The sequence below is a fragment of the Taudactylus pleione genome, unplaced genomic scaffold (assembly GCF_031769625.1).
Source record: "Taudactylus pleione unplaced genomic scaffold, aTauple2 ptg000274l, whole genome shotgun sequence".
NCBI classification, from domain to species: domain Eukaryota; kingdom Metazoa; phylum Chordata; class Amphibia; order Anura; family Myobatrachidae; genus Taudactylus; species Taudactylus pleione.
In genome coordinates, this window is record NW_028284676.1 from 4,273,084 (window position 1) to 4,345,172 (window position 72,089).

The 72,089-nt window shown below is 45.2% G+C and overlaps 2 protein-coding genes and 1 long non-coding RNA gene across 5 annotated transcripts; 1 reads left to right on the plus strand and 2 right to left on the minus strand.

Annotated features, from left to right (window-relative positions):
• Positions 1-744: 744 nt before the first annotated feature.
• Positions 745-12,120, minus strand: CUNH6orf47 (chromosome unknown C6orf47 homolog). 2 transcript variants are annotated; one of them, XM_088481570.1, is made up of 2 exons: positions 11,610-12,120; positions 745-3,936 (listed from the first exon to the last, which is right to left on the minus strand). In XM_088481570.1, exon 2 carries the CDS (start codon positions 3,934-3,936, stop codon positions 3,256-3,258), a length of 681 nt encoding a protein of 226 aa, XP_088337696.1. In that variant the 5' UTR covers positions 11,610-12,120; the 3' UTR covers positions 745-3,255. The 2 variants fall into 2 exon arrangements, with proteins under 2 accessions (XP_088337696.1, XP_088337695.1); XM_088481569.1 differs by having other exon boundaries at positions 11,501-12,118.
• Positions 12,121-16,416: 4,296 nt separating this feature from the next.
• Positions 16,417-19,656, minus strand: LOC148513702 (uncharacterized). The gene is made up of 5 exons (XR_015880157.1): positions 19,517-19,656; positions 18,768-18,804; positions 17,449-17,486; positions 17,298-17,368; positions 16,417-16,569 (listed from the first exon to the last, which is right to left on the minus strand). It is a non-coding gene; the product is annotated as an uncharacterized LOC148513702 (long non-coding RNA).
• A 300-nt stretch (positions 19,657-19,956) lies between these two features.
• Positions 19,957-43,084, plus strand: DDX39B (DExD-box helicase 39B). Of its 2 annotated transcripts, none has more exons than XM_088481536.1 (11): positions 19,957-20,060; positions 24,053-24,298; positions 26,767-26,894; positions 26,983-27,075; positions 27,244-27,427; positions 27,602-27,720; positions 35,980-36,111; positions 39,915-40,024; positions 41,966-42,110; positions 42,241-42,388; positions 42,519-43,084. In XM_088481536.1, the coding sequence occupies exons 2-11, from the start codon at positions 24,088-24,090 to the stop codon at positions 42,533-42,535; spliced, it is 1,287 nt and encodes a 428-aa protein (XP_088337662.1). In that variant the 5' UTR covers positions 19,957-20,060; positions 24,053-24,087; the 3' UTR covers positions 42,536-43,084. The 2 variants fall into 2 exon arrangements, with proteins under 2 accessions (XP_088337662.1, XP_088337663.1); XM_088481537.1 differs by lacking the exon at positions 19,957-20,060 and adding an exon at positions 21,666-21,762.
• Positions 43,085-72,089: the final 29,005 nt, after the last annotated feature.

The following is a 72,089-nucleotide window of genomic DNA, read 5'->3' on the forward strand; positions in this document are numbered from 1 at the left end:
GAAAAGTCAAGCAGAGCATTTTTACATAGAGACCGTTCCAAAAAGCGCAATCACTTTCCTATGCACAAAATGTTATGCTCTACCCCAGTGGTTCCCAAACTTTTTTGAAACACGGCACCCTAGAATATCAGCATTGTTTTCATGGCACCCCTAAGTTTTTGTTTTTGAGAGATTCAGTACAAAAATGTTATAAAGTGAAGTAAATTGTGCTTACCTGTCATTCTTAGGGTCAGTTATGTGGTGGTAGACAGGTTTGTGCTTCTGTTTGTCCACATACAGTATTTACATTAAATTGTCCTTAAATCATTTGATTTGGTGCTGGACCACCAACCCGATGCACCCCCTGCAAGTGTTCCAATGCACCCCAGGGTGCCACTGCGCAGTTTGGGAACCACTGCTCTACCCACTTTATTGCTGTGTGTAACTTACTATCGGTCTCTCCTCAGGGCCATTGTTACAAATTCCTTTCTCCTGTACATTCTGTGCTCTCTAGGTCAGTGCCAGTCTTGCCAATCCAATACTCCCATTATCTTCACCAATTGCCTTATCTGCCCATTTTACACATCCACGCTCTTTATATCCTCGGTGCCTTGCGCGCGCGCGTGCATATACACACACACACACACACACGTTGAGTCTCCCATATCCAAATATTCCAAAATACGGAATATTTTTAGCATGACTGAAATAGTGAAACTTTTGATTTTTGATGGTACAATGTACACAAACTTTATGAAGGCACAAAATTATTAAAAATAAAGTATAAAAATGACATATAGGCTGTGTGTATAAGGTGTATATGAAACATAAATGAATCTCATGTATGTACACAAACTTTTTTTGAGTCACAAAATTATTTGAAAATATTGTATAAAATGACCTGAAGGCTGTGTGTACAAGGTGTATATAATACATAAATGCATTCTGTGTTTAGATTTGGGCCCTATTCCTAAGACATTTCAATATGGTATGCAAGTATTCCAAAATACGGAATATTCCGATATCCAAAATATCCTTGGTCCCAAGCACTTTGGATATGGAAGACTCAACCTGTGTGTGTGTGTGTGTGTGTATGTATAATATATATATATATATATATATACATACATACATACATACACACACACTCTGCAGTCAATACATTTTACTATATGATAGAAGTTAGAAATGTCACTGTCTTATCTTTTAATGTCTAGTTAAATAACATAGCATAAAATGGCAAAACACTCAATTTACATTTAAAATGACAGCAAACATAAAAATTTAAAGACGTTTTACATTTACCATTATGTAGGAAATTGGAAGGAAATGGGCGTGTTAGTGATCGCTTTCTTGGCGACATGCTATGATATAGTGTTACCAAAGGAAAAGAGGTAGTCTGGAAACTCTGTCAGTTAATCGTAAATTATGTACCTGTGTTTCTAATCCATATCATGGTAATAGCTGGGTTTTGGTATGTATTATTATCAGGATACAGGGACATATGTTTTAGCAGTTGGTGTTAGGTCACTTTCCAGTGTTATAAAGTTGTAGGAGGATGAACTTGTCCATCTTGAGGCCTTTATGACTATACTGCGAACAACCATCTTCAATGACGCAGGAAAATCCTGTCAGAAAATGTCTGCTGCTTACCTGTGCGTGGTTATCTTGGTGAACAAAGAAACAGAAGTATGTGTTCCAGCTCCTCAACCCAAGTACCATATAGCCCTGTGTGTGCAATCACATCAGGGTTAAGCTTGGAACTAATGCATTTGCTAGGTGATTAGAACAAATAGCATAGAGCCCTGTGTGTGCAATCACGTCATGATCAAGCTTGGAACCAATGCATTTGCTAGGTGATTAGAACAAATAACATATAGCCCTGTGTGTGCAATAACATCATATTCAAGCTTGGAACCAATGCATTTTCTAAGTGATTAGAATGAATGGCTTATGTGTGACCAACTTAAAAAGAAGCCGTTACCTCTGTGTTAAGGCCTCATTCATTAAGTACATGTTATTCATATCCATATAATAAAAATATCATTGCCTCAAAGAGAGGCTCCACAGCATCAGAAAGTGATCATGCTCATCAAGTCCTTTACCACGCTAATTAATTCATAGTTTGCTAATTACAGCCACCACCAGGCCCCAACTCCACAGTAAGGCCATCAATGGTTGGTATTTTTTAACCATTGACAGAAAACCATTGATTGTGGAGCCATCGATGGATAAATGCTAAGCATACACAGACTCACAACATTAGGCTGCCGCTGCGGTATTGGTGGCCCATCTTCGATGGCAATAAACACTTGGCCATCGACACCCGCTAGTGGGTGTCTCAATACAAATGGCGGTGGCTGCAACATTTACATATTTTCTCACAACTGCCGTTTACGGGATCACAGCCGCGACGGGATTGGCGTTCACCTCTGAATCAGGCCCAATGTCTGTATTTGACCCAAAGAATCAGGATGTGATTGAGGAGCTGGTGCTAGATAGTGGGGCATAAGCATGTGTGTTGTGCATTTGCTAATCTAGGGCGTATTTGACGGCAACGCTTAGGGCAGTGAAAACCGTAAATACAGCCCTGGTCCTGACATAGTTCTGGCTCAGAATAAACTTTGATCCCTGATGTGGTTCTGGATTTCCAGTGCCATCGCTGACCCCATCTACCTGTCTGCATTTGCAGCGGCAATAGCCTTCACTTTCAGTAGATCCTTCCGAAACCGCGGCATCTGGATTGCTGGTGCTAAATGGTCCCGTGCCTCATGACGTAGTTCTTTTCTTTCACTTTGATTTGCAGTGCATTCTGGTCCATACAGTAGGGTTACAAAAATAAAATGCTCAGTTTGGCTCAATAGATTCAATGTCACTCCATAGGGACTTATGTGGGTAAAAATATATATAAAAAAGTACATATGTAACATATCAATAATAATATAAATTATTGCCTACCAGTGTAACCTCTCCTAAACATAGAACCCCATCTAGTTAGGATGGATCCCCTATATACCTGACATACATATTGTTGTACAGGAGTAATTATTATTAGAAGTTATCCTCACAGTCCGCTGTCCCTTCATATTGTGTTGTGTCCCAGTAACACAAACATTAATTTAGAATTTTCCCATCTCGAATGGTTTCTTTTCCTTGGACTGTGTTGCAAAGACTGAAGAACATGATGTCGTACGGATATCTCTCAGAACGTTTCCTTCACAGAACAATCTGTAGGCTTCACGCTGCCGTACTCAAGTGTGGTGACCACCGTTCTTATCAGGCATTCCCAACTTCTTCTTCTCCATCGCTTTCCCACTCATCATGGGAGCCTCCTTCATCTTCACTTCCACCAGCCCATCTGTCCTCCCCATGTTCCATCTCACCTTCAACCTCGTCCTCCTCCTTCTCCGCCTCCTCATATACACTGGCCTCTTCTTGCCCTCTCTCCTCTTCTCGCTCAGCCCTCAGGCTAACAATCAGGACCAACGTCTGTAAAATACCATAAAAGGAGGCCAACTGTAAAATATATTCTTGGGCCAGCCACAGAAGGAGATACATGCCATAGGTGGTGGCTAAGAAAATAGCAAGTCCATGAATCCACAGCTTGAGGGCCCCTTGAAGGCCGAAGACGTCCAACGTTATCCGAAACACTGGAGAAAAAAGCCACAGACACGCGGATGCGCAGAGGTCTACGATGTGATGAACCAAGTTGATGCAAATTTGAAAGTGTTCAATGTCGATGCTGGCGTAAGAAGATTTGGTGTTGTCATCTCTCTTTCGGGAGGGAAGGAACAAGCGCAGTGTGTGTGTACTTGGAAACGGTATCAATGGGAAAGTCCAGCGTTTTGGTTTTTGGGGAGAGCTTTCTGAATCTTTTGACGTACCTGGCGAGGAACGAAAAAGCTTGGAGAAGAAGGCAGGTGGAGATGGCCACTTCATAGAACGGTGGAGGAACATCTACATAGGAGACAAGAAGAGGTGTCATGCAATAAAATTTAGTAACAAGTATCTGTGCACACATGTAAAAACTCATTATGTACCGGTTTATTCATTACATGCGCAGATGGTTGCTCCAGCTCCAAGGAGGGCAGTGTAGAAAGGAGATCTTTTTTTGTGGACCAAGATTACGGATATGAGAGTGAATTGAGATATACTGGTGGGAAGGGCGAATGTATAAGTCAGAGGTCCCCAAACGCGGTCCTCAAGGCTCCCCAACAGTTAAGGTTTTAGAGATATCCATGGTTGAGCACAGGCAGTAAAATCAAATTGACTGAGGTACTAATTAACTCACCTGTGCTCGACCATGTATATAACTGTTGGGGAGCCCCGAGGGCCTCGTTTGGGAACCTCTGGTATAAGAGGTTTCTTTGTTGTCCAGAGGGAAAAATAGTCATTCAAACTTCATGGATAGGACTTCATTTTTGCATTAGTTCTGAGCTAGTTTACATCCTTCATCGTACAATAATGTATCGAGATGAATTTTGCACCATCAGAGGATGATTGCATTTCTAAAAGGCATTTACCCAATGGAAAATGAAATATTAGTTTGTCACAGCATCTCCCAAGAGCAGAAATACATACGTTTTGATGACACTCAATATGCTGACGGTTGTAATTGACATTATAACTTTAAACATGATGGCACCATCTTTCAAGTTAAAATGCCAACTAGCATCTAGGTGGAAAATTCCATAACATGGCATTTTTCACGGTGCATCCATGAGCGTATGTGGAGCTGGATGGAATTTGCGTCTAAGTCGTAAGCACAAAATACACCCCAATGAAAAGCCATATTTTGCTTAGCTTGCAGAGCTGGTCCAATAAGCAAGATGCGCCCAGTTCTGCAAGGGTTGAATATGCACTGTATTACTCCTGACGAGAATAGTAGTGTGTGCGGCTGGTTACAGTGTTCCTAGTAATCTGTTTGCATTTTGCACCTATCATTATTGCCATTTGTTCCAGAAATACTTTTTATATACAGTGGCGTAAAATGGTTTCTGGCCCCTTCCTGATATTTGTAACACTTATTTCAGATCTCCAAACAAAATTGAATATAAGCCAAAGACAACCTGAGTAAACAGAAAATACAGAATATTAGAAATTACTTTCCAGACTGACTAATCGTTTCATATACATTAGTGACCGATTGTCGCGATGCTGTGATCCCCAGATGCTGGGTGGGAGGATCGTGAAATCCAACATGTTGGATTTCGCCGATTTGCCGATCACAATTAAAATATGATCGTGATTTGCAAATCGGTGACGGATCGCGGAACAGTAGTTTCTGTTTCATTACGGCTCTGGCAATCTGTCGGCTGGTGTAGGGGGGGGCCTTATCAAAGAGGGTAATTACTATTTCATACAAAGCCAGTTGGGTGTTGGATAACTTTTTTCCTTCAATAAATTAAATTATCGTTTAAAACCTGAATTTTCTGGTTACTGGCGTTGTCTTTTTCTCAATTTTGTTTGAAGCTCTGAAACAATCAAATGTTGCAAACTAGCAAAAATAGAAGAAATCAAGAAGTGAGCATAAACTTTTTTCACGACACAGTATTTAAATGGTTACTTTCCATAAGCAGAGCCAAGGGGCCAACTTGATAACTGAAATAAGAAAACAAGCCAAAGGAGTAACATCAAACTGCGACAACCAGCTTAGATGTGTACATTTATTCTAGTGGTTCATAAAAAAAGGAAAGATGGCCCCTGCTTACAATTTTGATAATATGAAGGCACTAGTAGAACAGTTAATTTACTGTATTACAAGAGTCATCTAAACAACATGGAGACAAACTATAGTGGGGCTCCAGCTGTTATGCAGGATAGCAGGGCTTTAGAAGATTTGGGCCCAAATTGTAACAGCCCCCTATTTGCGGGCACTGGCATTATACCAGCGAGATATCCGCTAGATTTAAAGAAGTAATTGGTTTGAAGACAAAACCAACCTGGCTTTGCCATAAAACAAATTGTTGCTTATAAGCAAGTAGCTATCACACCAATGCCACAAATGCGGGCAATTTATTTGGCCTTTGTAGTTCAAAGCTGGAGACACACAAGTTCAATGCCTCATGTATCGCCAGGGCCGGCTCTAGGGGTGTTCGACCAGTGCAGTCGCACAGGGGCGTCACCCATAGAGGGCGCACCCCTCCCCAACAACCCGATTTCAGCAGGACAGTACTGTCCCGCCGTTCCACCCGTGGGCCGAAGTGGCCCGCGGGTGGTCAAATCGGGATTTTGGGGACCCCGAAGTCTGAAGAATGGATGCTGCGCGCATGTGTGCGGCATCCATTCACTGACGGAGGAATGCTGGGGGACGTTATTTGCCATGCGGGCTCGTCTCCAAATAATGTTACACAGGGGGCATGGCATATGTTAATGAGGACACAGCCCCATTTTCGGTCGTGAGCAGCACAGGGTGCTCCGATCCCTGGAGCCGACCCTGTGTATCGCCAACTCATTTCAGAATTGCTTTTCAGGAACAAATTGAAGCCCGAGAACATTGATTTTTGCCAGCAATAATTCAAAGTGATACTTGCTTTTTTTTTGTCGCCTCTACTAGAAATAATAGCAGCTAGAATCTGATTGATTGCTAAACTTTCAGGTGAATCATTAAACAGCAGAACAGACTGGGGCACGTCCCCGACATCACACTTCTCACTCGAGAAACGAAAGTATAGGTTTATAAAATGTATTTTTAGTTCAGTGCAGGTGAAAGGTGACCATACACACAGGCCAACCGACAGCGGTAGTCATCAGCCCTTCACAATTCCCACCATACGCGATAGCTATCGGTTCTGAGACTCACTTTGTTGGAGATTGCGATCATCTTCAGCACACACACGTCATTATCGCGCCATTTGCAAGGAGTGTGAGCTCCTTAATGTTTTTGAGATATAGATTTTGAAAAAAAAAAAAAGATGGATTCTCTTACCAGCGCCACACATAAGAACTGGCGAAAGCTCCTTTTCTGCCTATGGAACTCACATTTTTTTAAACAAAAACAAAGAGCTAAATTTACTGAACGTTTGTGGAAGCTGCCGCTGATTGGCGACTTTGATAGCGGCAACAGAAATAAAGGTTAAGCCAGACTGGTTTAGCATTTATATATTGTTTTAAAACTTCAGGTCAAAGCCGTCAATCAGCAGCTGTCGTACCACGGCTTACTGAATCTAGCCCAAAATCTTTCGCTATGGAAAGGAAAATCTTAAAACTGCATTTTAATTCCAAATTCATACAACAAAATTAACTTCTGACCGATGTGATCGAAGCTATAGTTATAACGAGCCTTTTTGTGGGAATTTCTCATCTAAAAAGAGACCATTTCTCATATAATGAACCCAAAAAAAAAAAATCTAACTGTTAAATATACCGTTTGGCATTTTTGCAAAAGAGGAGGCCAGGATCCTGTGCTAAATAACTCTCTAGACTATGGGCCTGATTCAGACCCACTCGCGAGCGGCTGTCCGCTCGCAAGTGGGTCGATGGTCTGCACTGAACATGCGCACGACGGAGGGAGCTCCGTCGTGCGCATGCGCCAGACACGACGAGCGAAGGACTTTCCTTCGCTCGTTGTGTCCGATCAAAGGGGGCGTGCTGTCAATGTTGATTGACAGCACGCCCCCTTTGGTGGGCGTGCCGGGGGCGTGCCTCCCTGACGGGGGCGTTCCCACGGGAACGCCTCCCGTCAGAAGCCGGCCCACTGACATCACTAGTGATGTCAGTGGGAGTGATTTTGGCTCTGATAGAGCCAAAATCACTCCGGAGCTTGCGGTTGAAAACCTCAACCGCAGGCTCCGGCTCGCAATTTCGATGGTCGCGATGGTCACGACCATCGCGGCCATCAAAATGCACGCTCGTATAGCCTGCGGGTGGTGACCCACAGCTATACGAGCGTCCAGGAGGACGCTCCATGAAAATGGAGCCCGGCCCTCATTCAGAGCGTGCGCTCTGCTCAGAGCGTACGGCTCTGAATGAGGGCCTATGTTCTCTTATTCTGTTTTATCAATTTGCCCTGTAGGCATTGTTAGATCAATGCAGGTGTTGGAAATTAAGAGGTTATGACTAGAGGATGCTCCTGGCTTGACACTAGGGGGTAAATTTACTAAGGGTCGAGTTTGTGTGAGTTTGAGTGAGTTTGCAAACTCACGTGAGTTTTTCATCTCGCAAATTTACTAAAGACAAACTTGAGTGAGTTTGAAGTGAGTTTTCTTTTTTCACTGTTAAAACTCATGTGAGTTTGCAAACTCGAAAAAACTCACCATCGGCCAAAATAGGAAGTACTTTAGATGAAAAAGATGCAACTCGCAAATTTACTAAGATTCCAGTTTCCAATCTCGTGTGAAATTGTGGCAAACTCACTGTGAAAAAGAAGTTTTAAACACTCACCTAATGAGCTGCGAGTTTGGGTGAAAACATACACAAATCATTGTTTGTTTGTTTTTAACTTGTATAAGTAGGGTCAATTATTAAAAAAAAAAAAAAAATGATGTGAGGTTCCCCCCAAAAGACTAACCAGCCCCGGACTTGCCAGCCTGTCCTGGTACCTAAAATTACAGGGAACAAAACGAGTAGGGTTCCCCTGTAAATTAGGTACCAGCACCAGGCTGCAGGGCCTGTCCTGGTTTTAATATTATGGGTAAAACATTTTGCGTAGGGGTACCCCTAAAATTAAAACCAGCACTGGACCCTTTCTAGCGGGGGGCTGTTGCCACAGTCACGGGTGCCCTTTCACCAGGCCCCCCAGCCACAGCATCAGCCCTGACCGCTAGTCAGTCCAGGCCAGGGATCCCTGGGGAGTTGGGGACCCTGCCAATAAAGGGGCCCTCCTCTCCAGGGCACCCCTGGCCTAGGCTGATAGCCCGGAGCTATCCCCGCCACCCCTGGGCGGTGGGTAGAGGGTTGATAGTGTAGGTGTACTGTTAAAAATTGAATTAACAACATTGTCTTTACAGTAGAACTGCAGGTCCCAGCAAGCCTCCCCTGCATGCTGGTACTTGGAGAACCACAAGTACCAGCATGCGGAGCATTAACGGGCCACTGGTACCTGTAGTTCAACTGTAAAGAAATGTGTAAAAAAACACAACACACACCGTGAAAATAAAGATTACTTATTTACATACATACACACACATTCTCACCTGCTCTCAGATGTTCACGTCCCCTTCTCAACGTAGAGTATCCAATGGTTGTACCTGTAAAAAAAAGAACCAATACTCACCTTTTGTCCCACGATGTTCTCCGCAGTATTCCAAAGAGGGCCCCGGAGACACTGTAACAAGACGCTACAGCATATTGTCTCCAGACTTGAGCTATCATTAGTGCCGTGGCGCCAGCCAATCAGCGACGGCTTCCATTAGCAGCCGCTGATTGGCTGGAACCACGTGGGCTTAGCCAATTAGCGGCACCTCCACGTGAGTCCCAGCCAATGAGCGACCACTAATGGAAGCCGCCGCTGATTGGCTGGCGCCACAGCACTAATGATAGCTCAAGCCCGGAGCTGTCATTAGCGATACTGTAACAATATGCTGTAGCGTCTTGTTACAGTGTCTCCGGGGCCCTCTTTGGAATACTGTGGAGAACATTGTGGGACAAAAGGTGAGTATTGGTTCTTTTTTTTACAGGTACAACCATTGGATATTTTACGTTGAGAAGGGGACGTGAACATCTGGGAGCAGGTAAGTAGTATGTGTGTGTATGTATGTAAGTAATAAGTCTTTATTTTCACGGTGTGTGTTGTATTTTTTTTTACACATTTCTTTACAGGTGAACTACAGGTACCAGTGGCCCCTTAATGCCCCGCATGCTGGTACTTGTGGTTCTCCAAGTACCAGCATGCAGGGGAGGCTTGCTGGGACCTGCAGTTCTACTGTAAAGACAATGTTGTTAATTAAATTTTTAACAGTACACCTACACTATCAACCCACCACCCAGGGGTGGCAGGGATAGCTCCGAGCTATCAGCCTTGGCCAGGGGTGCCCTGGAGAGGGGGGTCCCCTTTATTGGAGGGGTCCCCAACTCCCCAGGGATCCCTGGCCTGGGCTGACTAGCAGTCACGGCTGATGCTGTGGGGGCCTGGTGAAAGGGCACCCTTGGCTGTGGCATCAGCTCCCCCCCCCCCCCCGCTAGAAAGAGTCCAGTGCTGGTTTTAATTTTAGGGGTACCCCTACGCAATTTTTTTACCCTTATAATTAAAACCAGGACTGGCCCTGCAGCCTGGTGCTGGTACCTAATTTATGGTGGAACTCTACTTGTTTTGTTCCCCGTAATTTTAGGTACCAGGACAAACTGGCAAGTCCGGGGCTGGTTAAGCTTTAGGGGGCGGACCCTATATCATTATTTTTTTTTTAAATGATTTAACCCGTTTTTTACAGCTATTAAAACACACAAGCAGCTTACACATATCTCACTGACATGTGCAGGCTGCTTGCTCGGGTGAGTTTTGCAGAGAGAAAACACTGCAATCTTGAGTAAGTAATCTCATCTAAACTCTCCTTAAACTCTCTTCTAAACTCCCAATTTGGAAGAAAAAAAACTCACTTTCAGCTAAACTCACTTCTTAGTAAATTTGCGAGTTTGATAAGGAAAAGCTCACCTGAGTTTTGGTGAAGTGAAGCGAGTTTAAAAACTAAAAAAAACTCAACCAAACTCACTTCTTAGTAAATTTACCACTAGGTTCGAAAGAGTCTGCCATGTTTCAGCACAGAGAGGTGCAGCCTCCTGACCCTTAGAAACTGGGAGAGGTCAGCAGTACATAAAAATAGCCTTCTCTCGGCAGGAGGACAGATTAGGTGACGGAGAATAGCTGCAGGGTGCAGCAAGGAGTGGGGGTACATGGTAAGGCAGGAATGCTAGGGAAAGCACTTTGCTCATGTGGATTAAAAGGAGTCAAAAGTGAACTCACAAAACACCATAAATAACAGTGCTCTGGGATTAGGTCAGAGTTTGTCAACTTCTGTCTCTCCAGCTGTCATAGAACAACAAGTCCCAGCAAGCACTGCAACAATCATGAAAAGCTTCAGATTGACAGAAACAGGCTGCTTTGTATTCTTCAGAACGACACTTCCTATTGTCACAGTAGAGCATTATGTCAGTCTAGTATGACTACTGGGGTAAAGGTGCCCACACACATACAGACTATACTCACGTTCCGACGATGTGTCCGATTTCCCTTGAAACTCTCCCGGCAGCTCTGCACACGATATGCTGTCCAAGCTTCGTCCGACCTCCTGCAGCCAGACTTTTTTCACAGTGCATTTGAGTCTAGATCGTCAGATCCGCCCTACAGCCCGGCAGATCTGAAGATGCGATGTGCGACCTGCGGGGACGCACATGGCATCGTGAGTGGGGACTCACGATTTAGTCATTTTTTACCCGATGTGTCAGAATCGGCCAGATCAGGGGAAAACAAAATCGCAATGTGTGTGGCCAGCTTAAATCTTATATTACTAGAAGATGAATAAAGGAAAGCGATAATGGTAATTAGAACATTTTAAGCAGCCCTTAACGCCCCCGGTGTGTCACTTACCTTTTCGTATGTTATGTAACGCTGCGGGAATAGATATAATACTTTCTTCCAGGTGTCTGGGGTTGGCACTGTAAGTCACAAATGGGGGTAGAATAAGAAAACAAATCACCTCTTCTCCTCCTCCTCACATCTACTTTCACATCATCCTTCTCCTGCGACTTTCACTTTCCCTGTATCGTTCGATCGCACGCTATCGTTCTCTCTTCAGTTCCATCTACTATCATACAAGCTGTCTCTCCTTGTTTTGTTTGCTCTCCATCCGATCCTCGCCCTCTGAGATGAGGCAGATCCGTCCTTTCCTCTAACAGCCCTCACAATTCCTGCACACTTTCATTTCAATGATGTGGCATCCCTCGGCTCTCATCGCCTCATCCTGCCATTTCCAGCTTTACAGAGTTCCGATGTCTTGGCTTACATGTTCCCTCGCTCCCTCTTCCCAATACCTTGCTCTGCAAGTGGGAGGCAGCTTAGAAAGGTGCTTTTCAGACAGGATAGGTGCGGTCTCTGCCTCCCCTCCTCTTCCTAGTCCCTCTGCCTCATAGCCGGAATTCCAAAAAGGGTGCAGTTGCTACGGAAAGCCATATGGGACAGCCTCCTCGGCCTCTAGACAATAGGTTTTTTGTGTGCTCTCCGCCCTCCACTGACCATTCCCGGATATTCCAGTTTTACAGCTCTCCCAACAAAAAAAAACTAGACAAGTGGGAGGAGTGAAGTCAGAACTGACCTCACTCCAAATTTGGAAATCCCAGTTGCAGGGTTTCAGGCTGCAGCCTTCTAACCTGGCAATCTGAGCACGTTGTTTCCAAGTCATTTGCTCAAAATACAAGTAGCACTTTAAATCCTAATTTTGACTTTTGTGTGCAAAACACGGCTTTTAAGGGCCGTATTAAATTTGGAGCAAAAAGCCATTTTCGCGTGTTTTGGGCGAAAACTTTTCGCCGATTACGTCATTTTCGACTGTTTTGATTTTACTCCGTATTCAATTTGGAAGACTTTTCGCCTATGAATAGCAGGCGGAAAAAAGTGCAGAATTGGGGTTTTGGGGTGCAACGTTGCGGGAACCCCCGTGCAGCCTTCAGACAGTCCCCCAAAGGTAAACTGTGTCAAAAAAAAAAAAAAAACACTTAAGGACACCCCAAATGACTTTGAAAAAGGGGGCGAAAAAAAAAAAGTGGGGGTACAAAGTTAAAAACTAGCAAACTTGACTCTGGGGGGGTCCCCAAGTATGCCCCAAGTGTTTTTTTTATTGCAGGTGCTTGCGGCAGGTGGATTTTTCATGATTTTTTTCAACTTCACTTTAGCAACTTTTAAATATGCTGACCCCCATTTTCAAGTACCCCAAATTTGCTGGGATGTTATTTTCTGGAAAAAAAACTCCTGAATACTATTCTGCACCACGTATAGAAAAACGCTACTTAGCAGCTATTGAGCCCGTTTAAAACACCGAATACCTTCAGCAAGCCAAATCGGGGGGTATCATAGTGAACCCCCATGTCAGAGCATCTTTTGGGGGGTGTCAGGATGATTTCCCCAAATCTGACAGTACTTTCCACTTGTTTATGTTTCGCCGGGTCCCGTTTTCGGGTACTTTCAAATTTAATACGGGGGTGCGCAGGCACGCGCGCGATACTTTTCCGCCTGCAAAACAAGCGAAAAGTCCGGGCCGCGAAAAAGCATCGCGGCACGGCTAAAATTGAATACAGGCCTAAGTCTTTTAAAGATGGTATACTACCAATCAAATACACACTACATGAAAGAAAAGTCAGAACCACGAGATTGCATAGAGAAGTTAGACATTGTGGAAAAGCAAAGTAAACATTAGTGAATACAATACACAGTTTATTAAAACAACACTTTGAAAAAGGCCTGCGGCTGTTTTGTGGTATTTGGGAGTCCAACCCGATTACTGCGCTCCAAAGAATTTCAAACATGTTTATAGCATCCACTCTCAGGCTGATAACCAGTGTTTAAACCAGAGGCTCCCAAACGGTGCCATTACAGTCCAGGTTTTAAGGCTATCCGTGATTGACTCCAGATGGTTAATTCAAAATGACTGAAGTACTAATTAAGTCACCTGTGCTCAAACATGAATATCCTTAAAACATGGACTTTAATAGTTTGGGAACCTCTTAATCCCATAAGCCATGGGTATTCAATCTTTGGCCCTCCAGCTGCTGTGGAACTACATATCCCAGGATGTCCTGCCACAGTTTTAGCCTGCTGTTATATCAAAAAGGTGGCAGTGTATGCTGGGATGTGTAGTTCCACAGCAGCTAGAGGGCCAAGGTTGAAGACCCCTGCCATAAGCTCAGAAGTTCCCCAAAACATGGTCCTCAAGGCACCCTAACAAGCCAAGGTTTAAGGCTACACTTCTTAATTAGCACCTCAGTCAATTTGATTTATCCATCTGTGCTTGCAGATAGCGTTTCTAAACTACTGCCATAGCTAATCGTTTTATACTGGGACTGAGTCCAAGTATTATTTTTTTAATCTTCCACATCAGCTCTTACAGGCTCCATTTTGTAAGGCATTAAACATTCAGGTATCAGTTTTTTGTGCCAGGGGCATAATCATTCCAGAGCTTATATCTTTTTGAGCTAGCCATTATCAGTCCTCTGCATGACAGGCTCCAGCAGAACAAAGGGACCATTTGCAGTTTAGTCATAACTGGTCTTATATTCCCCCAATTGTCCCTTTAGGGTCACCATCATCCCAGTGAGCACAACTCTCCAGCTGCTGGTACACAATATGATCTAGTACATGAATCAGACAACTCTATGACAATGAGATACCCTTCTCGGCTTACATATGAACTGTGTGGAGTTTGTATATTCTCCCTGTGCTCGCGTGGGTCTCCTCCGGTTTTCTCCCCCACTCCAAAAATATACTGGTAGGTTCATTGGCTCCCAACAAAAATTAACCCTAGTGTGCATGTGATAGGGAACAGATTGTAAGCTTCACCAGGGCAGGGACTGATGTGAATGGCCAGCTAGCATTCCCACTAGGCTGTTTTAGCGGGGCGCTGCACCCTGCCCTCGCAGCCTGCGGGTGCAGACTTCACCCGCGGCTCAGTTTCCTGCGGCTGGGGAAATGTACGGTGACGACACGCTGGGCGCAAGCACCCAGCATCTGTTCTCCTTCAGCAGCACTTGGGGGCTGCCTGGCATATCATGAAGTACCAGGCAGCCCCAAAGAGTGACGAAAAGGTGATGCGTCTTAGACACAGCCCCTTTTCAGGCGCGTGAAAGTGCCTACGCTAGCTCCGGCATCCTGCCTGCCGCCGGAGCTAGAGTGAACACTAGCCAACTAGTTCTCTGGAAAGTGCTGTAGAATGTGCGCGCGCACGCACTATATAAAGAACTGGTAATAAATATACCTAAAGAAACCATTGATACATGTACACACTTCAGATGGCCATACACCAAACTTTCATCCAACTAGCTGGAATGAAAATCTGCTAATGCATGGGAACAAATGACAATAGTTTAAACCCACTTGTCTGAATGACCATTTTAATTTGTATTCCTGGGCTTGGAAGCAAATTGCCGATTGTCATTTGCTCCCACATTACCAGACTTTCGCTCCAACCAGTTAGATGAAAAACAGCCAGCTTAAAATGTGCATTTCCTGCACCAAGAAAACTCAGTCACCTTTTTATAGGTCAGCATAACCAGATTACCTGGCATGCGCGCACCACATCACAGCTGCTTACACAGAACCCACAATACAGATGCTAGGACTAGGGTGTTTTGCTGCTAATTGTTCTACATACCATTTACTTTACATAATACAAGTAAGATCTTTATAGAACCAGTATGGGACTTCATGTTATTTCAATTAATGCTGTAGAGCAGAAGTTCTCAATTCCAACACCAAGCAGGTCATGTTTTGAGTATTGTCTGGAAGCAGGTGGGATAATTTCTGTTCTGGCAAAATAGACGAACTCCCCTATACATGATTATAGAAATCCACAATACATTACCTGCTGGGGCACTTCAGGGTTGGAGAGGAGAACCTGCTGTCGTCATCAGTGTATACAAAGCACTGTTCACTTTGCAACACATTTAGCCAGTGTGACACCACCCTGAACAGTCAGACTACTCCAGTGTTAGCTAACCTTGACACTACAGCTGTTGTGGAACTATATATCCCAGAATGCCCTGACAGTTTTAGCATGCCCTAATAGCAAAACTGTAGCAGTGCATGCTGGGTTATGTAGTTCCATAACAGCTGGAGTGTTAAGGTTACCCAACACTGGACTAGTCTATAGCAAGCTCAGGTCACCCTTAGCTGCAGCAAACACTACAGAAGTGTGTATATCCATGTATAGCAGGAGTCTTCATAAAACAATGGTTCAAGCTTCTCACCCAGGATGAAGGGCAGTATAACCATCAATCACATGTAGCACGTTCATCAGATATTAAGAGGGCAATTCAATTGAAGAGCACGTGCCCCCTGTTGGCAGTGTATAGCAATGATCATCTAAGAGCAATAGTTATTTCTCTGACAATCCATTAACCACAGCAGTCACTTTTGTTCTTGCAGCCTCCCACGGTGCAAAAAAAAGAAAAAAGTCCATAGTTTGGGCATCCAAACATATTTCGAACGCCCAGAGTCAAGCGCTTTAGCCACTATATGTGGTTAAACCTGGAGCAGCCAGGCACAAACTACTAATGGGCATCTATCAGAAACAACTGAATCTGATAGATGCCCATTACTATAGATGGGCAGTGGGGGGCATGTGCATCAATTGAATCCCCCCTTTAAAGTGTTGAGACAAAGCATATTCGTGGTGCAGGTTTCTTCCCTCATTTAGTGCAGTGCTCTGGGGCAACAGCAAAATCAATTAAGAGAAATACTGTTATACAATGTTACAACATAAAGGACATTTTGTGAAAAGGACACAGAACTCCAAGCAGGCTTCATTTCTTTATTGCAAAAATACACACATGTATTATTTTGGACATTGCAGAAGTTATTCAACAGCCCTAAACATTTAGGCACCGCAATACTCCTTCAAGATCACAAGCGGTAAGTCTGTTCTTCTAACAGCCGAAGTCGCCAGGTACCTGTGTAAAGACAATAATTAAGAACGAACAACTTTATTCCATTATAGCAACAAAATAAACTCAATCTTTGTTTGCAAGATAGTGCTCACAAGCAAAATAAGTTACACATTATTTAGATCAGGGGTCTTTAACCTTAGCCCTCTAGCTGCTGTGGAACTACAAATCCCAGCATGCACTGCCATAGTTTTAGCATGCTGGTATTTCAAAAAGGTGGCATTGCATGCTGGGATCTGTAGTTCCACAGCTGCTAGAGGGCCAAGGTTTGAAGACCCCTGATCTAGATGAAAAATTCTCTCATCTAAACTATGAATTCATGAGTTAATGACCACATTAAAGCAGAGATTCCCAAACACTGCCATTACAATCCATGTTCGAATATCAATGCTTGAGCACAGGTGACAAATACGTCAATTTAACCATCAAGCATGGACTGTAATGGTGCCATTTTGGTGACCTCTGCATATGAGTATTATGCTGTATCCAGTTAGCAGGGAGCCAAGCGTGTCAGAGCGTTTACTAAAGCATCAGAGTATAATCAGAGACTCTAGTCATGTGTCATCAGCCACGCTCAGCTGTGCAGACAACTTCAAGTGTACAGTGTAGCCAGGTAGCTGCAAGTTACATATCCAGCTCCCTGTGATGCCTCCATACCCCCCCCAATAACATGCAAGCTACTCCACTGCGCCCTCATTCCAGCACCACTTTCTAATATGGGAAAACTTGGTTACCTCATTAAGCCTATACTCCATCCGGTCACAGAAGCCACCCGAGACTCTGTAGCCATGCACGCCAGTCACAGCTGGAGAGGAGAACACAGGCAGTGTTACCACCACACTCACCAAGGCCCATCTGACACCAGGCATTTAGACAGGGCTATACCTTTATTTTAGCAGCTCTGGATTATAGACAGCTGAAACCTGCAAAAGAATAAACCATGTTAAAGAAAACTTGTGTACACCAGTCTTAACAGAGATCAGAATAAAAAACAAAACAAAAAACCCCCACTAAATTTCAATGTTTATTATGCAACAGTTAACTATAGAGGATTGTACAACCCAAAACAATCACAAAAAAGGGACAGACATCAGAAGCCATTTCTTAGCAACCATTAATGATTATGATTCGATGGAAGTACTTTTACCATCAAATTACAAATATTCGATGGTTTCCAGCCATCAGATGCCAGTCCACTGGTCTGCTGCTTCTGTGCACCTGGGACACTCCGAAGTGGTGTCGGCAGCACAACCAATGTCCATAGCTCTGAATACTTCTTTGCGCACTAATACCCATATCCACTTACTGATTAAACATCGTAATTGTTCAAACGCTCATTAATGGTGCATAGATCAGGCATGAAGATGTCCAACAACCAGCGAATCACTCTTCCGTTGGTTGTTTGATATCACCTGAACATGCCGGTCAATCTGCTGATAACAAAGGATTGGGCATGCTCATGGGATGAGGGAGGGTGCCTGCCCTGAACGAAGGCACTACAGGGGATAAGGTATGACTACGATTACAATGTTGTAATTGTTACCCCATCGCCTAATGGATACGCACCTCAAGACCAACAATGGTTCTAACATTGAATTGTTGCAATGAATAGCAGCCCTTGCATTGCTATATTTGCGAGGCTTCCGATGTCCACCTCTAATTCACATCTGGAATCCTAGAATCAATTAGTGACCCCCCTTACTGGATGCCACTCCACCCCACCACATTGAACACTTACACGCCCAGCAGTTTTCATGAATACCCCATTATATTAAGAGCGTATCAGAGCGTTTACTTAACTTCACAAAGTATCAGAGACTCTAGTCAAGGTGTCATCATACACGCTCACATTAGCCCTTCATCTTGTGTGCCACAGGCTGCGCACGGGCAACCTGCATGCAACTGGCAAAGCTCAGACCACATCCCTCCCTAACAGCCAGCATTAAGAGAACTCCCACTATTAGTCAAGCAGCACCAGCATTGTTTATAGCAGGCCTGGCCGACCTGTTGCTCTCCAGCTGTTGTGAAACTACACATCCCAGCATGCCCTGCCACAGTTTTAGCATTCCCTAATAGCATAACTGAAGCAGTGCATGCTGGGACTTGTAGTTTTACAACAGCTTGAGAGCCACAGGTCGGCCATTCCTGGTTTAAAGGATGGCAACATCTGCTCATTAGATCACAGCTAGCACTTTGGCGCTTACCTTCACATCCGCACCAAGCACCACCGGCCCGTGGCATCTATTGCAAGAACAGAATAGATTAGGCTCTGTTACAGAGAAAGCGGTCCAGCGCCGGCAGGACGGGTGGTCCATCAGAACGCTGCGGTGATGGCATCACAACACGAGTCAGTGGGGTTAAGCTCATCATTTGCAGACCACATAGAGAGTTCACACTGCAGAGCAAGTGAGATGGTGAATGAGCCTGTAACAAAAACCATGCTGCATAGAACATACATAGGTTGAGTCTCCCATATCCAAATACGGAATATTTTTAACATGACTGAGTGAGACCTTTGCTTTCGGATGGTTCAATGTACACAAACTTTTTTTAAAGCACAAAATGATTAAAATACAGTATACAATAACCTTCAGGCTGTGTGTATAAGGTGTATATGAAACAAATGAATTTCATGTATGCACAAAATTAAAAATATTGTATAAAATAACCTGCAGGCTGTGTGTATAAGGTGTATATAACACAAAGGCATTCTGTGTTTAGATTTAGGTCCCATTCTCAAGATCTCATTAGGGTTTCAAAATATTCCAAATACAGAATATTCCGTTATCCAAAAGTCCCCTGGTCCCAAGCATTTAGGATATGGGAGACTCAACGTGTGTATATATATATATATATATATATAAAAATAAAAGTAGCCACACGCGTGGCCGGCACCCAGAAATAGCCCTATAGAGAAACCCCGGAGACGGTCATGTAGCCACAGAGGGATTACCTGCAGCACCCGGATCCGGGATGGCGGAGATATCACCCGGGAGCAGGTGTACCCGCCGCCACACCCCAACTGCATGATCGCGCCGCCATCTCCCCTTCCCACACGGACCAGGCGCTAGTGACACAGAGAGGCAGCTCCTGCCGCAGTGCCCTCCTTATATACCGGCACCCGAGGCCCCACCGCCCTCCTGCCCGCGCTGCCGCCAGTGTGACTCCTTCGGTTTTTTTAGTGAGAAAACTCTCTGTTAGCAGCAGCAGCCGCAGCTATAACGTGTCACACGCCTAGACGTTGTTGATATTAATATTACTCATGACTAGTATGATAGTATTATATAATGATCTCTATTTTGGAGCAGGCACAGCGTGGGGCAGCCCTGGTTGGCGGCGGCAGCAGCTGCAGATCCCGATTCTGCCAACCAGGCCCCGCCCGCCACCACCGGAAGTAGAATCCTTACTGCTGCGCTTGGCGCCCTCCTTGTGTTGCTCCTCCTCCTCCCGCCCCTACGTGCTACAGAGTACAGACAGCACGGAAGCCTTGTGCTCAGGTAAGCTGGCCGGCGGAGAATGTATCCTATCCCCTTCCCACCGGCCCCAGTCAGGCCGCGGCTAGAAGGAAGGCGCCTCCATGTTCCCTTGTTTGCAGTCAGAAAGACAAGATGGAGGCAGGTGGCGGCTTGCTTCGCTCGTCTCCCTGATCCCAAGGCAGGAGAGAGGGGGGTTGGTGCTGGGCTACAAGTCTCATGATTCCCTACCAGCCTCTCAGATTGGCTGCGATTTGTAGTTCCCCCAGCAGCTGCAGATAGCCTGTAATGGGATCAGGACGGGGAGGGGCCAATTCAAATGAGCTTATGTGGGCGGGGATGCAGTGTAGGTTCTCAATGTCGGGATAGTCCTCAGGCTCATTCATTACTAAGGATGGCCATGGGGTAGTGGCATGTGGCCATTGCACGGCATCCATTTGCAGGTTATGCGGTGCCGATAATCGTACGGTAACCATTTGCAGGTTATGCAGTGCCGACAATCGTACGGTAACCATTTGCAGGTTATGCGGCACTGACAGGAGCTCAGCTGGGTACCGCATTGCTGAATGGTACTGTAAGCTGCTGGGCTTGGTGCAGGGCTACTGGCAGAAGACATCCCGGGTCCCGGCTACCATTGATGGTGGGAAACCTTCTATATATCCGACATCAATGGGAAAACCATCAATGGGTGCAAAACATCAATGGTCGATGGCCATCTGAAGAGAAAAAAATTATAATTTCCATCGGTTAGAGAACATCAGTGGGTGCCAACCATCCCAGGTGGTTACCTAATCAAATCAGGGTAAAGGATAGATCACCTACAGTAGATGTACCCTGACGTCATCCGTTACTATCCAACGTCATCCACGTGGTTATAGAGTGGCACTGTGGGGGGTGAAGCTGTGATCTGTGGCCTTTATGGGCATGGAACCACACTTCTGCCCTCACTCCACGTCACTCCCAGGTACATTTACTGAAGGGGATTTATACACAACCAATCCATCATGAGGTAGCTGAAATAGTGAATGAGATGTTACAGGCTTGTAGAGTTGCGTTGGGCTATGGTGTCACTCTCCCCCTCTGAGGAGCAGAGGATGCCGCTCCTGCCAGCCAAGGTAAGAAGGGGGTGTGCCGCACCACCTAGCGTTCCCCCAGGACTCGTGTGCACTGATAGTGCATGGTGGCCGTATTGTAGAAGCCTGCTTTGCTTACAGTTTTAAAGCCTCCTGCCTGTGTCATGTATAAATATGGTGCAGCAATATGTTTAGAGATTCTATGGGCTGCTGGCATTGGTCTAGTTCTGATATATTGTACAGTAATACAGATTGGAGACCATTGATCCCTGTGGAGAGATGATGGGGAGGGGGCACCCAGTCGTCTCACAGCCTGATGACTGAGCAGGAACTGAATGACGGCCTGATTTCTGCCAGTGTGCAGACCGGCATCTTCTCCTTAGGAATCAATTAGACTCTGGCCAGGGGCTGAGATGCTGCCTCCAGGATCTCATACTGTAATATGACTATTTGAAATGACTACGATGCAGTTTGTTCGTCCTCTGATGATGACATAATAAAGGGGGTTTTCACTCGTAGGAGGCCCCGAGCCACTGCCCACACAGACACAATATACAAGTGTGGGTAACGCGGTATCTGAAGTTGGCACGAGACATGCTGGAGTCTTGTTGCGTCGGTACTTCTGCAGGTGCACACTACAATTCCTGGCGCTGGTAATGCATATAAAAGATCTTGATTAATACCTGCTGCAAGTAATTTAGGGTCTAGTTAGGACCCAAAAGATCCAAAGATCTCTAGAAAGTAAACAATGAAAACCATAATCACTGCGCTGGTCTTATTCTATAATCCCATGATTCCGCAATAATATGGTAAAGTCTGCTATCTACTATGCAAACAGGATGCTGGTTTCAATTATACCACATAGATTTTGTTTGAACACAAAATAAATAAATATATACCCATATATCTCAGTTTAAAAGTCACTCAAATAACAATAATAGTCTCATGAGATAATTAGCATTCAGTTGTATGATAACATAAAGTATAAAAAGCTTAGGACACTGTTGTGATGACCAGTTCTTAGGCTCTCTAGAAATCACATATTTCATAAGGGCTTTATAATTAGTTGCAAGTCTGCAATGCTGGGCATACACTATACAATTATCTGTTAGATATCTGTCCAGTTTGGCTGATTGGAATGAAAATCTGGTAATGGTATGCAGTCGGGAAGCCGGCGGACCTAATCCCGACAGCCGGCTTCCCGACTGCTTTATCCCGGCGAGGGTTAAATGACAGGCGTCTAAATCTAGATGCCTGTCATTTTACCGACGCCGGGAAACCAGCACCCAGCATCCCGATCGAAGTGATGCCGAACGTGGACAGCCGCGGGGTTGTATAGGGTTAGGTTTAGGGCTCCCGGGGGGGGACTTAGGGTTAGTCACCCCCCGGGAGGTTAGGGTTAGGCTAGGGGGAGGGGGGGTTAGGCATCCCACGGGGAACTTAGGTTTAGGCGGCGGGGAAGGGGGGGTTAGGTTTAGGCACTTAGAGGGGGGATTAGGGTTAGGCATTGGGGGAGGTGGGGCGGGAAGGTTAGGGTTAGGCACCCCGAAGGAGGGTTAAGGGAAGGAATTAGGTTAGTGCATACTTACCTTAGGGACGATCAGGATTTTCACCCATGTCGGCCAGCCGCTGTCGGGATTCCAACCCGGCGGTAAATCATACCGATTCCCTGGTAATATATGGGAGCAAATGACCATTTACCATTTGCTTACAAATACTGAAAAACAGAAAAAAATGATCATTCAGACAAATTGGTTAAATCAAAGAAATGTAACCGTTTTGAACAATAGTTTTTTGTCCGCTTTCCAGTGTTTGGGACTGTATGGTCGAATGTCATTTGCTCCCATACATTACCAGGTTTTCATTCCCACTAGTTAGATTGGACAGATGTCTGACAGATAATTGTATAGTGTATGCCAGGGGTTCCCAACCACGGTCCTCAAGGCACACTAACAGTCCAGGTTTTAGGGATAGCCATACTTGAGCACAAGTGACTTAATTAGTGCCTCAGTTATTTTGATTTAACCGTCCATGCTCAATCATGGATATCACTAAAACCAGGACTGTTAGTGTGCCTTGAGGACCGAGGTTGGGAATCACTGGTGTATGCGGTTGAAATCTGTTTGTGCTAGCATGGCCACGCTGCGGGAGACAGTGTGCTGGGTACTTTTGTTCCTGTATGGTGCTGCGCGGCTGATGTAGATGTACCGGGTACATGAGGCGCGATCTCTCTGGGTGGGAAACAACAGGTGACCGGAGCCGGAATGGTAGTAGAGGGGGGGATCTGCAATTGGCTGCAACCTTCTTTTTTGTATATTGTGTCTGTTGTGGGCACCGGGCGGTGTATAAAAAAAACAAATCGCTTGCAGGTCACCAATTTTACCCATGGTTGGCATATTCTCCATGACTCTCATAAATATGCTATTAGATTTGATGCTTGTAATATGTCCCAGAGATGTTTATTGCTTTTCTGTTTATGTAGTTCTGTCTCCTTCATTCTCTAATAGGCCTTGGAGAGAGATAAAGTACCAACCAATCTGCTCCTAACTTTACTTTTGCAGAGCCTGTAACATGACAGGAGCTGATTGGCTGGTACTTTCTCTCTCCAAGGGTTAGTACATCTTCCCCCGTAATATTTTATTAGTTTCAGGAGCTCTTCAGCGTAATTTCAGAAGAATAAATAGTCACTTCATTTTCTATTATTTATTATGCTTATATTACAAAGTCATCTCAATAGGGTTTTTTTTTTTTTTTGAGAGAGAGATTAGGTTTACTTTTATCTCATTATTAGAATCCCTGCCGGTGTTTACTGTACTGAACTTTACGTTTGTCTTTGATATTAAATCTTCGCTGAGCCCCGTGTAAATATTTGCCCAGTCCCACGTCCTGTAGGGCTGTCCCAACATTGCTGGATAAAATGTCACGCGCCTCCCTCTCCTCCAGATTCCTCCGCAGATCACAACACTCGCATTTCTACGATGGCAGAAACAGACGTGGACAACGAGCTCTTGGACTACGAAGATGATGAGGTCGACAACCAGGCCGGGGGGGATGCAACGGAAATCGCCCCCAAGAAGGACATAAAGGGATCGTACGTGTCCATTCACAGCTCCGGCTTCAGAGATTTTCTTCTTAAACCCGAGTTGCTTCGTGCCATCGTGGACTGTGGATTTGAGCATCCATCAGAAGGTGAGACGAAGGGGAGGGGGGGGGGGGGGTCTGTAAGAAAACATCGACTGGGCATAAACGTTTCAGAAAGAGACTTAAGGTGCATACACACTAGACGATATGCTCCCTGAGCGATATCGTCTAGTGTGTCCCCGGCAGGCTGTGCTCAATGTCGTTCATAACATTGAGCACAGCCGCTGAACGATATCATTAGCGATATCGTTCAGCGCCGGGCTCTCTCACCCATTCCCTGACATGCAGCAACCTGACGAGGTCGTCAGGTTGGCCTGCATGTCAGCGCGATGAACGATGATGAAGAACGACCCGCGGGAATGAGCGTCGTCGTCATCGTTCATCTTTTTTGTGTTAAAAATGGACGATAAAGTGGACGACATAACGATATCGTTATCGTTCAGTCGTCCACTTTAATCGCCCAGTGTGTACGCACCATTAAGGGGGGTATCCACTAGACGATAAAGTTGAACGATTGAACGATAATGATAAAATCGTTCGATAATCGTTCGAACATCGTTTGCAAATCGTGCAGTAATTGTTTCTAACGATGTACGATGCGCGCACCCGCTGGTCGTTTGATCGTCTCCTCCATCGACTGAACATGCAGGTCAATTTCACTTGATTGCTTACAAATCGTTTACACATCATTCAAGCTGAACGATCAAACGATGAACCACTATCTGCCCACTATAGCTGAAAGCTCTCAATCACAGATTGAAACAACATAGTTTATCGTTAGATCTTTTGCAAATCGTTTGCAAATCTTTTACAAATCTTTTGCAAATTGTTCAGAGTGGAAGATCAAATTTCAAGGGAAACTTCAAGGGAAAATCGTTAAGAGGTTGGACAGGGATAAAATCGTCTAGTGGATGCCCCCCATTAGGCCCGTATTCAATTAGGAGCGAAAAGTCCCAGACTTTTCGCATGCCGGAGTTTTAGCTGTCATCGCTGGATTTGCATGCTGAAAAGTATCGCGCTCGTCCCTGCTTATTCCCGTATTCAAATCCAAATTGGTGAAAACGGAACCCGGCGAATTCGAAAGCAGGGATAAGTCCTGTCAGATTTTGGGAAGTCAGCCTGACACCCCCCAAAAGATGCACTGAAATTGGGGATCACTATGCTGAAGGTATTTGGGGTACTTAAATGCTCTTAATTGCTGCTAATTAGCGTCTTTACATAAGTGGTGAAAATAGCATTTAGCTCTATTTTTTCTGCAAAATAAATACTCCCAGCAAATTTGGGCTACATGAAAATGGGTGCAAGCATATTTTGAAGTTGCTTAAGTGAAGTTTTAAAAAACTAAAAAAAATCCACCTGCCATAACCCCTGCAATCTTAAAAACACCTTGGGCATCCTTGGGGACCCTCCTGTAGTCTATTTCACTAGTTTTTAAGTTTGTCCCCCAACTTTGGTTTATTTTCACCCCCAAAATGAAAGTACTTTTTAGGGGTGTTAAGTTTCTTTTTAGCTTTTTTTGCCGCAATTAACCTTTTGGGGACTGTCCCAAGGGTGCAGAGTGGTTTCCACAGGTTTGCACCCCAAAACTCCAATTCTGCACTTTCTTCCGCCTGGTTTCATAGGCGAATCTTTTTCGCCTATTCCAATGCATTGACTATCCGCAGCGGTGAAACGTCTTTGGAATTGAATACGGGGATACGGCGTCGCCCGGGGCGAAATTACGTCACCAGCGTAACTGTACCGCAGATACAGACTTATCGTTGCTAATTGAATACGGCCATAAATTGGGAGTGTGGCAAGGGACTATTGTTGTCATTGTAGCCAGGATGAAGGCGAGTACTTGTCTCCTATACATAGTTGAGGCAGAAAGTGTATGAGCTTGATCACCATTCAACTTTTCAATTCGCTATGAGGCCCCTGTATGGCCCTACAGCTCCTCGCTGATTGTATTCTCATATAGAAATCACTGGCTGTGTGTAAGTAATGAGGGATACACCAGCAGTTAATGTTAATTCATATTAGTATACTTTTGTGTTGGAAACTGGAAGACCGCTGTGCCTAATCGGCCAATGGTAGAGAGCACAGGTTCTCAAACTTGGTCCTCAGAACCCCAAACAGTGCATGTTTTCCAGGTCTCCCTACAGAATCACAAGTTAAATAATTATCTCCATCTGTGGATCTTTTAAATGTGTCAGTGAGTAATGAGTACACCTGTGCTCCTGCTGGGTGACCTGGAAAACATGGCCTGTGTGGGGTCCTGAGGACCGATTTTGAGAACCACTGGTAGGGAGCAATGGGCCTAGTTCAGAGATGTACGCAAAGCCGATGTTTGCGCAGTTCAGCGATAATCTGTAAACCCGCGCATGTGTCTAAGTCGCAATGCGCACATGTCAATGTACAATACTGCAGTCGCTTGTTGATTAACAGCCAGGGAAAGTTCTGGGGGGTGTGGGGCTGGGAGCGGGAGTGTGGAGGCAGGGCTGTTGCATTAATCTCGTTCTCTTTGAACTTATCAGTGCAGCACGAGTGTATCCCACAAGCCATCCTAGGCATGGATATCCTGTGTCAGGCGAAGTCTGGCATGGGGAAAACAGCCGTGTTCGTCTTGGCCACGTTGCAGCAGCTGGAGCCTATTACAGGGCAGGTGAGTGATGCTGAGTCTCACAGGAACAGTCCAGGATTATCTCACATCCGTGACATGTCATGGTAAGAATGTTCCTGATGTTTTACAGGTCTCCGTGTTAGTCATGTGTCACACCAGAGAGCTGGCATTTCAGATCAGCAAAGAATATGAGCGATTCTCCAAATACATGCCGTCTGTTAAGGTAAGGGAGAGGGAACATCCCAAAAAGTCCTAAGACTGCTCTGTACACCAAAGCCACATCATGCTGTAGCATGGCGATCTGTTCCTAGAACTGTATCCAGGTCTCTCTTCTTTTGCTTTGCCTCGTACTCGCTGCATCTTATTTGCGTCCCTTTGATGTTTCCACCAGGTGGCGGTGTTTTTCGGCGGCCTTGCCATTAAGAAGGACGAGGAGATGTTGAAGAAGAGCTGCCCCCACATTGTGGTGGGGACCCCCGGCCGTATTCTGGCGTTGGCAAGAAACAAGACTCTAAATCTGAAGCACATCAAGCACTTCATCTTGGACGAATGCGACAAGATGTTAGAGCAGCTAGGTGAGTGGATGTGGGAAGGGGACGATTGAGTTATGGCTTATTGGAAGATGTAAGGGAACGGGTTTCGGGAAGGAAAGTCAGTGTTTATGGACAATTAGGGTAACCTGGTGCTGGAGTTGGGAACTGATTGAATCATTTACATGCTGCAAATATATTTAACTTTTTGTTTTTTAGACATGCGCAGAGATGTTCAGGAAATTTTCCGTATGACCCCTCATGAGAAGCAGGTCATGATGTTCAGCGCTACCCTGAGCAAGGAGATTCGCCCGGTCTGCAGGAAGTTCATGCAAGATGTAATAACCGACTCCTCCCATCTCTCCTCCTCCTGCGCCATCCCTCCGGCAGACCCCGCCTGATATTGCTACCTAAGGGACGCTTGTGAACGAAAGCTGCAAGCTAAAAGCAAATGGGTCTCGTCTCCCTCCCAGTGTGACCCTGAACAAGTCAGACGGTCTGCCGCTTACCTCACGCAGGCCCTATTAGGACTGTCCTCTTCCCATCCGTGGCAGAATCGCCAGTGTCACGACAGCTAGGTTACTCGTTTGAGGGTCACGAAATCTGGTGGCTCGCAGGAGTCAAGTTACAAGTGTTTTGTGACACAGAATCCCAAGTCACCCGTTCCCTTCAAACATAATTGAGATAATATCCCTACAGTGTCATAGTAGTCACACTAGCAAATATTAAAATCCTGTGTGACACAGGATATCACACTAGCAAATATTCATATCAATTATCCAGCCCTTGTGTGATATGCCAGCACACGTGTCACATAAGAATTATTAAAATACCATGTGACACACCAGCACAAGTGTAACACTAGTAAATATTCCGATCAGTCATCCAGTGGGATACACCAGCACACGTGTCACACTAGCAAATATTAAAATACTGTGTGACACACCAGCACAAGTGTAACACTAGTAAATATTCCGATCAGTCGTCTAGTGTGATGCACCAGCACGCGTGTCACACTAGCAAATATTAAATCCCGTGTGACACACCAGCACAAGTGTCACACTAGCAAATGTTCATATTAATTATCCAGTCCTTGTGTGATACAATAGCACAATTGTCACACCAGCAAATTTTAAAATACCGTGTGATACACCTGCACATGTGTCACACTAGCAAATATATCAGTCCTTGTGTGACACACTATCAAAAAATTAAAATCCCTACGTGATACACGAGCACGTGTCACTATTATCAGTTATCCAGTTCCTGTGTTGTACATCAGCACAAGTGTCGCACTAGGAAGTTTACACAGCCACGTATACATTCGCATGTGAGGAACACATACGTCAGTAGCTCACCCAGGATGTGACACACCAGCCGCTCAACCTAATCTCTGTAACCCTGTTACACCAGCACAAGTGTCGTGCTAGTAAGTCGTCTTTTTTTTTCTTTTTTATCTTTTTCATCACATAAGCAAGTACAATTGCTTCTTTTTGATACAATGGCCATATTTTAGTCTCTCACCACAATAGGGCCCTTCACGTGCCGTATATATCTCCCACTGCTGCTGTCCCTGTGTGGTCACCGATGTATCGAGCACGTAGTTTGTATCCCTTAATGGGATCAAAACAGTACAATCCTTTTTTTTTTCTTTTTATTCCCTCACGTGACGCACATACTGGTGTTGATTTTTTAAATACTGATATCCTGCGACTTAATTTTTTTCATTCCCTACTTTTTATTCCATTCAGTGTGACATTTTTAATACCAAAGTCACATGCTCTCGTATTAAACCAAAAGTCACAGATTTTTTTTTTGTTTCCTATGTGACAATTTGTCACTCTTTTATTTTTGAATTTTTTCCCCCTCTAAAATCATTCCTCGCAGTTATTGCCAGTGGAGGGGCCTAGGTGCATTTGCTGGGAAGAGGCGCTCTAGCTGTGGGCAAGATGTAAAGAACATTGAGCAGCTTGTGAGAGATGCATATTCGCTAGCATGGCTTAGGACAGTCGATAGGATTAGATACGGGTTCCGGACTATAGACAGACAGTAATTAGTTAGACAATGTCTGGATAGACACCAGATGTTAATAGTTAGACAAGGATAAAAGTTTGACACAGACAAAAGTCAGACACACTGAAGTTAGACATGTAAAAAGTTTGACAGGGTCAAAAGATCGACACAAAAATGGTCGACACATTTTATTTTTAGGATTACAGTTGGGGTTAGGAACTTACTGGAGGGTTAGGGTTAAGCACTTACCCCCACAGTTAGGGTTAGGCACCAGGAGGGAGGGTTAGGGTGAAGATTAGGGCAAAAAAAAATTGTCAACCATTTTCGTGTCGAACTTTTGACCCTGTTGACCTTGTGTACCTGTCAAACTTTTTACATGTCTAACTTTAATGTCTAACTTTTCTTTGTGTCTAACTTTTTTTTCCCTGTCTAACTATTGACTGTCTAACGTCTCTTATAACACACCCTTAGAAATGTGGGCGCTGAACTAGCAGAGCCAGCACTGAGGGCCTTATTCAGCTTCAGACGGAATAGCTAAGCTGCTCGCTACAGCTTAGCTATTCCGTCTGCGCTGATATGCTAATGTAGCAGGAGGCATCACGCCACCTGCTGCATTACGTTTCTGAGCTGTGTTGTCCAATGCAGCATCGGATACTCTGTGGACCATCGCCCGGCTAAGGTGACCAATGGGGTCGCTCAGCTGGCCGTCGCAGCAGCGATGAAGAGGCCAGGAAATCTCCGTCAGCTTCGGGTAACGGAGGGTGTCGCTGCTCCGAAAAGGCAACAGACTGTCAATCATTGACAGTCTGCTGCCAGTTTACGTACGGGCTCGCATACCCGTTCTGCACATGCGCAGAACGGGTTTGGCGCCTGCACAGATTCCCGATCATCGGAGATCTGCGTTCAGCAGTGCACTAGCGAGCACTGCTGAATTAGGCCCTGAGCCCGCTTGAAAGGTCTCATGGTTAGTGCAGAAGATGGCAGTCATTAGATGGGACCCATCATTAGTGCAGAAGATGGCACTCATTAGATAGGACCCATCGTTAGTACAAACGATAGCAGTCATCAGATAGGACCCATCGTTCGTACAGAAGATGGCAGTCATCAGATAGGACCCATCGTTCGTACAGAAGATGGCAGTCATCAGATAGGACCCATCGTTAGTACAGAAGATGGCAGTCATCAGATAGGACCCATCGTTAGAACAGAAGATGGCAGTCATCAGTTAGGACCCATCGTTAGTACAGAAGATGGCAGTCATCAGATAGGACCCATCGTTCGTACAGAAGATGGCAGTCATCAGATAGGACCCATCGTTAGTACAGAAGATGGCAGTCATCAGATAGGACCCATCGTTAGTGCAGTAGATGGCACTCATTAGATAGGACCCATCGTTAGTGCAGTAGATGGCAGTCATCAGATAGGACCCATCGTTAGTGCAGTAGATGGCAGTCATCAGATAGGACCCATCGTTAGTGCAGTAGATGGCAGTCATTAGATAAGACCCATCGTTAGTGCAGTAGATGGCAGTCATCAGATAGGACCCATCGTTAGTGCAGTAGATGGCAGTCATCAGATAGGACCCATCGTTAGTGCAGTAGATGGCAGTCATTAGATAGGACCCATCGTTAGTGCAGTAGATGGCAGTCATTAGATAAGACCCATCGTTAGTGCAGTAGATGGCAGTCATTAGATAGGACCCATCGTTAGTGCAGTAGATGGCAGTCATCAGATAGGACCCATCGTTAGTGCAGTAGATGGCAGTCATCAGATAGGACCCATCGTTAGTGCAGTAGATGGCAGTCATTAGATAGGACCCATCGTTAGTGCAGTAGATGGCAGTCATTAGATAGGACCCATCGTTAGTGCAGTAGATGGCAGTCATTAGATAGGACCCATCGTTAGTGCAGTAGATGGCAGTCATTAGATAGGACCCATCGTTAGTGCAGTAGATGGCAGTCATTAGATAGGACCCATCGTTAGTGCAGTAGATGGCACTCATTAGATAGGACCCATCGTTAGTGCAGTAGATGGCACTCATTAGATAGGACCCATCGTTAGTGCAGTAGATGGCAGTCATTAGATAGGACCCATCGTTAGTGCAGTAGATGGCAGTCATTAGATAGGACCCATCGTTAGTGCAGTAGATGGCAGTCATTAGATAGGACCCATCGTTAGTGCAGTAGATGGCAGTCATTAGATAGGACCCATCGTTAGTGCAGTAGATGGCAGTCATTAGAGAAGACCCATCGTTAGTGCAGTAGATGGCAGTCATTAGATAGGACCCATCGTTAGTGCAGTAGATGGCAGTCATTAGATAAGACCCATCGTTAGTGCAGTAGATGGCAGTCATTAGATAGGACCCATCGTTAGTGCAGTAGATGGCAGTCATTAGATAGGACCCATCGTTAGTGCAGTAGATGGCAGTCATTAGATAGGACCCATCGTTAGTGCAGTAGATGGCAGTCATTAGATAGGACCCATCGTTAGTGCAGTAGATGGCAGTCATTAGATAGGACCCATCGTTAGTGCAGTAGATGGCAGTCATTAGATAGGACCCATCGTTAGTGCAGTAGATGGCAGTCATTAGATAGGACCCATCGTTAGTGCAGTAGATGGCAGTCATTAGATAGGACCCATCGTTAGTGCAGTAGATGGCAGTCATTAGATAGGACCCATCGTTAGTGCAGTAGATGGCAGTCATTAGATAGGACCCATCGTTAGTGCAGTAGATGGCAGTCATTAGATAAGACCCATCGTTAGTGCAGTAGATGGCAGTCATTAGATAGGACCCATCGTTAGTGCAGTAGATGGCAGTCATCAGATAGGACCCATCGTTAGTGCAGTAGATGGCAGTCATTAGATAGGACCCATCGTTAGTGCAGTAGATGGCAGTCATTAGATAGGACCCATCGTTAGTGCAGTAGATGGCAGTCATCAGATAAGACCCCATCTTTTTCCTACTGTCTCTCTTCTTTCTCAACTATTGCATTCTTTTTATTCCAAAGTGAATTGTGTACATTTATGTGCGTGTGTTTGTGTGTACGAGTCACTATATACATATATGTATAGCACTATGCATAAATAAATGGACACTTTCAGTCCCTTGTTTTGTGTGTTTATCACACACTGACAAATATAATACGTCAAGTCATATTTCTATACATATATATGTATAGGTGTAAATAAAGGTGTACATTTGGATATCAGTGTTTGCCTTCAGGGTGTGCACGCTTATATCACAGCATGGTCACGCTGATTTTATCATGTGTAATAACATATCATGTGTAATAACATATCATGTGTAATAACATATCATGTGTAATAACATATCATGTGTAATAACATATCATGTGTAATAACATATCATGTGTAATAACATATCATGTGTTTCCTGGGACTCTCAACATAAAATACAAGTTGATCCAGTTTCATAAGTCATCTCGTAACATTTACAAATGCATATGAACGGTCTCACAATAGCACTGCCGTTGCAAGCTCTTTGGACAAGAAGTCGGGGCAGATTTACAAAGCAAAAGCCTCTGCTTCTCTGTGTATTTAAACCAGGGATTTATAACGGCAATGATCCTAAAAGCAAAGCGCCGTATTTTGTATTTAATATTGTTGCCACTTTTAAATTTGAGGCTTTAAACACACAGAGGAAGATCTGCTGCTTAGTGAATGTGCCCCCAGATGTTATAAACAATTTCCCCCAACAATCCCATTAATATCTAAATTATTAGGGGGGGGGCGGGGTGTCTGGACTCGTGCTGACACACACAAACGAGTGGCTACTGTATGGGGAGCAGCTTGTATTTCAGGTTTGGAGGTTCTTTAACACAATTGTTGTGATAAAATGCTTATTAGGATCCCTGGAGATTTAGCTATTCGTCTTGCTTATAAGATGTTTCCTGTCTGCATGTTGCACAGTAGGTTCTGAAGCAGAATCTATGTGTTAAGGTCGCTGTTATTATCCACGAAGTGGTTGTCAGTGACTAAAAGCAGTAAACAGACGAAGGCAGAACCATATAGTACGTTTCATGGTTGTAAAGTTCCTACCTGCTCAGGTTTGAGAACACGTAATAATAATAACTGCTTGTATCCCATATACATGTCTCTGGGCCACTCCTAAGCGCAGCCCTCACACTACCTAATGTCTGGTACAGTTGCCAAGCTTTGTGCTGCTAATGTCTATGCTTTCTTCCATTGAGGGCACATGAAATGTAAAATAGGAGGTGTCGGCCAGGCTGATGGGGAGGGCGACCCAGGACTCAGTAGCAATGTGGCCAGGCTCTGACATGCGTAGATAATTCTGTATTTGATTGTGTTCCCTGACCACACCCAGTCCTGTATTAATTGCACTCCTCATGTTTGTTCGGTATGTGGAATGTGAATCACTTGTGCAACATTTATAAAGCTCTAACCAATCGCATTTCTCCTTCACATTCCGTATACAGGACACGGAATCAGTATGTAATGCCGGCTGTCAGGATGCCTCCTGTCAGAATACATACAGCGGCATCCCGATGGTCCCAACAGGGGTCGGATAACTTAACCCTCCCCTTAGTGCCTAAACCCAACTGTCCCCCAGCCGACCGCCTGTACACTTGCAGCTGCAGGGAGGAGGGCGCTACTCTCCCCCGGCCAGCGGGACCCGCCCCCCTCCAGAACACAGATGATGGTGGTTCAGTGTGTATGAACAACCATCATCTGCAGTGTGTACCCAGCAGAACTTTTGGGAGTGTTTGGATGGGTGGGAACACTGGTCTAACCTTTTGCTACAGGCTCCTCCTTTCTGGCAGTGACTCTCCTCTGCCTACCCCCCCCCCCCCCCCCCCCCAACACACACACACATCCAGGAGACCCTATTGATATCTCCAGCATGAAAATCTATTCACACTGGTGGCTCCAAGGCCTCATTTGTGGCAAAGGTGACTTGGTGGTGTGGAGGAGAAGCTGCCTCTAACTCCTACAAGATGTTGCTTTAGCTGCATGTAAAGCTCAATCTACTAAGTATTATGTAAGATTAGGGGCGGGGGTGTATAAGTGTTTTTGAAGAGCTTTCCATTTGTTATGTTCTACGATAAAATGTCAACCGACAAACCCAATGGTTGCTTGCTGTAGCCCAGTGGTGTCAATCACGGGCCCTCCAGCTGCTGTGGGACTACACATCCCAGCATGCCCTAATGGCAGTGCACGATGGGATGTGTAGTTCCACTGCAGCTGAAGGGCCTGAGTTTGACAGCACAGCTGAAGCCCGTGTGACTTCCTACTGTTGTTTGACTGCAGATCATCCCGAATGATTGTGAAATAATAATACAAGTTTTTAAGGAATTAAGACTACCTTATGGAGGATATTCATTTTAAAGTGCATAAACACCTTATTTGTGTAACCAGCCTTACAGTGCACTGAGTGGCACATTTTATCAGCTACTGTTACTGATGCAGTATGTCTCTGACCGCCTTCCCCAGCTAACCTACACCCTCTTTATAATGTTGGAACACTTATCATTAGAGAGCTATTTAAAAGAATGGTGTTGTACATTGACTTGAATTGTGAATGCGTGTTTAAAGCCGTCCTACAACTTACGGTAGTTTGTTTCCTACCCATTACCTCTAGCCGGAGTCTGGGGGGCGCTGCTCCATGCAGCCATTTTTCTGTGGATAATAATTTGCTCTCTCAGCCAATGGCAAAAACTTGGGGAGCAGGGTGTGTGAGTGACAGGACCAATCACAAGGGACTGCTGCTTGTGATTGGCCGTCCAGCTTATACCTCCACCACCACCATCTTCCCCATCTGCTTCTTTTTGTAGGTTCTGTGTTACAGTGAAAATAGCTGCATATATCAGTTGTCTGGGCTTCAGGAAGGGGATGGATCACCTAGATTGTAGTACAGCCTTAAAAAATGTACACCTTGAGTGACTGGTTGGTATTCTTCAATGTAAAGTGCTTTGGAAGTTTATGTACGTTATCTGTACTCTGCCTTTCTTAGGGATAAGATGGCACCTCGCATGACACATTTCTATCTGTTTACAACGCAATATGTGTAAGGGGGCGCTTCAACCATCTTGCAAATAACGTTTTAAATTAAGCTGCACATCAGCTTGTATTGCAGTCTTTGGGCAATAAGTAGCACATGACACTTTCCATTTACAGGGAGGCGCCATTTTTAAGTAGAAGCACTCCCTATTTTTGGCTTCATCTAATGTGACCACCGTCGGAGTTTCTCTATATTGAATTAAAATTGTAATAGTCAAAATTTACTCTGTATCATAAGTCGGTGAGTTTTCGCCATGTGTCGGAACAATCGCTGGTATAGACCGGGAAAAGATACAGAAAAAAATAGTAGTAGGTCCTCGCTAAAGAGCAACTAGTGTTTCAAAATTGATTTGTGCCATGAGGAAGACTGGGCCCTTGATGTCTGTTTCATTGGCTTTTTGATCCATGCGAGATGCCAGCTTAGCCCAGGAAAGTTTTCATCATAGGAAACCCACCTTGATCCAGTCCTCAACCCTGTCATAGGACTTCTGAAAGCGACCCCTCCCCTTACTGTTTAACCCTTAATTTCCCACCCCCTCCTCCAGCCGATGGAAATCTTCGTGGATGATGAGACCAAGCTGACACTCCACGGCCTACAGCAATATTACGTCAAACTCAAGGACAATGAGAAAAACCGCAAACTTTTTGACCTCCTGGACCTGCTGGAATTCAACCAGGTGAAAATGGATTATGGCTAAGGCGCACCTGTTACCCAGACACCGTAGTAGCAGCTCTTTGGTAGACAAAATGTCCACCTTCAGATACCTCTTTAGTCCAGGCAAATTATTATTTTTAACAAGGGATAGGGTCAGATCTGTGTGTTTGGCTCAGTTGTACCTGCACAGCTAATCTAGGGGCAGCAGAAATACATTTGCCAGGACAACAGATTTATGTGAAGGTGGACTGCTCCAGTCACATCTCTGAGGCACTTCATGGCCAATATTCATGCATACCTCCCAACCTGACCCTCTCCAGGAGGGAGGCAATGCTCTGTTCCTGTTACCTGGTAATTTATGATTGCCATCACCTGTGTTGAACTAGTTAATTGAAAAGAAAGGTTTCACCACAGGTGACTGCAATCAAATTGCAAGGGAAGTCCAGGATCAGAGCATTGTGTCCCTCCTGGAGAGGGTCATGTTGGGAGGTATGTTCATGAGTAAAGGCCCCCATACATCAGAGATTGATTGCAGCAATTGTGCAATTTGCAATCGATTGTGTATAAAAATCTTTCCCTTTTTCAATCGATTGCTGATTGCAGTGATGCCACAATCGATTGAAAAAGGTAAAGATTTTTATACACAATCGATTGCAAATTGCACGATTGCTGCAATCGATCTCTGATGTATGGGGGCCTTTAAGCAGGCCACACACTAGACCAAATTACATCCAACTAGTTGATTCGTTGGAATGAAAATCTGGTAAGGCAGAGGTTCCCAATCGCGGTCCTCAAGGCTCCCCAACAGTTCAGGTTTTAGAGATATCTATGGTTGAGCACAGGTGATTAATTAGTACCTCAGTCAATTTGATTTAATTACCTGTGCTTAACCATGGTTATCTCTAAAATATGAACTGTTGGGGGGCCTTGAGGACTACGTTTGGGAACCTCTGCAGTAAGGTATGAAAGCAAATGACAATCAGCAACTTGCTCCCAAATGCTGGAAAATGGACAAAAACGGAGCAAATTGTTTACATCAAACATTTAACAAACTTGTCTGAACGACCATTCATCTGTTTTCTGTCATTTAGGAGCAAATTGCTGATCATCATTTTCATCCTATACGTTACAACTAGTTGGATGAAAGTTGGTCTAGTGTTTGGCCAGCTTTACTGGATCCCAGTAAATTTTCATGATGTGGGTTAGTCAACAAAATAGCTGCTTGCACCGTGTTAGATGACTGGTGCTTTTTAGCTTGTGATTTAATACTTTCTGTTCACTTGGTGGGCTTTATTTATGAAAAAAAAGCTGCTGCTTCTTAGTGGGTTGCAGTTGAAAATGGAAAACTGCACCAGCAGTCCATGTAAAGCCTGGCGTTCTTTACACTAAATGCGGATGCCATTTTAAATTTGCACCTGTAACCTGCCAGGAAGCAGATGCTGCTTCTTAAATAAGCCCAATATGTGGTCTGGCTCTGTTGAAATTTTTTTTTTTTTCTTTTTTTTTTTTTTTATAATAAGAAAAATGAGCACTCAAATTAAAATTAGTGCTGGAGTATTACAAATGGAATACTTAGCTAGGTAACGTTAATAATAATATTTGTATTCCCTTATCTCAGTGGTTCTCAAACTCGGTCCTAAGGACCCCACACAGTGCACGTTTTCCAGGTCATCTAGCAGGTGCACAGGTGTGTTCATTACTCACTAAACCATTTTAAAAGAGCCACAGGTGGAGACAATTATTTCACTTGTGATTCTGTTTGGGGTCCTGAGGACTGAGTTTGAGGACCTGTGCCTTATCTCCTAAACATGTAGTAAACTTGTGGCCATAAAAATGTATTTGTGTATTTTTAGTTCTTATGAGATGATTGTGCTTTAAAGCAACTATCCCATGAAAATAATTGTGTGTGCTGTTAAACTAAGAATTATATTTACAGATTCCATTGATTGCGTTAATTTAGACTGCTAATAATTATTTATAATTTTACAGAGTACCATGGGAATTTTGGTCATATAGCACATGATGCATTGAGCAGAGAGGCTTTGGAACCCACCTCTGAGCTCTGTTGGATTAAAAAATCTGATCCTTTAAGTGGCATGTTTACTTTTCTAACTATTGTGAATTTCTTTCTTATGTAATGACTGTAAAATTAATTTAGTAGTGAGGGACATTATACATGCAGCATACTAATACCAGTAGTACAGGGCATCTTTCTAAATGCTCATACACACGAGACGATAAATTGGACGATAACAATATTGTTATCGTTCACATCATTCAAGAGCGTCCAGTGTGTATGCACAATATCGTTAACGATGTCTTTCATCGCCTGAACTTGCAGGAAAACCAGACGATATCCTCAAGAACTGCAAGTACGGAGATGTGGCAGGTAACGTCACTGAACGATATCGTTCAGTGCCGTTCCCGACATTTGAGCCCGGCGGGATAACACTTAACGATATCGCCCGTGGAGCATTTCGTTAATTGTGTATGAGCCTTTACAGATTTATTTATGAACTCTGCTTAGATTTATTAGCAAGTGAAGTGCCAACACCATTTGGAGGTATCTTTTGGCTTAGGCAGCCATAGAAACTACATGGCACAATTGGTGCTCTACCCACTTTAATATAGCCTGATACAGCAGGAAACTGCACCGTGGAAAATGCCTGCGAAAGAACGGTTGCGACGGAAAGCAGAGGTCTGTAGAGGAAAATGTAGGATGGATTTTTGTATGATTTTAATTTTGATTGCTGTGGAAATTTCATTAAACTTTAAAGATGGTCAGGTCTTCAAGTGGATGGCTGACAAAACAGAAGAGTAAAGATGGGTATACACAATACAATGTATTGTACGATTGGATTGGAGCAATGTATCGTACACATCGTATAGTGTACGACTGATCTGCCATGCCTGGCCATCGTTCATTGCATTGTCCCATCGGGTTCCGGACTATAGACAGACAGTAATTAGTTAGACAATGTCTAGATAGACATCAGATGTTAGACAGTTAATAGTTAGACAAGGATAAAAGTCAGACACATTAAAGTTAGACATGTAAAAAGTTCGACAGGTACAAAAGATCGACGGGGTCAAAAGTTCGACATGAAAAAGATCGACACAAAAATGGTCGACACTTGTTTTTTTTACGGTTAAGGTTAGGCACTTACCCCCACGGTTAGGGTTAGGCACTTACCAAGACGGTTAGGGTTAGGCACCAAGGGGAGGGTTAGGGTGAAGATTAGGGCTAAAAAAACAAAACAAAAAAATTGTCGACCATTTTTGTGTCGATCCTTTTTCATGTCGAACTTTTGACCCTGTCAACCTTTTAACATGTCTAACTTTAATGTGTCTGACTTTTGTTTGTGTCTAACTTTTTGCCCTGTCTAACTATTGACTGTCTAACATCTGGTGTCTATCTAGACATTGTCTAACTAATTACTGTCTGTCTCATCCCATCTGCTGTCCTGCACAGCAGATGTGACTATGTAGTAAAAGACGTGGGGCTGTTACATGCAGCATGTAACTATACATCGTACGGCAGATCATGCAGTGTATTGCTGGGTCCCACCGTCCTATGGTGTACCCAGCGTAATATTACCACAGTGCTCTAATATTTCATTTATGGATCTTTTTTTTTTATTTTTTTTTATGTACTTAAAAAAGAGGTTAGTGGGTTTTTTCTGATTCTGAGAAATGGCTCATTGTTATGTTGCAGCCACCAATCTCGCCCTTTTTTTTTTTTTTTTTTTTTGCTGCCTGCTCTCCTTTCATCTGTGCTCTTCCTACAAGAAACGTTGCTTATTTGTTTAACACTGTTCTATTCAGGTGGTCATTTTCGTCAAGTCCGTTCAGCGATGCATCGCCCTGGCTCAGCTGTTGGTGGAGCAGAACTTCCCGGCTATTGCTATACACCGTGGGATGGCACAGGAGGAGAGGTAGGCACTGGGAACAGGAGCTGCGAGGGCTTCGTTCTTGTGCTAGGAGGGGCAAGTGGGGGATAGGATGGGAACGTTGAGTGCTTTATACTTGTGCAAGGACCGAAGGGTGGAGATGGATCCTGGTGCTTTATTCTTGTGCCAGAGGTGGAGGTTGGGGAGACGTACAGTGCCTTGCAAAAGTATTCACCCCCCTTTGCATTCTTCATGTTTTGTTGCCTCACAACCTGGAATTAAAATGGATTGTGTGAAGGTGTGCATCATTTCATTCACAGAACATGCCTACAACTGTGAAGTTGTGATTTTTTTATTTTTTTTTTATATTGTGAATCAAACATTTAGGACAACATAACAGAAAACTTCAGCGTGCATAACTATTCACCTCCCTAAGTACTTTGTCGAGCCACCTTTTGTGGCAATTACAGCTGCAAGTCGCTTTGAATAAGTCTCTATGAGCTTGCCACATCTTGCCCCTGGGATTTTTGCCCATTCCTCAAGGCAAAACTGCTCTAGCTCCTTCATGTTGGATGGTTTCCGCTTGTGAGCAGCAATCTTCAAGTCTGACCACAGACTCTCAATTGGATTGAGATCTGGGCTTTGACTAGGCCATTTCAACACATTTAAATGTTTCCCCTTAAACCACTCGAGTGTTGCTTTAGCAGTATGCTTCGGGTCATTGTCCTGCTGGAAGGTGAACCTCCGTCCCAGTCTCAAATCACAGGCAGACTGAAACGGGTTTTGCTCAAGAATATCCCTGTATTTAGCACCATCCATCTTTCCCTCGACTCAAATCAGTTCCTCAAATCCCTGCTGCTGAAAAATATCCCCACAGCATGATGCTGCCACCACCATATTTCACTGTGGGGATGGTGTTCTTGGGGTGAGGGGATGTGTTGGGTTTGTGCCAGGCATAGCGTTTTCCTTGGTGGTCCGAAAAGTTCAATTTTAGTCTCATCTGACCTGGGCACCTTCCTCCATACATTTGGGGAGTCGCCCACATGCCTTTTGGCAAACTCAAATCGTGTCCTCTTATTTTTATCACTAAGTAATGGCTTTTTTCTGGCCACTCTTCCATAAAGCCCAGCTCTATGGAGTGTACGGTTTATTGTGGTCACATGCACAGATACACCAGTCTCTGCTGTGGAACTCTGCAGCTCCTTCAGGGTTGCCTTTGGTCTCTGTCCTGCCTCTCTGATTAATGCCCTCCTTGCCCAGTCTGTGAGTTTTGGTGGGCGGCCCTCTCTTGGCAGGTTTGTTGTGGTACCATGTTCTTTCCATTTGATGTTGATGGATTTGATGGTGCCCTGGGGGATCATCAAAGATTTGGATATTTTTTTATAACCCAGCGCAGAATTGTACTTCTCAACAACTTTGTCCCTGACTTGTTTGGAGAGTTCCTTGGTCTTCATGGTGTGATGCCTCTTGCTTAGTGATGTTGCAGCCTCTGGGGCCTTTCAGAAAAGGTGTTTTTATACTGACAGATCATGTGACACTTAGATTTCACACAGGTGGACTTCATTTCACTAATTATGTGACTTCTGAAGGTAATTGGTTGCACCAGAACTTTTGAGGGGCTTCATAGCAAAGGGGGTGATTACATATGCACATGCCAATTTTCAGAATTTTATTTATAAAGATTCTTTGATATATATATTTTTCTCATTTCACTTCACCAAATTAGACTAGTTTGTGCAGATCATCACATAAAATTCAGAATAAAAAAAATAAATAAATTACAGGTTGTCATGTAACAAAAAAGGTAAAAAGCCAAGGGGGCGTGAATACTTTTGCAAGGCACTGTTGCTGCGTGCTGTATATTTCGTCCAGGACTAGAGGTGGCGACTGAGATATGGAGTTGGGTGCTGTATTTTTGTGCTAGGATAACAGGGGGGGCTGAGAAATAGATGATGCTTACTCCTGACCCATATCCCTCAATAACAGGCTCTCCCGGTATCAGCAATTCAAAGATTTTCAGCGGAGAATCCTGGTCGCCACCAATCTGTTTGGTCGTGGGATGGACATTGAGAGAGTGAACATCGCCTTCAATTATGACATGCCAGAGGACTCCGATACCTATTTGCACAGGGTCCGTATAATCTAATTATCTTTATCTCCTAGAATGTTCTTTGTCCTATTCTCCCTCTGTCTTCCCCTTTCGTCTATTGTTGATCCTTTGCAAAAGCTTCCTCTTACATTTCTAATCTCGTACTAACTAGGTGGCACGTGCTGGCAGGTTTGGCACCAAGGGTCTAGCCATCACATTTGTCTCTGATGAGGGGGATGCAAAAATATTAAACGAGGTTCAAGATCGTTTTGAGGTCAACATCAGTGAGCTGCCCGACGAGATTGATATCTCCTCCTACAGTGAGTTTATTTTTCATGCCGATTCCTGTTATCAACTGTTGTCCTTCCTCTCCAAACATCTCTCCTTTCCATCTCAAACTCCCCCCCACATTTACTGCCCATTCTAATATTAGTTTATTATTTCTCTCAGTTGAACAGACGCGATGAGAGCGGATTCCTGCTTCGATTTCCCAGAGTGGCTGCAGGACGCTGTGCTCACCTGTTCTTCCTTCTTGCACCAGGGGAAAGCAGTCACTGGCTAACCCGTTTAAGAATGAGCATGGCTGTTTTAATCTCGATCCACTTTAATGTTTTACGAGCAGAATTTCGCTTGATGAATTGTCCTTATGCCTCTGATCCGCACTCTTATTACGGGAAAAATTGTATGTTAATGGGACGGGGAATTTAATGAGGAATGCAAAACTGGCAGTGAAACTGGGTCTTTTGAATAGCGTAGCATACGGCTGCACATTTTTTTATTTTTATTTTTCCCCCCGTTTGATAGTTGTCAGTCAAGCAGTCGTTTTCAGTGTCTCACATCTGTGATTAATGATTTCTCAGAAAACCAGCCCTGGAGTTGTGCAGTATTTGGTTATAGTTTTATACATTGAGGATCGGCCTTTTGTTTAGTGGATAAGTGACAAATGGTGTCACTGTCTTTGTACATTGTTACCTATTACGCCATGTCATGACAAATAAAACCTAAAAAGAAAACTCCTTTGGGGTCTTTATTCTTTTATTTTTTCCAGTGACTGTGAATCAGGTACCTTGAAGATGGGGGGGGGTGTAATGAGGGAACCCTTCTAAAAATCTTAAATTAATACACTGTACTGTATATACTTTTTCCCATCTGGGTTTGCAAAGCTTGTTCTGGATTTTGAGGGTGGGGCTCAAATGTGCTTCCTAATGCAAGTGTGTTGCACATAAATCACCAGTAGAAGGCTTCTTGACGGTGCCCATCGTGATCAGTTTGTTTAGGGCAGGGTCGGTGCTAGGTTACTCGGCACCCAGCGAAAAATATTCAAATGTTGTTTTTTTTTTTTTTTAAATACTCTCTTTAAACTTAATTTAAAAAAAAAAAAAAAAACCTGACAATTTCTGGGCGGTATTGATGAAAACAAATCGTCAGTTAAGTGGTTAATGATGAAGAAATACAGAAATGTTGGGGTAGTAACGATACTGAAATTCAACCTCTATATACCCCTGCCTGTACCTTCTAAAATCCTACCTAGAAACCTCTAAGGATGACGCTAATTTGCGTACGCAGTCATACAGTAAATAAAAGACTCCAGACTTGGAACGTTTGGTTCCGAAGCACAAAGTATTATTCAAGTAAAAGTACAGTCAGTTACACGCTATTGATTCAGACACAATTAGAAGCAAAGGAATTATACAGACCCCAAGTACAGTATACATACGCAGCGCTTCCGGACCAGATGATAGGCATCGGCAAGAAACCCCGTCGTCATTCAGCATTCGGCACGAAGACTAAAATCCCAGTGTTTGAGCACACATATTTATACCCCCCCAGAATAGACCGGACAATAGAGAAGTTTGTTGCTGATGTCATTGGTTCCCAGGGAGGAAGAGTTTAACAGGCTGGTTCAAATAGACTCACCCAGCCTCTAACAACTGGGGGTCTCTACCCTCCCGCCCCCATGCAACATCGTAACAGTTATACATTTTGTTGCTTGAAGTCTCTGCGGTCCATAAGTTGAGAATGCATGATGCGATCTCCACACCGATAATACCGGAGCATTACTGGGGGCACTACAAGGGGGAGAGCACTACTGGGGGCACTACAAGGGGGAGAGCACTACTGGGGACACTACAAGGGGGAGGGCACTACTGGGGGCACTACAAGGGGGAGAGCACTACTGGGGGCACTACAAGGGGGAGAGCACTACTGGGGGCACTACAAGGGGGAGGGCACTACTGGGGGCACTACAAGGGGGAGAGCACTACTGGGGGGGACTACAAGGGGGGGGACCACTACTGGGGGCACTGCATAGGTTGTGTGGCCGCTACTGGGGGCACTGCATAGGGGGATGAGAAAGTAGGGTAAGCGCCAAAGGTTGTTTCTACATTTCCTTATCAACCAGCCAGGGGAACAAAGAAAGTGCTGTCACTATATACTTACCCAGTACAGAGGATCTAGGAGCACCGCAGTTGTCGGGATTCCAACAAGAATAAAATAAAATCTCCAACTGGAATAGAGAAGTAATTACACAGACATTAAAAGGTGTAACAAACACTAAGAAGCTCTCACAACGGGTGGAGGCAATATCTTTGGTGAAAAGGGCACTGGCCTCAGCGACCGAGCTTTGCAATGCAGCATGCTGGGCACCTACTTGTACCTTTTCCAATCATCGTCCTATGTATGTACTATCCTCTGCTGATACTTTATGTGGGAGACAATGTTTCACTATTCAGCATATGTGGCCTGGATTTTTTTGGGGAGCGATCTTGTTTTAATTGTTTAGGGACGTCCCATTGAAAGGGCTACCATGGAGTATTGAAGGAGAATACAATGTATTACCGGTAATGTCTTGAAATGCAGCGTGGCGGCAGCCCGGATTTCCCAAACCTGTTGTTTTGAAAAGTTATATAAATAGCGTCATGCCTATATTCTATGTGCGACTGTATCTGCATGCACAATGCTACGTTAGTGTCAGCAGCTGGGACGCTGTAACGCAGCATTGTGCATGCAGATACAGCCGCCGTCATGGCGCAACCAGAAGGACTGTTTAACGCACAAGTCAATAAGATGTATGTGGACACATCTGTACCAGGGGTGTTGTGTATGTATAGATGCGTTATTTCTATTTCTGTTTAAATGTTTTTATAGGAGTGTTGGGGGGCAGCCCCTACCCTCCATTACCTCTATGTGCCACCATTGTGAGTGGCCCTACTTAGTTCCTTATAGAAAGTCTTCCAGACCTTTTGTTCCCCTTTTCTATTTTCTCTATTTTGGTCTAGGTTTTTTTCCCTAGTTTATGTTTTTTCTTTTTTTTTTCAGTATTTACACTCATTTTTCTAAGCCATGCAGGGTATTTTTTGGTTTCTTTATTACAAGTCTATTTGCCATATTCAATTAGAGGCGAAAAGGCCGTTATCGGCGATAATTTATCGCCGATGACGTAATTTTCGCCTGTTTCACTTATCCCCATATTCAATTACAAAGACTTTTTGCAGGTGCGAAAAGTCTTTCTTAAAAAACGGGGATAAGTTTTCATCATGTAATACATGGCAAAAAAAAAGTGCAGAATTGGGGTTTAGGGGTACAGGCTTTGTAATGTCCCCTTAAAGTATTCTGTGTCCACATTTTTTTTAAAAAAGTTTCTTGGGACACACCAAAAAAGGTACTTTCATTTTGGGGGTAAAAAAAAAATATTGGGGGACAAACTTCTAAACTAGCGTAATGGATCCTGGGGGGGGTTCCCATGCAGGTGTTTTCTAGAATGCGGCAGGTGCATTTTTTTGAAGAATTTGAAAAAATTATTTTAGTGACTTAAAAATATGCTTGCACCCATTTTCATGTACCCCAAATTTGATGGACATAGTTATTTCAAAAAATCGATAAATGCTTTTCTTCACAGGTGCATTTATGTACCGGCCGCGGCTATTTAAAAACCCGACTTACCTTCCGCAGGCCAAAACGGGGCTACCCATAGTAATCCCCCATGTCAGGACATCTTTAGGGGGGGTCTCAGGATGATTTCCCGAAAATTCTCTGGACTTTTCGATACCTTTCCATCGGGTCCCGTTTTCACCGGATCCTAATTGAATACGGGGATAAAGCGGGCACGCGCCCGATACTTTATCCCTGAAAAACCTGCGATGATGGCGAAAAGTCTGACCTCTGACTTTTCGCCATCAAATTGAATATGGCCCATGATTAGTTATTCTCTCTTACATAGTATCTAGTTGTAGTCAGGATTGATACAATGTCAGAGTATGATTGGTTTCTTTCACTAACTATAATGTCAACCGTGCATCTCGTCTTTTAATTGTGACGCATCGCGGGGGTAAGTATTCCCATCCCCCTTTGAGTAGCAAGGGAGGGTTGGGGACATTAAAGTCGCAGACCCCCAAGCCCAAATGCGGGCAGCTTATTCAAATAAGAACAGCAGTATATGCTGATGTATGCTGCCCGCAGTCCTTCTGGCTCGGCATCGGGACTCTCAGTCAGCTAGAGCAATGACGCCAACTATATACTGTATATCCATATTTGGCTTGGAGGTGCAGTATCTCCCGGTTTCCTGCTCAAGGGTACCTGGGTGGAGGGCTTCAAGCCTAAGGGCCGTATTCAGTTAGGAGCGAAAAGTCAGGTTTTGCCGGTTTCTACTTATCCCCCTGTATTCAATTCTACAGACTTTTCCCAGGTGCAAAAAATTTTCACCTATGAATAGGTGTCAAAAAAAAAAAGTGCAGAATTGGGGTTTTGGGGTACAAATGAAAAAAAAGACCACCCAGCACCCCTTGGACAGCCTCCCAAAGATAAACTGTGTAAAATTCCTGAAAAATACTTAAGAACCCCCCAAAAAAGTACTTTCGTTTTGGGGCGAAAAAAAAACAAAGTTGGGTAACAAACTTAAAAACTAGCGAAATAGACTCTGGGGGGATCCCCAAGTATGTGGCAGGTGTTTTTTTTTTTTTATTATTTTTTTTTATTGCAGGTGGATTTTTCATGTTTTTTAAAAACTTCATATTGGCAACTTTAAAATATGCTAGCACCCGTTTTCATGTACCCCAAACTTGATGGGACTACTTATTTTCGCCAAAAAACCCTCCAAAATGCTATTCTTCACCACTTCTGCAAAAACACTATATAGCACCTATTGAGACCATTTAAAGTGGCCAAATAACTTTGGCAGGGCTATTCGGGGGTACCATAGTGATCCCCCATGTCATTGCATCTTTTGGGGAGGGGGGTGTCAGGCTGATTTCCCCAAAACTGACAGAACTTTTTGCTGATTTCAGTTTCGCCGGATGCCGTTTTCGCCGATTTGAAATTGAATACGGGGACGAGCGCGATACTTTTTTGCACCCAAAACCTCCGATGATGGCGACTGACTTTTCGCTCCTAATTCACTATGCTCCCTGGACTCCCAGCTGCTTCTGTGAGCCGGGAGTCCGCCTGAGGGAGCACTGCCGACGTCGGCACCAGGTCCCCCGGCTGAGGTAAGCTATGGGGGAAGGTGCTTTAGCCAGACTCCGGCTGCTGCTGGGTATACAGCTCCCCTTAGCCAGCCGTGAAAAAAAACATTACATCGGGAGGCGAGGCTGGTTCTGGCTGCTCTGCATCTGCTCTCTGCATGCAGAACAACGCCTGCCCCGCAGTGAGAGGAGGGTGTACACATAGCCCTATTTAATCCTCCGCAACATGTAACACTGCTGAACTTGTAAGTGGAGGTGAAAGCCCAGTTATCGCTGCTAAAGTGCTCGTGTGTCTCTCTGCTTTACAGCATCGCTGCTGCCTCTCTGATCAATATAGGAAGAGAGGTGCACGCGGTTTCCATGCTATTACTAAGAAGTTAGAGACAGTGCTATAACAGCACTCCTAGGGCTCCTCACAGTGTAGCTGTAATTACACACAAGCCCTGCAGCACAGCCACGAGAGAGAGAGCCTCTATGCTAAAGTAGGCTGAGCATTATTACCTTCTGTAATAATAAATAAAGGTTATGTTTTATGGTATTCTACTGGTGAATCCCCTTATCCAGTGGTGCTGCGTTGAGTGCTTGCTTCGGCAGCACATATACTAAAATTGGAACATAGGCCCGTATTCAATTTGAGGCGAAAAAGTGCCGGACTTTTCGCCTGCCGGACTTTCCGCCTACATCGCGTGTTTTTGGAGAAAACACTTTCCGCTCGCGTGCTTTTTGCCGTATTCAATTTCAAAGGACGCAAAAAAAGGCTACTGGCGAAACTGAAACAGGTGAAAAGACCTGTCAGATTTGGGGAAATCAGCCTGACACCCCCCCCCCCCATGCAGTGACATGGGGGTTCACTATGGATACCCCCGAATAGGCCTGCTGAAGGTATTTGGGGTACTTAATTGTTCTCAATAGGTTCTAATTAGCCTCTTTGCATAAGTGGTGAAGAATAGCATTTAGCAGTTTTTTGTTTTTTTCGAAAATAACTAGTCCCAGCAAATTTGGGGTATGTGAAAATGGGGGGTAGCACATTTAAAAGTTTCTAAAGTGAAGTTTTAAAATTCGTGAAAAATCCACCTGCCGGAAGCACCTGCAATCAAAAAACCACCTGGGGCATACTTGGGGACCCCCCTGGAGTCTATTCCGCTAGTTTTTAACTTTTTCCCTCAAGTTTGTTTTTTTTTTCGCCCCCAAAACGAAAGTACATTTTTGGGGGGTTCATAAGTGTTTTATTTTTGACACAGTTTACCTTTGGGGGACTGTATTAAGGCTGCACGTTCATAGGCAAAACTTTTCCGCTGGGTCCATTGCATTGACTTTCCGCCTAGGCGAAAAGTCTTTGAAATTGAATACGGCAAAAAGTTTCCGCCTGGCGAAATTACGTCACCTGCGATACTTTTTCGCCGAAACGGACTTTTCGCCTCAAGTTGAATACGGTCCAAAATGGTGATTTGTTCCATATTTGGAATTGCGCGCCCCCCAAGCCCGGTCTTACGGAGCTCAGCCTATCTTTGCATCCACCTCCCATCTATACTTTCATGGGAAGGCTGGACCCTGGAACCAGTGCCAGATTAAGGTCCACATGGGCCTGGAGCTGAAATTGAGAAAGGGCCTATTGTGTGCCGACACGGGGGTGGGACCAGCACAGCTGGAGTGTGGCTAGTAAAGTGGGCAGAGATGTCAAGAGCCGCCACGGGCCCTGGTAATAATGGGGTGTGGCCTTAATGTGGGCATTGTGGCCACGCCCCCATAGGGAAAAAATTATACTATTTTCAGTGCCAGGGAGGCGCTGTGATCTCCTCAGCCAGGCACAAGTCCAGGGTGGGGGCAATCGGTGTGATCTCTCCACCCCCCATAGGCAGAAGAGAGGAGACTGCTGGTGCTCAGTGGCAACATTCTCCCCGCTCCTGCTGCCGGACTGCTAAGAGGTAGGGGGGGCGGCATTGACCCAGGGACTCTGCCCGGCCCCTCCAACAAGCCCACTCCCCCCCCTCTCTGCACCCCCAGATGTGGGGGAAGGGTGTATATACACACATGTATATGTATGTAGAGAGAGAGTCAATAAAGGTGATGGCACTCACCAGGTACAAATATGAAAGGATCTTTATATAGAAAAAACTCACATGTCACAAGTAGGGTTAGTCGACCTTTCGGTCCTTCAGGATCTTTGTCAAGACAGCCAAGTACACAGCATAGTACAGAAGTCACCAAAAGACTAGATAAAAATATACACCTACCTGAGGCTCCTTATATACCCCTATCAATAAAAGGAATAGCCACAACTTGGAAATAGACAGCAGGCCGTGAACAGGAAGTGACATCACTACCGGTATAAATAACTCGTATATATAGTAGGCAAAAAACTAACATTTTAAATTACTATAGTAAGTGGCTGGGCTAGCATGACATAACACAAGGTCTAGCACTTATCCAGCATGTACCGGTGAGATGCCATGTCAGTACCATCCATGTAACAGAAGTGACATCACTTAGTTTTTGTCCTATATATGAGATTTTTTTACACTGTAAGTGATGTCAATTCCGGTTCACGGGCTGCAGCTGCTGCCTTTTTCCACATTGTACATTCTTAGGTACATTCTTTAACTGGCGCGGTTTCCATACACATTTCTCATATAAATAGTATACACACAGACACAATAATTGTGTAAGGTCTGCCCTATCTCTTCAGTGCCGGGGCAGTGGAAGCCTGGACTCGCACCCCATTAGTTACCACTGCAAGGGAGATGGGAATTGGAAGAGGACGACCAGCTGCTGGGAACAGGTAATGGTGCATACACACGATCAGATTTTTCCTTCAGATATGAACGATAACGATTTAAAAATCGTTCAGTCGTTCATATCTGAAGGAAAATCGTTCATATCTGACATGCCTGAACGATGGACAATCAACAATGCGCGTTCCCGTTTGTCAGATAACGATATCTGACATCTGATGGGTTTGCAGTCAGACTTGGACGATTCCATTCATTTTAATGCAGTCAAAAATCGTTCAAATCGTTCAATCGTTCATCTGACAAATTTGACAAGTCTGACCGTGTGTACGCTCCATAAGTATGGGTGCTGGAGGGAGGGTGGTTGGGGGTGGGAATGAGTTAGGGGGAGAGAGGCAGGACTGAGCAAATGGGGAGGGGGCGAGATGGAACAATTAAGAGGGGGATGTCAGGATGGAGCAATGGGGTCAGAACAGAGGGTTTGGGCCGCCAAGAGCAGAGGGCAGTACAGAGAATGAGGTGTTCAGGCATATGTATATGCACTGAGGCTCAAGCTACAAACACCATCAGACTCAGCAGCAGCAGCCAGTCCCCGATCAGTAGCAGCAGCCAGTCCCCGATCAGTAGCAGCAGCCAGTCCCCGATCAGTAGCAGCAGCCAGTCCCCGATCAGTAGCAGCAGCCAGTCCCCGATCAGTAGCAGCAGCCAGTCCCCGATCAGTAGCAGCAGCCAGTCCCCGATCAGTATCAGCAGCCAGTCCCCGATCAGTAGCAGCAGCCAGTCCCCGATCAGTAGCAGCAGCCAGTCCCCGATCAGTAGCAGCAGCCAGTCCCCGATCAGTAGCAGCAGCCAGTCTCCGATCAGTATCAGCAGCCAGTCCCCGATCAGTAGCAGCAGCCAGTCCCCGATCAGTAGCAGCAGCCAGTCCCCGATCAGTAGCAGCAGCCAGTCCCCGATCAGTAGCAGCAGCCAGTCCCCGATCAGTAGCAGCAGTCAGTCTCCGATCAGTAGCAGCAGCCAGTCCCCGATCAGTAGCAGCAGCCAGTCCCCGATCAGTAGCAGCAGTCAGTCTCCGATCAGTAGCAGTCTCCGATCAGAAGCTGCACAGAGTCACCATCACCCGGCCGCCTTCACAGAGCTGACTGAGCTTGCCTTAGCTCAGCTGCTGTCGGGCATGATGGTGCGGCGGCGCTTGTCACCTGGCACGGAGGGGGAGGTGGAGACGGTAAACTGTGTGCAGCTGAGGGCTTATGAACTTTATGAAGTCTCCCACTGCACCGCTGGTATTATGCCCAGCACCGCTATTTGATCCGCCGCTGGGGCAGGCAGGCAGGGAATTGCACTTTCAGTGGGCAGGTATTGAACGGCCAGGGCAGCCGTGCTGTAATATACAGAATTATGGTATTACATACCTTTGATAATTCCTTTTCTTCGAGGTCCATAGGGTCCACAGTAATTACCTTGTGTATATAGTTTGGATAACATCCATTGCACCAAACAGCAAAGGTTTTGGAGCTCCCAGCATGCACTGGTCCTCCTTTATATAGCCCGCCCCCAGCCACAGGCATTCAGTTTGTGACTAAGCCGTGCGGCAAGAGACAGAGTGGAAAAGAAAGAAACATTTCACAAGAAAACACTATATGAAGAGGAAATCTATGACATAAAGCTTTAGGAACAGGTCCATCTGCAGCCAGGTGCATCAGGGTGGGTGCCATGTGGACCCTATGGACCTCGAAGAAAAGTAATTATCAAAGGTATGTAATACCATAATTCTGTATTTCTTCTTCAGGGTCCATAGGGTCCACAGTAATTACCTTGGGATGTCCCAAAGCAGTTCCCCTAAGGGTGAGGACGCTCCTGGAGGAGAATCCGTCACCTAAAGGAAGCATCGTGGGAGACATACGTGTCAAAAGCTTAAAACTTTTTGAATATATCTATGGAAGAACAGGGAGATCAGCCTGCGTATAGACCTGAGAGATGGTCATACGAACCCAGCGAGACAAGGTATGCTTGTTTGCTGGCCAACCTCTTTTGTGAAATCCATACAGCACAAAGAGTGAATCAGATTTCCTTATGGACGGTTCGATCTACGTAGATATGCAGAGCTCGAAACCACATCTAAGGAAGCTTCACCTGTAGACAGGTCTGAAGACTTAAAGTCGGGGACTACAATTTCCTAATTTATGTGAAAACGGCAAACCACCTTTGGAAGGTAGCCCACCTTGGTACGGAGGACAGCTCTATTTTGATGAAACATCAAATATGGAGAGCGACATGACAAAGCAGCCAGGTCTGAAACTCTGCGAGCTGAAGAGATGGCCAGGAGAAACAATGTCTTCATTGTCAGCCCCCTCAAGTCCACCTTACCCAAGGGTTCAAAGGAATGCCTCTGCAGTGCCCTGAGAACCAAAGACAAATCCCACGATGCCACCGGTGGGAGAAATGGAGGTTGCAGCCGCAATACCCCCAGCATGAATGTCCTGACATCCGGCAGAGGAGCAATCTTGCGCTGAAACCAAACCGTCAAAGCCGAAACTTGGACTCTTAAGGCAGCCAGGCGAAGACCTAAGTCTAATCCAGCCTGGAGAAAACCAAGTACTCTTGATACCTTAAATATCTTAGGGTCATATTTCTTGGTGGAACACCACACAAAGAATGACCGCCAAATCTTCTGATAAATGCGAGAAGAAGCAGGCTTCCTTGCTCTCAGCATTGTCTGTATCACTGTAGGTGAAAACCCCATGGCCTTTAAGACGGAAGATTCAAGAGCCAAGCCGTCAAAGCCAGCTGAGGTAATTTCTGATGCAGGCAAGGACCCTGTAATAACAAGTCCTGCCGCAGAGGTAGTGGAAGTGGACTGTCTACGAATAGATGAGTCAGATCCGAGAACCAATGCCTCCTGGGCCAGGCAAGGGCTATTAGTATCATACTGCCACTTCCTTGCTTGAGCTTTCTGACAACTCTTGACAGGAGGGAGATTGGGGGAAACAGGTATGCCAACCTGAAGTTTCATCTCACCACCAGAGTGGCGGCTGAGGGGTCCCGTGTCCTGGACCCTTACCTGGGAACCTTGTGGTTGTGGCGAGATGACATGAGGTCTGCCTCTGGTATCCCCCACTTGTCCATCAGATCAAGAGCCCATTCTCCGTCGTGTATGTCCTGGCGACTTAGGAAGTTCGCTTCCCAGTTGAGAACTTCTGGGATGAATACTGACGATATTGCCGGAAGTTGGCTTTCTGCCCACAGCAGAATCTTTGCCACTTCTTCCATGGCAGCCAGAGTTCGTGTGCCTGCTTGATGGTTTATGTAGGCCACTGCTGTCGCATTGTCAGACTGAACCTGGATTGGCATGCCCTGAAGCAGGTCCTGTGCCAGTAGAAGTGCTCCGTGCACTGCCCAAAGCTCCAATATATTTATTGGTAGGTGACTTTCCTGGTCTGTCCACCTTCCCTGGAAGGTGTGATGACACGTCACTGCTCCCCATCCTCGCAGACTTGCGTCCGTGGTGAGAAGCACCCATTCCGGGATCCATAACGGTTGACCAGGTGCAGAACTATGGGAGACAATGGAGGCACTTGTCGCCGGGCTCCAGCTCTGAAGGGGCACCTCCTCCATTGTCCACAACATATTTACCCCTCTTAGGGTTGTAACTATGTACCCTGAGTGTACCGTCATGGCCACCCAATACATGGCACCCCTTCCCGACATCTCAGAAGCCACCATACACTAATGGAGAGCTCCATGTCAGACCATCAGCTGCTGCCTTTGTCTATCTATAGCCTGTCTGCATGCGAATTGCTGATGGGGGGGCACCAATTTGTAATTTGCCTCCGGGCATCTGGGGTGAACTTACGCCACTGCGGTTGACCTTTGTTTAAATGAGTCATCTCTAGCCACCAGGCAAGGGAGAGCCAAACCTCCGTAGACACTCGCACCATCTGAGATCTAATCTGATGATACTGACCATCCCACTGGGCTAGGATCCACAACTGTAGGGATCTGGAGTGGAACTGGGCATACGCCACCATGTCGAATGTGGCTACCATTGAGCCCAGGACCTGCATTAACAAGTGAATTGACACTGAATGCTTGCAAAGTAGATTGTGTATACGAGCTTCTAATACCACAATCTTGTCCTCTGGTAGAAAAATCCTCTGACCCAGAGAATCCAGCAGTGCCCCAAAGTGCACCATCTGCTAAGTTGGAGAAAGTGACGACTTTTTCCAATTTATCACCCAGCTGTGCTCCTGTAAAAAGCTAATGGTCATCCGTAGATGACATTGTAACATCTCCTGAGATTGTGCCAATATCAGGAGGTCATCTAGATATGGCAGTATCCTAACCCCTTGTCGTCTGAGATGAGCCGTTATGACTGCCATTATCTTGGTAAATACCCAAGGGGCTGTTGCTAGGCCGAAGGGTAGAGCCTGAAATTGGTAATGTTGCTGACCCACAGCCACCCTGAGAAAGGCTTGGTGGGATTTCGCAATCAGGACATGTAGATATGCATCTTGTATATCCAATGAAACCATGAGGTCTCCCGGCTCCATCGCTAACATAATTGATCGTAGGGTTTCCATATGAAACCTGGGCACCTTGATGAATCTGTTGAGAGATTTCATATTCAATATAGGGCGGTGTGACCCATTGGGTTTTTGAATCAAAAACAAAATTGAATAGTAACCCCCTTCCCTGTTGCGTCACAGGGACAGGGACAATGACTCCTGACTCCAGGAATGCCCCAATAGATTCCCAGTAGGCCAAAGCTCTGTCCGGGTTTGCAGGAAGGGTTGTGCCCAAAAACCTCTGAGGAGAATGCTTCAGGAATGATATGGCATAACCCTGAAAGACCAGCTCTCGAACTGCAAAAGTCGGCCCCCAACCCTGACACCCCCCTGACATCTTCCAGGGGGAGGCCCATTCCATTAAACAGTGGCTTTACTATCCGACTTGGAAGCCGGATCTTTAGATGGCCAAATCTTGGGCTTCTTGCCCTTTCGTTTGCCCAGGGCCTGTTTTTTCGTCTTATTTTGTGGACGAAAGGACCGGTATGGCTGCTTTTTAGCTGCAAACGTGGATGGCAATTCTGCTGACCTCGGTGTTGCCAAAGAAGTCATTATTTCATCCCATCCTGGTCCAAACAGAACCTTCCCTGTAAAAGGCAATGACTCCAATACTTTTTTAGATGTTGGATCTGCCTTCCAGGTTTTTAGCCAAAGGAATCTCCTGGCTGCAACAGAGTTGGTCCAGATCCTAGCAGCAAGGGCACCTGCATCAATACCTGCTTCCACCATATACATAGCCTCCAAAGACTTAATCCATTCCTCCATAGCCTTAGCTACCCAAGCTGTAGCCGTAGCTGGCCTGGTAATGGATCCAGATATTGAAAACATGGTTTTCAAGAAACCATACATTTTTCTATTTGTAGCCTCTGTCAAAGAGGATGCTGCAGGAATGGGCAATGTAGCGCTCTTGATCAACCTTGTCACAGGAGCATCTCTAGTGGAATCAGTATGAAATACGATTCCCGGCAGCGCCTGGCCGACAACAGCAGAGTTCCCGGCAGCGGAAGCCCGACAGCGCTGGAAATCCCGATCGTGGATAGGTAAGTACTAAATAACCTAACCTAACCCTCCTTAGGGGTGCCTAACCCTAACCTCCCCCCCAAGTGCCTAACCCTAAACCCCCCTCTAAGTGCCTAACCCTAACCCTCCCTTCCCCGCTGAATAAACCTAAGTTCCCCGGGGGGGTGCCTAACCCTCCCTCCCCCCTAGCCTAACCCTCCCGGGGGTGTTCCTTTACCCTAAGTCCCCCCCGGCTACCCTAAACCTAACCCCCCCCCCCGCAGCTGTCCCCTCGCGGCGGGATATGACAGTCGGGAAGCCGGCTGCCGGTATTAAGGCAGCCGGCCTCCCGATTGTATACCTCTCTAGTCGGTGGAATCTCCCATTTGTCACACGCTCCTGGTGCAAATGGATATCGAGAGGCCAAATTTCTGGTGGCTAGGAAGCGTTTATTAGGAGCTTCAGCCATGAGTTTTGTCAGCTGTCCAGACCGAGGAAAATAATCCTTTGTCACAGACTGACGCCTAAAAATTCAATCATCATCTGCCAATTTCAAATCCTCCACCACCTTAATATTAAGGCCTGATCTGAACCCTCTAGCCAGATAAGGAACATCCACCATTTTATAGTCCTCTAACTCTGAACTTGACTGAGAGCTCTGACTATCAGTGTCCGACGTGGATGTCAATATGCCACTCCTGACGAGACTTTTTCTTATGTCCCTGTTTCTTCCTTATCACCTGCTTCTCTGCCTACGGAGAGACTGAGGATGGTAATACACTCTAACTGGAGTGAGCAGTGGAATAATCCCAGCAAGGATTAACGGGCCGGGGCATATATATAAAGGAAGATGAACCCCTCAGCCTTGGGTACTGTCACCACCTTAGGCACCGCAGCCGGAGCTCGTACCTCTGCAGCCTTACCTATTAAATAGGACAACATCTGAGGCGAAATAATCACATTCTGTGATTCCAGTGCGGGCACAGATGGTTTTTTAGACATATCTTGGAACAATCTGTAACATCTGCCACATGTCCCATTAACATCCTGTACAAGACGCAATTTTGCTAAAGCAATCTAAGCTCTCTATCCAGCCCCAGTGGGGTGATGGTAGGTATAGAGCCTGCTATATGCCAAACCTGACAGAGAGGCATATAGGGAGACAGGCTGGTCCTCAGAGATCACCACAGCAGTGCACGGTACAAACTCTAAACGGCGAGCGTCTTCCCACGAGGTGGTCAATTATACCAGACGCTGCGTTCAACACCAGACGTCAGTGTCTGGGGGGAGGAGCGGCCGGGTGAGCGCCAATCTCCCCTAAGCTGCGATTTTCAACGGCCAGGTACGCTGAACTCTATAGATGGCAGGACGCACCTGCACGCCACTAGTGCGTCCTACCACTTTCCCGACAACAGACAATATTAGACCCAGCCGTCTAGTGAGGCGTTGACCACACACGCAGCCTACCTCCGATGCGTCTCAACACCAGAGGTAAGGGACTGTCCGGTTCTCTGAGAGGAACCGCTTACCTTACATCTCTGTAAATCCAACCCAGTCCCGGCCCCAGCCAAAAGCCGCTAGCTTAGGCCTAACTGAGGCTGTCTGGAAACCCAGTGGCGCAAGACGGATGCTAGTGTAGCGGCGTTGGCGGAGGTAGTAGAAGTCGCGGCCCAGGCGTCTTAACTGCACCTAGTTCGCTAAACTCTGAAGTTAAAACATTACTAAAGGTAAATGATAAAATAATAAGCTTAGGACTGCCTGAGCAGTCCCACTGTTATAACAGGTGCACTTGCCGCGCACCAAACGAAAAAACTGAATGCCTGTGGCTGGGGGCGGGCTATATAGGGAGGAGGACCAGTGCATGCTGGGAGCTCCAAAAGCTTTGCTGTTTGGTGTTATCCAAATTATATAATTACTGTGGACCCTGAAGAAGAAAGGAAAATATTTTTTTCTTGTTTCCATCAGCCCAGCAGATCCTGTGGGCCTATTCCAATAGAGGGCCTGGAGCGGCAGCTCTATCCACCCCGTTGTTAATCCGGCTCTGCCTTGAACAATCTGACATGAAGAGAGGCGCATGTGGGTATGTAGCTCCCTTAGACTAGTACTATAAAGCAGTACATATGCACAGATACTGTAATGGTATTACTGCCTCACAACACTGAGATCGTACTTTCTATTCCCGCTAGGGCCCTCACGGTGTTCTCCCTGCGCTTGCGTTGGGTCTCTCCGGGGGAACATACATGCCTATCATTATGGGCTGGGAAGTTGGTGGCGCCATGTCTAGTTGTAAAATACAGATTGGTATTATATGCAAACTTGTGGTTATGGTTCTATGTGTTGTGATCGGTTTAATATCTGATAAGTTCCCCATCTGAGGGCCATAATGTACAGGAATTTTTAGGACCGGGAAAGAGCTTGCTCTGTCCACTCCACATTGAACTGGTGTTGTAGTACTTCCAGGTCCGGCGCTAATTGCTAATTCTCAGAGAACCGAACCCACCCAAATTTCGGGGATCCGGGGTGATCCGAGCCAAGCTCGGATCTCCCTGCCTGCCCCGGATCCCTCACCCGAGGCAAAACCTTGCGATGCCGCTGTCGGGTCGTGGGGTTTTGTATTGAGCAGGCTTAATGCTGATTGGCTGAGAGAGCCGTCTGTCACGGCTCTCAGTCAATCAGCGTTAAGCCCATTTAATATGCACACAGGAAGCAAAAGAAGATGGCGCCCGCCATCCCTCGCTGCCTGACACCGCCGGCACCCCCGCAGCCGGCACCACCGGCACCTCCGATGGCAGCATCCCCCGCTGCCGACACCACCGCTGCCGACACTGTCGGCACCCCTGCAATGCTGTCCCACATACTCAGGACACGCTTAGCGACCCCGACACTGCTGGCACTCCCACACTGAGGACACCACCAGCACCCCTGCACTGTCGACACTGTCAGCACACATGCAGTGAGGACACAACTGGCACCATGCCGGCACCCTGCATTGAGAGCACCCTTGCACTGCCAACACAGTCAACAAACCTGCAGTGAGGAACCACTATTGATATTAAGCCAGGCTTATTATGAGTCTGAATGTAGTAAAAATTGCTATCTGCATCCATGAGGAGAGATCCATCTGATTTACAGTCAGGCCCATAAAGATGGCAACTATACTGGGATGCAAAAAACGCTGCCCTGCAGCGCAAATTTTTATTTATACTTGCTCATGCACCAGCTTACACAACTAGATGGTGTCAACAGTGGTGACCAAACTTTTTTGTCTACCTCCTTGGTTGCTGGACCTCACTATGGAACATACAGAGGCTACTTCCGGTTCATTCCTTTGTCAGCCCCTGAAGGGTAAAACCGATTGGATGAATCTTATACACCGTGGAGACCCTGAATGCCGGAGACAGCTGCACAAGGAACTGGAAGTAGTTGCTGTGCATTTCATAGTGCGATCCAGCAACCAGAAAGTACACAGTCATCCTGGTATCGGAGCAACAGAAGCTCTTGGCCGTGTTTACACTGTACATCCGACAAATTTTGAATACTTCTATCTCCGAAGTTTTCTTTACACCGTTACAGGTCCTACTTCCGTCAAAGACCTTAGGACTGTGGATGGGGAAGTTTGTCACACTTTTCGTGAGGCCTGCCTAAGGAGAGGTTTGTTGGAGGATGATGTGTAAACAAACATTCTTAAAATCCCGGACAACGCCGGGTACTCCAGCTAGTATATATACATATATGGGTATGTATGCGTGTGTGTGTGTATATATATATAGGTGTGATATTGGTGGGTGTGTTCCTATACAATGTCTTGCATCCCTCATTAATAATATAACAACAAAATGCACAATATATGTAAAGCAGCAGTATATTTATTCCAGGAGACAGTAAAATGTATTTTGCAGAGCCCCTGAGTGACATTAGAAACACCCACAGGTGGAGCTAGACACGCCCTTTGGATGAAATCATGATGCGCTTCGTGCGGCACAGTCTGTTACTACCTACAATCTACAAAGGTTGTTGCAAGGGGCAACAGAAGACAAAAACTTGCTTTTTGGGGCACTCTTCAAAAAATAATCATTGAAAATAATGGATGATAAATTGTTAAAATTTAACCTTTATTAAATTCCCTCTAAAAAGAGTGAAAATTGATACACTCTAAATTGACAGACAACAATAAACATTAAGTGATATCATGCAGATCATACTGAAATGTCATACCATAATGTATATGAAAGGCGAAAATTTCTCTAAATAGATCATTCTAAATGAAGCCTGAGGTAGAAAGTTATTAAATAAGATGTGTAAATACACTCTAGCCCTCGGGTAAACCACTCAAATTTACTAATATTGCAACCTCTGTTCATATATTAAGTATTAGAATGGAAATAAATGAAAAAATATATATGAGCACAGCAAAATAGTACTGAAACACAAAATATACTCTATCTGCTTATAATAAAGTAATAAATCACTGTGTCATGTAAAGGCACTGCAATTGTATCTTTTACACCAATTCATCAGGGATCCCTGACTGAAAATGAGGACACAATCAAAATACTAATACAATGTATATATGTGAATTAATACAGGCAGAATCAATTGCTGCAAATGGACGAGAGAGAATAAATGAATCCCAATGGATATTAATCAGTGGCTCCTATCTTCAAAATAAACAGGACTCGTCTAAAACACATATATACATGAACCTAAAACATGATTAGATCTAAAATCACAATCATAATCTGAATAAAGCAGAAATAGAGTATAACCATAAAGTAAGTGAAAAAAATTGCATAATTAGGTCACTCATCCCAGTTGTAACAGATCTCTGAGTGATACTGCTCAACTAACCACATAATAAAGAGATCGTTTAAATCACTTGTTTTCTTAGTGGAGCAGATCTGTGCTGAAGTAATCCACAACACATAGTCAAATAGGTGATACAAGGGTATTAAATCAACTGAATATAATATGGAGAATTTCCGGTCACCTATGTCAGTGAGTGAAAAAAGTAAGGTCCAGGGTGACAAGAGGAGCGACTATCCGCTTCTACTTTCCCCTGTCACCGGTATCTTCCCAGATGAGAGAGCGCTGTGAGGGAGAGTAAATAAAAATACCTGGTGACCTGAAGTCCATGTGCGTGGGGTTGCTGGAGTGGTTGGTATGTCAGCTGTTGCTCGTGCAGCTGATAGTAGGAAGGATGCGCGTTTCGCCTGAGGCTTGGTCACCTGATCGCCGTGGGCTCCATACTCCTCCTGTCTGGTAATTTCTACTAGCGCTCAGCCAATCACTGTACTCTGTTTCTGAGTGATGGCTGGCGCAACCAATCAACATAGCTGGTATCTTAGCCTATAAGGCAATAGTCAGAAGGGAAAACTCCAGGGGTAATTAACATAAATAAACAAAAGAATGCTGTGGCCGGAGGCCAGCCCCACATGTGGAATGGCAGCCGCGGCACTGAAGGGGTTAACCCCTGTGCTGCGGCGCCATTTTTAAAGGGACAATGGGTGCTGGGCGCCATATTTAAAATGTATTAGCGGCGCTAGGCACCAAGTGTTTTAAAATAAATGTATTTTAAATGTATAATGTAAAATGCACATACCTGTGATTTCCCTGGATGACCAAGGGGATCCAGAGTCCTCAGTGGGCTGCTGGATCTTCCAGCCCTGTCCAGGGAAATAAAGTATCCTCCTATGCGGCCTCATGCTTGAAAGTGGGATGAGGAGGTGCATAGGGAGCTGGCTAATGCAGCCAGCTAAGAATTTCCAGCGAGCTCCAAACTGACTTCCCTTCCGTGGCCAGGAAACCGTGCACGGGGACCCTGCTTCCCCACCTCTGGAGCTCAGACTCAGGCAGGGTAGCAAGTTTGGTCCCTTAGCAGATACCTGGAATTTCATTTTTGGAGGGAGATCCTTATCTTCCCAGGCTGTATCCAGACAGAGCAGAGCCGTGGGCGTTGCACAGCTCCGAGGTTGAGCCCAGGCACAGGGGAGTCACCACTCCCCCTTGCCATAAGGGACAATGTTAAACATGCATGTGGCTAGCACATGCACAGGTCATGCACTTATGATGATTGGTTGGAAAGCACAGGGCGGGCTTACCCCCTGTGGAAATGTGTATTAGAGTGGCATAAAAGAAGGCTTCGTGCCTTGTAAAATTGTACTTCTTTGAAAATCTTGTGTGGAGGAGACCTGCTGTTTGATTCCTGTAACATCTTGTATTCTGATATTCCCCTTCAATCCGAAGGGAGGGTCTTTTTTAAGACTGAGAGCAATAAACACCTTTTGCCTTTAAATTCTACTACCCTGCGACCAACAGAATTGCGCAAAATGCTATTCCGTTCTCCTGTTCTGGGTAAGAGCTCCGTGTCTCCAAGTTCAAGCCCTGTGCCAAGCTACCATGCAGGCCTGGTCCATTGCGAGGGATCAGGTGGGAACAGCTGACACCAAACAGGAGGTGTGTCCGCAGTTAATCAAACGCATACGCAGCAGAAGCGGTTCCAGGTGCCGAGGTAGGAGCCTGAGGGTAACGTAAAAAGCGGTTCCAAACGCTGATGGTAGAGTTTGGTGGTGGCAGCATTGTTAAACGCCCACAGCGCAGTGGGCGTAGTCAGTGACAGGCGGTCACTGACGGTTAGTGGGAGTCCAAAAGTGCTAACCCATTACCAGGGCTGGCCTAGACGAAAGGCGTCCGGTCACAAACGCTGATTCAGTTTCACTAGTATAGTGAGTCAGCTGTGCAAGGATAAATACTGATAATTGACCTAATAAGGAGAGGATAAAGAAAAAAACTTTATATTGGCTTCTTGATGCGCTAGAGGTAATACTAACTTTACATAAGAAATAAATGTTATATAAACATTTGATAAGGAAATGCCTCTATAAGGGGGACTAAACCTAAGTGCTACAGGGACTATGATCATGTATCCTGATTATAAATATCTAAGTATATAGAGATAAATAGTGACAAAAAATAAGTATGAAAATAACATATATTATTTGCACATGCATGTACAAACATAAGTATATGCAATCAACAGAATCATGGTAGCACTAATATATACGGGGAAGCAAATACAACATATGCACATCCCCAAATATATGAATAGATAGATGATAAATAGGAACTACCTTGCTCTTAATTATTAAAAACCCTGAAATATTAAAGATATTGCACATAAATGAATGTGAGGTGAAAATGATAAAAATCAGTGATCATATGTAAGAGAGTTATAAATAGTAGGAAACAATAGTACTAGGGAAAATGTGAGTGATAGTGAATAAAGAATATAGAGTGATATAAGACCAAAATTGGAGACTTATGTGAAATATAGAATCTGAGTGAATATCAGAAGCATGGTGAATGAATGAGTAGAAATGATGAAGTGATAAAGAAAATAAAATAAATTAATATTAGTAATCAAAAATAATAATTGATAATTAATGATTTTAAAAAAATTGATGCAAACCCTAAAATTTTTTTTTTAACAATGAAATATATCCCAAATTATGGGTAATGAATAAATAGAATATATACATCGGGTGATGTACTAAACAGGTCTAGCGAGTGGGTCTGAATAGGGCCCATTGTTCGGATGCTAATTTATCCCCGCAATTGGCTAAAAATGGGGATTTTTTTGCCGATTATCCCCAATTTTCACCGATTTTTTTTTCACCCAATCCTATTATTTCAGTCGAAATAATAGGATAGTTCTCCCATAAACACATAGGAGCTGCGATAAGCTTACGGACCTATGTGTTTTTTCCTTTTTTTTTGGTAAAAAACAGCAATCATCGTGGATTATTTTTCGAGACACATTAGGTCCTGAAACCCCCCCTTCCCCCTCCGATAAGTGCTGGCATCGGGCTTACTTCGGGGCTAATTGGCTAGCCCCGGGCGAGGTAATTAACCGCTGTAATTTACCATAGCTAATTGGATACCCCCTTAGAAGGCTCACTGTCATCCCTGTCCTATCCCTCTGGCTGGGGTTACTCTTGTTCAGTTACACTAAGTGCAGAGCATGAACGGCTGGCTGGCGTACGTGAGGGCGGATTGGCTGGCTGGCAAATGTGCAGGCGGGCTGGCTGGAGTGCAAGCAGGAAGGCATTGTGGCTTGCGTGATCTATGGTGTCACACCACCGCGTCTTCGTAGGTCAAGGCCTGGCCGTGCTTTAGCCTCTCAGTTAGAAGAGCCCAGCGGCTGCCTGAGCCCGCTGTACAACTGTGCTGACCCTTGCGGTACACTTGACAACCGCAGCAGCTGAAGAACGCTGGCCTAATGGTAGCGCTGGCCCTGGTCACACTGATGACCACTCCCACCTGCAGCTGTCCAGGGAACATTGGAGACATATGTCTGATAATATAAATACATGACTGAAAAGCACGGGAGGCAGCAACAGCATAGTTAGTGACAGATGTAGAGGGGCACATAAAATAATGAATAAGTGAAAGTCACCAGAAGACGAGCACTCCCCTTTTATTAAGGCACCATTAGCAAAAATTCTCATTAATGTTACCTGGGTTGATTCCAACTTTATTATAGCATGAATTGGTATCATATGTATTATAGCTTTAATAAGCAATGACGAATGCACACAGTGGAGGTTTATTAAGAACATGGAGAAAATGAGAAATAGAGGGCAAACCTAGCCAGGATGTACCAGCTGATTACATAACTAAGATTTATAGATAATAAATATAACAACCTGGCTGGCCGGCCCTCATAGTGATAATAACGTCTGTGGCACTGGTGCCCTTCCAATTAGTAGCCGTAGTTGATATGTTCATAAAAGTAGCATAGTGACACCACTCTCTGTGCTACAACATGCAGCACAGTATATTTAAATTGAATTAGGAATCTAATGTAAATCTACATTGTATTTAATAGCGTCTAGAGTGCCATCCCATTGCTATATATATATATATATATATATATATATATATATATATATATATATATAAGGGGTGAGCGGGTTCGGATTTCTGAAATCCGAACCCCCCCGATCCGAGGCAGATCCGAGTCAGGCTCGACTTTTCCCGCCTGACTCGGATCTGAAATCGAGGCAAAACGTCATCATCCCGCGGGTTTTGGATCCTATATAAGGTACCCGCGTTGGCGCCATTTTCTCACTCGGCTGTGGACAGTGAAGAGGGAGGGTGGGAGTTAGGGCTGGCTGGGCTGTGTAGTGTAGTGTGGTGCAGAGTAGTGTTGTGCTGTGCTGTGCTGCGCTGTGCTGCTGTTGTCCACTACTTCAAAGTCCATAGGGGATGGCTGTGTTGTGCTGTGCTGCTGTTGTTAATAGGGGCTGTGTCCACTACTTCAAAGTCCATAGGGGCTGGCTGGACTGTGTTGTGCAGTCAGTTCTCCATAGGGGCTGTGTCCACTCCAAAGTCCTGTGCAGTGTCCCAGTCCTAAAGGGGTGCTGTAGTGTTGTCCAGGGGGTGCTCTGTCCATCAGGGGTGCTCCCCCCAAGTGCTAAAAAAATAATATTTTTCTGTGTTTGTGAATTGTGTGCACAGTAGCCGCACGTGCATCAACAAAGTAGTGCCAAGCGTGCGCCTGTGACATAAGTAAAGGGCCGGTTGGCTTGACCGTTAAAGGGTGCTGTAACCCCCAAAGTACACTCCAGTCCAAACCAAATAAAAAAATATTTTCTGTGTTTGTGAATTGTGTGCGCAGTAGCCGCACATGCATCAACAAAGTAGTGCCAAGCGTGCGCCTGTGTCATAAGTAAAGGGCCGGTTGGCTTGACCGTTAAAGGGTGCTGTAACCCCCAAAGTACACTCCAGTCCAAACCAAATAAAAAAATATTTTCTGTGTTTGTGAATTGTGTGCGCAGTAGCCGCACGTGCATCAACAAAGTAGTGCCAAGCGTGCGCCTGTGTCATAAGTAAAGGGCCGGCTGGCTTGACCGTTAAAGGGTGCTGTAACCCCCAAAGTACACTCCAGTCCAAACCAAATAAAAAAAATATTTTCTGTGTTTGTGAATTGTGTGCGCAGTAGCCGCACGTGCATCAACAAAGTAGTGCCAAGCGTGCGCCTGTGTCATAAGTAAAGGGCCGGCTGGCTTGACCGTTAAAGGGTGCTGTAACCCCCAAAGTACACTCCAGTCCAAACCAAATAAAAAAATATTTTCTGTGTTTGTGAATTGTGTGCACTGTGGCTGCATGTGCATCAACAAAGGAGCAGCGCCAATCTGTATCCCATAAGTAAAGAGCCGGCTGGCTCATTTCTTAAAGGGTGGTGTAACCCACAAAGTGCACTATTCTCCAGCAAAAATAAAAAAAATATTTTCTGTGTTTGTGTGCGCCTTAGCCGCACGTATATATCAATATAACATAAATGGAGGACCAAACTTTCTCCGAAAAAAATAAAATAGGGAAAGATCAAGAACCACTTCCTCCTAGTGCTGTTGCTGCTGCTGGGAGTTGTTCATCATCCCAGAGAGGAAGTAGGAACACCACTACTTTTACTAAACAATTGACCCTCCAACAGTCCCTAGCGATGAGGATGAAGTACGACAGCAGTCATCCTGAAGCAAAACATATAACTGAGGCCTTGACTGCTATGTTGGTGTTAGACGTGCGTCCGGTATCCGCCATTAGTGCAGTGGGATTTAGACAATTGATGGAGGTAGTGTGTCCCCGGTTCCAAATCCCGTCTAGATTCCACCTGCATCCTCAAAGCAGCAGCGACAAGCGTGCGTCTGTCTGTTAAAGGGTGGTGTAACCCTCAAAGTGCGCTCCACAAACAATAAAAAAAATCTTTTTTTTCTGTCTTTGTGAATTGTGTGGGCTGTAGCCGCACTTGCATCCTCAAAGCAGCAGCGACAAGCGTGCGTCTGTCTGTTAAAGGGTGGTGTAACCCTCAAAGTGCGCTCCACAAACAATAAAAATATTCTTCTTTTTTTTCTGTCTTTGTGAATTGTGTGGGCTGTAGCCGCATTTGCATCCTCAAAGCAGCAGCGACAAGCGTGCGTCTGTCTGTTAAAGGGTGGTGTAACCCTCAAAGTGCGCTCCACAAACAATAAAAATATTCTTTTTTTTTTTCTGTCTTTGTGAAATGTGTGGGCTGTAGCCACACTTGCATCCTCAAAGCAGCAGCGACAAGCGTGCGTCTGTTAAAGGGTGGTGTAACTCTCAAAGTGCGCTCCACAAACAATAAAAATATTTTTTTTTTTTCTGTCTTTGTGAATTGTGTGGGCTGTAGATGCACTTGCATCCTCAAAGCAGCAGCGACAAGCGTGCGTCTGTCTGTTAAAGGGTGGTGTAACCCTCAAAGTGCTCCAAAAAATAAAAAACTATTTTTTTATGTGTTTGTGACTTGTGTGCGATGTAGCCGCATGTGCATCAACACAGTAGCAGCGCCAAGCGTGCGCCTGTGTCATAAGTCAAGGGCCAGTTTGGACATCTGGTCCAGACTGAAGGACGTGCCAACAATTTCTGACAAGTCTACTGTCACTGCATATGATACTGTCCTCAAAGCAGCAGCGACAAGCGTGCGTCTGTCTGTTAAAGGGTGGTGTAACCCTCAAAGTGCGCTCCACAAACAATAAAAATATTCTTCTTTTTTTTCTGTCTTTGTGAATTGTGTGGGCTGTAGCCGCAGTTGCATCCTCAAAGCAGCAGCGACAAGCGTGCGTCTGTCTGTTAAAGGGCGGTGTAACCCTCAAAGTGCGCTCCACAAACAATAAAAATATTCTTTTTTTTTTCTGTCTTTGTGAAATGTGTGGGCTGTAGCCACACTTGCATCCTCAAAGCAGCAGCGACAAGCGTGCGTCTGTTAAAGGGTGGTGTAACCCTCAAAGTGCGCTCCACAAACAATAAAAATATTCTTTTTTTTTCTGTCTTTGTGAATTGTGTGGGCTGTAGACGCACTTGCATCCTCAAAGCAGCAGCGACAAGCGTGCGTCTGTCTGTTAAAGGGTGGTGTAACCCTCAAAGTGCTCCAAAAAATAAAAAACTATTTTTTTATGTGTTTGTGACTTGTGTGCGATGTAGCCGCATGTGCATCAACACAGTAGCAGCGCCAAGCGTGCGCCTGTGTCATAAGTCAAGGGCCGGTTTGGACATCTGGTCCAGACTGAAGGACGTGCCAACAATTTCTGACAAGTCTACTGTCACTGCATATGATACTGTCCTCAAAGCAGCAGCGACAAGCGTGTGTCTGTCTGTTAAAGGGTGGTGTAACCCTCAAAGTGCGCTCCACAAACAATAAAAATATTCTTCTTTTTTTTCTGTCTTTGTGAAATGTGTGGGCTGTAGCCGCACCTGCATCCTTAAAGCAGCAGCGACAAGCGTGCGTCTGTCTGTTAAAGGGTGGTGTAACCCTCAAAATGTGCTCCACAAACAATAAAAATATTCTTATTTTTTTTTCTGTCTTTGTGAAATGTGTGGGCTGTAGCCCCACCTGCATCCTTAAAGCAGCAGCGACAAGCGTGCGTCTGTCTGTTAAAGGGTGGTGTAACCCTCAAAGTGCGCTCCACAAACAATAAAAAAATTCTTATTTTTTTTTCTGTCTTTGTGAATTGTGTGGGCTGTAGCTGCACTTGCATCCTCAAAGCAGCAGCGACAAGCGTGCGTCTGTCTGTTAAAGGGTGGTGTAACCCTCAAAGTGCGCTCCACAAACAATAAAATAATTCTTCTTTTTTTCTGTCTTTGTGAAATGTGTGGGCTGTAGCCGCACCTGCATCCTTAAAGCAGCAGCGACAAGCGTGCGTCTGTCTGTTAAAGGATTACATCGGTGACAGCATCCAAGTAGGCATGTCAGACAGTCCATACCTGTACTGGCAGGAAAAAGAAGCAATTTGGAGGTCCCTGTACAAACTGGCTCTATTTTACCTGAGTTGCCCCCCCTCCAGTGTGTACTCCAAAAGAGTGTTTAGTGCAGCCGGGAACCTTGTCAGCGAAAGGCGTAGGAGGTTGCTTCCACAGAATGTGGAGAAGATGATGTTCATAAAATGAATTATCAACTCTTCCAGGGAGACCAGCCTCCAGAACGTACAGAGGGACCTGTGGTTGTGGATTCCAGCGGGGACGAATTAATACTCTGTGAGGATGAGGATGTACACAACACTGAAGAGGGTGAGGAATCGGTGGATGAGGAGGATGAGGACGACATCTTGCCTCCGTAAAGCCAGTTTGTGCAGGGACAGATTAATTGCCAGCTTGTTTTGTGGGGGCCCAAACGAACCAATCATTTCAGCCACAGTCGTGTGGCAGACCCTGGTGCTGAAATGTTTGGTTTGTTAAAGTGTGCATGTCCTGTTTATACAACATAAGGGTGGGTGGGAGGGCCCAAGGACAATTCCATCTTGCACCTCTTTTTTTCCTTTGCATTATGTACAGTTTGGGGCCTAGTTTTTCTAACTGCCATCCTGTCTGCCACTGCAGTGTCACTCCTAGATGGGCCACGTGTTTGTGCCGCCCACTCGTATCTCTTTTAGCATAGTCATCCAGCTACCTCGGTGCAACCTTTTGGATATAAAAACACTATTGTGAGGTGTGAGGTGTTCAGAATAGACTGGAAATGAGTGGAAATTAAGGTTATTGAGGTTAATAATAGCATAGGAGCAGAAAAGCCCACAAATTCTGTGATTTTAGCTGTTTTTATGCTTTTTAAAAAAAAAATACAGATCCAAAACACAAAACCCAGAACCCAAAACACGGAAGGGTGGTTTTGGCAAAACCAATCCAGATCCAAAACACGAAGAAAGATCCAGATCCAAAACCAAAACACAAAAAGTGGCCGGTGCACACCCCTAATATATATATATTTATTTGTGTGTACCCGGTTGCCCTCTGAATCTATGGTGGCACTACAGGATTTGATTAATCAAATAGACTGTATTCAGTTCATAATGAGAAATGTATTATTATTAATATTATTATTATTATTATTTTTCCATCGCAGTTATTTGGTAGAAAGTCAAGGGCCACATGCTTGTGTTTGCCCCCCAGGCTTAAAGTTGCCAGACAGCCCCTGAATGGAGTATTGTAGTTCATGATATATATATATTTAATGTATTTACATTTTGGTTTATGTGGAACTATTTTCTCTGTGGTGAGGATATGCCTCAGTGTGTGGGATGCACACGCACTGGAGTTGAAGGGGCGGAGTGATACGGTGGGGAGTGATTTGGTTCCTGTTAGGGAAAGAAGGGCCAAGTTGAGGGAGAGATAATAAGAGCTGCCAGAAGACTGACAGCCAGTGCCCACCCCCCTGTGCCCCGAGTAGCAGAGCGTGTGTTAGGCTGCCGGGCGCAGGGGGTTGGTGCCGGAGGGGGAGCCTTTGACAGCGGGAGCTATGGGAGCAGCTGTTAGCAGAGTTCCCAGCTCACCAGTTGGGGGTGTTCCTGGATGCAGCCATTAGAGGTAGCATCAGGTGGTCAATGGAGAAAGAGGGGAGACACAGCAGCAATAGTGCTGAGGCATCACAGGGTCTTTCTGTATAGCATAGTGGAGGCTGATGTCATACAATCAGCTGTTTCTAAAGACCAGGACCTCTGTCCTCCATGGAAAGCTGCTGGAAGGGCGTCTCATGTATGTGGGCAGCGGCAGTAGTGCCAAGCCCATAGTGAGTAATCCAAACTACACTACACTCACTCAATGGCTACCAGGCAGCTCAGCCTACATGTACATCACCTGCATCAATAATCAGCAGTGTTTCATCAGTGAGCTGGGAGGCATTAAACCTAATAGTATAACTGACATAGGGCTCTATTTATTAACATTATTTTTACTAAAATAAAGTGAAAAAGGGTGTTTTCACACCCTTTTCACATTATTTTAGTTTCACCTGTACTTATTACAGGGCAATTGGAGTAGAATTAGTAAAATTCTACTCCAACCCCCAGTATCACTTATGTTTAGTAAAGCAGATCGCATTTCCCATAATTGTAATGGGAAATGTGATCCGACCACAGTTACTAAAAATAAATTGTAAAAAAATACCGGGGGAAGCCCTGTGATAATAACGCTACCCGGAGGTGGCGTTATCCAGGGTCTCCCCCGGATACCGGGCTCCCACTCTGCTCTAACGGGGAGAGCAGAGGCGGGAGCCGGTACCAGTAATAAGCAGACCGCAAGCTGTTTGCTGTAAAAAAAAGAAAAAAAAAATTAAACATTTTTTTTTTACTTACCTGAATCCAGGGACCGGTGATCGGGCCTCCGGTGATGGCTCCTCTCCGGTCAGCTGGTCTCCCATAGTACACTGGGGCCCGGTCATCAGGTGATTGGGCCCCAGTGCAGTATGGGAGATCACCTGATCGGGAAGCCCGGAGAAGATCACCGGAGGCCAGGAGGATGCAGGTAAGTGTAATGAAGGGAGGGGGGGGGTCGCGGGGGGTCCGAGATCGCGGGGGCGGGGCTTAGCATCGTGGGGGGGTAGTAGCGGTGGTCGGTCGACGCATGCGCGGGCTCTTAGTCGCGGTATTTTTTCCGAAAATACCGCGACTAGAGTGCGGATGGGATCCGCAGGGACAGAGCTTTATCGCAAGCTCTGTCCCTGCAAGGGATTTATAGTAAATCCCTGTGATATTGCCTGAATTCGCAATGCGAATTCACTCGGTAATATCACACTACAATCCGCATTCAATATGCGGATTGTAGTAAATAGAGCCCTGTGTGATAAATGCTGCTCCAGCCAATCAGCTCCCAACTGTCCGTCTGCCTGAAAACCCCCCTCCCCAGCCCATACCATGACCACAATAGAAATAGTAATATAATAGAATTTTGCTAATGCTGCATGTACTTCTCAGTATCACAAATGAAATAATTAGCACCACCTGTGGATCTTTTAACATGTAGCAGCTAGTAATAAATAACCTGTGCATGAACTAGGAGATCTGGAAAACATTAACTGTGAGGGATGTGCTGCTATAGAGCCTAATATGTACATATATGTCCAGGGCAGTGCTAGGTTCTTCTGCTGCTCCCTCAGACACCCGGACTTGCTCCCATGCCCTGGAATGGTGCCCACATCTAAAATAAAAACATTCAGCTTAGGCAGGATGGCCCTACTGCCGCATTTAATGGTTTACTGCGATCTCTGGTCCTGTATAAGCTGGAATTATGATACGCAAGATACTTTGTATGACGCATATTAAAGCTGGTTAAGTGCTAATTCTACCCTCTTCATTGACTGGCCACACTCACTCTAGAATCAAGCATTTGGTAACCCACCCTCTAGAGATCCTGCGTTTGTCACTTGGTTGGCTGGAGCACCATTTATCATACACAGTGACATTTATCACTCGTTTTGGTGATAAAACT

Excerpts from the sequence above, each read along its gene's own strand:
- CUNH6orf47 (XM_088481570.1), bottom strand. The coding sequence starts at position 3,936 with ATGTTCCTCCACCGTTCTATGAAGTGGCCATCTCCACCTGCCTTCTTC.
- DDX39B (XM_088481536.1), top strand. The coding sequence starts at position 24,088 with ATGGCAGAAACAGACGTGGACAACGAGCTCTTGGACTACGAAGATGAT. Across the intron at positions 26,895-26,982 it reads TGGAGCCTATTACAGGGCAG|GTCTCCGTGTTAGTCATGTG; the intron begins GTGAGTGATGCT and ends GATGTTTTACAG. Across the intron at positions 27,076-27,243 it reads AATACATGCCGTCTGTTAAG|GTGGCGGTGTTTTTCGGCGG; the intron begins GTAAGGGAGAGG and ends TGTTTCCACCAG.